The 60,948-nt window shown below is 35.2% G+C and overlaps 4 protein-coding genes and 1 pseudogene across 4 annotated transcripts; 1 reads left to right on the top strand and 4 right to left on the bottom strand.

Moving 5' to 3' along the window:
- Nucleotides 1-6,353: 6,353 nt before the first annotated feature.
- On the bottom strand, nt 6,354-11,050 carry LOC120122511 (WD repeat-containing protein 44-like). The gene is made up of 8 exons (XM_039141651.1): nt 10,307-11,050; nt 9,162-10,222; nt 8,315-8,405; nt 7,941-8,098; nt 7,806-7,857; nt 7,618-7,697; nt 7,375-7,468; nt 6,354-7,291 (listed from the first exon to the last, which is right to left on the bottom strand). The coding sequence occupies exons 1-8, from the start codon at nt 10,866-10,868 to the stop codon at nt 6,705-6,707; spliced, it is 2,685 nt and encodes an 894-aa protein (XP_038997582.1). The 5' UTR covers nt 10,869-11,050; the 3' UTR covers nt 6,354-6,704.
- A 5,899-nt stretch (nt 11,051-16,949) lies between these two features.
- LOC120120484 lies at nt 16,950-26,507 on the bottom strand. The gene is made up of 4 exons (XM_039140122.1): nt 26,434-26,507; nt 26,169-26,329; nt 17,535-17,617; nt 16,950-17,440 (listed from the first exon to the last, which is right to left on the bottom strand). The coding sequence occupies exons 1-4, from the start codon at nt 26,505-26,507 to the stop codon at nt 17,012-17,014; spliced, it is 747 nt and encodes a 248-aa protein (XP_038996053.1). The 3' UTR covers nt 16,950-17,011.
- Nucleotides 26,508-31,985: 5,478 nt separating this feature from the next.
- On the bottom strand, nt 31,986-37,177 carry LOC120122501 (COP1-interacting protein 7-like). Its single transcript, XM_039141642.1, has 9 exons — nt 36,995-37,177; nt 36,734-36,910; nt 36,520-36,650; nt 36,051-36,103; nt 35,900-35,952; nt 35,642-35,794; nt 35,048-35,289; nt 33,353-34,971; nt 31,986-33,183 (listed from the first exon to the last, which is right to left on the bottom strand). Exons 1-9 carry the CDS (start codon nt 37,051-37,053, stop codon nt 32,053-32,055), a joined length of 3,618 nt encoding a protein of 1,205 aa, XP_038997573.1. The 5' UTR covers nt 37,054-37,177; the 3' UTR covers nt 31,986-32,052.
- A 3,679-nt stretch (nt 37,178-40,856) lies between these two features.
- Nucleotides 40,857-43,602, bottom strand: LOC120120475 (annotated as a pseudogene).
- A 10,826-nt stretch (nt 43,603-54,428) lies between these two features.
- On the top strand, nt 54,429-56,704 carry LOC120122491 (ABC transporter G family member 9-like). The gene is made up of 4 exons (XM_039141634.1): nt 54,429-54,645; nt 54,712-55,510; nt 55,587-55,909; nt 55,983-56,704. Exons 1-4 carry the CDS (start codon nt 54,532-54,534, stop codon nt 56,631-56,633), a joined length of 1,887 nt encoding a protein of 628 aa, XP_038997565.1. The 5' UTR covers nt 54,429-54,531; the 3' UTR covers nt 56,634-56,704.
- The last annotated feature ends 4,244 nt before the right edge of the window (nt 56,705-60,948 follow it).

Here is a 60,948-nt window from a genome sequence, read left to right as displayed (position 1 = left end):
TATTGTCCTCTGGAGGTTCAGGGAGAAATATTTTTCGCTAATCTTATGGAGCTTCCTTTAGAGGAGTTTGGTCTAATTCTTGGGATGAATTGGTTGAATAAAACAAGGTAAATATGGATTGGGAATACAAGCGAGCTACTCTGAAGACTTCAGATGGTCAGACTGTTGTATTAATTGGTGAACGGTGTCACTATCTCTCCCAATATTGTTTCAGCTATGGAAATTGATCGTATGATCAGGAAGGGATATGAGACTTTCATTGCCTATATTTTGAACACTAAAGGTTCCTTGTCCACGATCAAGGAGATTCGTACAGTTAGCGAGTTTCCTGATGTTTTTCCGAATGAGTTGCCTGGGTTACCTCCTGATAGAGAGGTAGAGTTCGAGATTGAGACTTATCCGGGATCTTCACCTATTTCTATGGCACCTTATCGCATGGCTCCAAAGGAACTTAAGGAGTTGATGGTCTAATTGAAAGAATTATTCGATCGAGGATTTATTCAGCATAGTACCTCACCCTGGGGAGCTCCAGTTTTGTTTATGAAAAAGAAGGATGGGTCGCTAAGGCTATGTATTAACTATCGGAAGTTGAACAAGATGACGGTCAAGAATAAGTACCCATTACCGAGGATTGATGACTTATTTGATCAGTTACGATGGGCTGCTGAATTTTCTAAGATTGATATTCGTTCGGGTTATTATCAATTGAAAGTTAAGGAGTCTGATGTTGCAAAAAACGGTCATTCGTACTAGATATGGTCATTATGAATTTTTAGTAATGCCTTTTGGTTTGACGAACGCTCCCGCAGCTTTCATGGATTTGATGAATCGTGTGTTCCGGCCATATTTGGATCAATTTATGGTTGTCTTCATTGATGATATTATGATTAATTCTCGTACTGAGACAGAGCATGACGATCATTTGAAGATTGTTCTGCGGACCTTGAGAGGGTATTAACTATATGCCAAACTAAGCAAGTGTGAGTTTTGGCTTCAAGAAATGTCGTTTTTGGGATATATTATTTCTGCGCGAGGTATTCAGGTTGATCCAAGCAAGATCGAGGCTATTGTGAATTGGAAACGACCCAAGAATGTCTCTGAGATCCGCAGTTTCTTGGGCTTGGCTGGATATTATTGACGTTTTGTTAAGGGCTTCTCGATCCTTGCTGCTTCTTTGACAAATCTGTTAAGGAAGAACGTGCCATTTGACTGGGGCGAGGCACAACATGAGAGCTTTGAGAAATTAAAGGCGGTTTTGATACAAGCACCAGTGTTGATTCAACCAGAGTCCGGAAAGAATTTTACAGTGTATAGTGATGATTCACATTCAGGACTTGGTTGTGTTCTAATGCTAGAGGGTAAGGTAGTGGCTTATGCATCACGTTAACTGAGACCGCATGAGTGTAATTATCCAACCCATGATTTGGAGTTAGCAGCAATGATTTTTTCCTTGAAGATTTGGAGGCACTATCCTTATGGAGAGAAGTGTTACATTTTCACTGATCATAAGAGCTTAAAGTATCTTCTGACCCAGAAGGAGCTTAATTTGAGACAACGACGCTGGCTAGAGCTTCTAAAGGATTATGATTGTGTGATTGATTATCACCCTGGTAAAGCTAACATTGTGGTGGATGATTTAAGTCGAAAGGCGGTATCGGAGTTGAGGTCTTTAATGGCCAAGATGAATTTATATGACGATGGAACTTTGTTAGCAGAATTACAAGTTAAGCCGACTTTGGATCATGAAATTAAAGTTAAGCAAACCCTTGATAGCTCCTTGTTATCCATCTTTGAGCAAGTAAAGCAGGGGACAAGCTCAAATTACTCTCTTGATCAGGATGAAGTTTTATGCTTTAAGGGTCGATATTGTGTGCCTGATGATGTTGAGTTGAGGAAGATTATTCTTAATGAGACTCACAGTAGTCCATATGATATGCACCCCGGTGGAGATAAAATGTACCGGAATTTGAGAGAGAGATATCATTGGGTCGGCATGAAGAAAGACATCTCGGATTTTGTGGCTAGGTGTTTGACTTGTCAGCAAGTTAAAGTAGAACATCAACATCCATCAGGTTTGTTACAGCCTCTCAAGATTCCTGAATGGAAATGGGAGCGTATTACTATGGATTTTGTTATCGGCTTACCTATAACTCCTTTGAAAAAGGATTCAGTCTGGGTGATTGTTGACAGACTTACAAAGTCAGCTCACTTCATTCCTGTGCGGGTAAATTATACTTTGGACAAGCTGGCGAGATTGTATATTTCAGAGATTGTCAGATTGCATGGTGTTCCATTGTCTATTATTTCTGATCGAGATCCGAGATTTACTTCGAGATTTTGGAAGGCGCTACATACGGCTTTGGGAACAAGATTTGATTATAATACATTATTCCACCTCATTCCACCCACAAACTGATGTTCAATCTGAAAGAGTGATTCAGATTTTGGAGGATATGTTGCGGGGTTGCGTAATTGATTTTCATGGTAGTTGGGAGAATATTTTACCGTTGGCTAAATTTACTTACAATAATAGTTATCATACCAGCATTTGTATGGCACCCTACGAAGCACTCTATGGACGTAAATCTCGCACTCCGATATGTTGGACTGAGTTGCGTGACCGGAAGACTTTGGGACATGAGTTAGTGCGCGAGATGGAGGACACGGTCAGATTGATCCGTGACCGTCTGAAAGAGGCATTTAATAGGCAAAAGTCTTATGCATATCAGAGGAGGAAAGATATACAGTTTGAGGTTGGAGATCATGTCTTTTTAAAAGTATCATTGTGGAAGAAAGTATTGAGATCCGGGCGTAAGGGTAAATTAAGTCCAAGATTTATTGGACCATTTCGTATCTTGAAGAGGGTAGGACCTGTTACATATCAGCTTGAGTTGCCTTCCCAGCTCAATCGTATTCATGATGTCTTTCATGTATTAATGTTGAGGAAATATCATCCAGAACTATGTCACATTATTCAGGTTGAAGAGGTAGAGCTGAGAACTAATTTGTCATATGAGGAGGAGCCCGTTCAGATCTTAGAAAAAAATGAGAGAGCTCTTCAGAATAGGCGTATTCCAATAGTAAAAGTTGAATAGAGTAAACGAGGCCCATCTGAAGCTACTTGGGAGACATTGGAGTCAATGGAGACTCAGTTTCCTCAACTATTCTCATAAGGTAAATTTCGAAGACGAAATTTCTTATAGAGGGGGAGAATTGTAACAACCCGGAAAAAATATTTAAATTGGTGAAATTTGGTGAAATTTGGTGACTAAATTAAAATTTATGAAACCTTGTAGGTCATTTTAAAAGTAAAGGAAATTCATGGACAAAGCCTTGAATTTATCCTAAAACTGCCGGCAGCTTTGTATTATAAGCTTGTTTTCTGATTGAAATCAGAAAACACATGCTTATTTTGCTCAAATATCATCCTCCCGCACCCCTTCCTTTCAAGCCTGATTCCGATGTCGTTCGACATCCAATCGTCAAATTGAAACCACCATCGTGTTCATCTTCGACCCGTGAACAAAACCTAGTAAATCAATTATAGCGAAACGCTATCAAACGACGTGAATTTCGGGTCAAAGTGTCGACGTTTTTTAGCACCACCTCCGAGAAAATCTTAAATTCATCTCCGATCGTTGATCGATTTTTGACACCTCCCGCACCATCGTGTTCCTTGTGTCATTTTGAGTCCGACGGTGTCCTCTTTGTCTCAGTAGGCGGCGGTGCGTGTGGGAGGTGAAGCGGTCAAATATTCGGCCGAGTTGAAATCGAGCTCTCCACCGTTCAAATATTTGAACCGAGGTTAGTAAGTGACTCAAAATCGCTTAAAAGAATTTATAGAATTTTTTTCATTAATTTTTGGATACCGGAAGACGACTCACGCGCCCCCACGCGCCGCCTCTGCGCGTGGGGAATATACGAACTGTTGGGTGATGTTTTTGACTGGCTTGATCGGTCCAAAACGATCTGAACTGGTTTGACCGGTCCGAACCGGTCTGACCCGATTCGACTCGTTGACCCGACCCGCCCTGGTGATATTTTGGGAATTATTTTAAAAAAGGTGATATTTTAGTAATTATTTTGAAAAAGGTGATATTTTGGTAATTATTTTTAAAAATGTGCTATTTTTGTAATAGTTGAATGTGGACTTTTGAAAACCTTTGACCATAACTTTGATTGGCTTTAACCGGCCATTAAACGACCTTAGATTTTGTTCGAGTATACCTATTATGACATTTTTCGACGTGCCGAATCCATTTCCAAAGTCCGTTTCGCCAAATTCGAACCTGAATGCCTCCATATAATCAGTTAAACCCGTTGACTTTGATTTTGACCAAGAATTTGAATTTTCGGAATGTCATACTTTATGTTTTTTGACGTCCTGATTTTGATTCCGCAATCCGTTTGGTCAAATTCGGACTCGAAAGCCTTCAAATTGATAGTCAAACCCGAAAAATGCTTTTGTACTTAAGAGTTTTAGCTTTGAATAATAGAGTAAGACTTGAGACTGATAAATTATTAATGTTTGAAGGTACAAAAGACTCTCCTGACTGTTCGACAGCTCGACCTAGCTCCTCTAGATCAGTTAAACCACGTGTGCCAGTATTCACCCGTAAGACCCGTAAATTTTATGATTTAATAAATTAATTATGTTATCCATTAATAATATAGTGTTATTATGAATTAGGTTCGAAAACTGTAGCAGAGCGTGGCGAGACCAGCAATCAGTATATCTACTATTTGAACATATTATCGAGGTGTGTTCCCTATTTATTACTGAACTGTTTTATTTATTTTAATATGTGGTACACTGAATTCTATGGTTACTGTTTTATTGATGCACCGATTTAATGTGGTTGTTTATGGATTATGACTGCTATCTGATTTTTGTTTTGAAATGATATATGATATGATTACCATGTTATGGATTTATGGAATTTACGTCACTGTGCAATTGAATTTTTGGAATACGAATTTATAAAGTACAACACTGATCAAGCTGGAAAATTTTACAGACCTAATGTGACTCTTAGGTATGCTCTGCGGCCCTGAGATCATTCTCGAGTAGGCCCTGCGGCCCTAAGATGTGTTCTTAGGTAGGCCCCACGACCCCGAAATCTATCTTGGGTAGGCTCTTAGGCCCTAAGAGGTTCCTTTAGGGTAACTATTTTATGAGATTTATTGTAGTATAATTTTATGAGATTTACTGGACTATGATTTGTTTAGTGTACCTATCATGATTTTATAGTAATGTTGGGACACACTGAGCCTAGCTCACTTTTCGAAAATGTTTTCCCCTTTCAGATACTGTTGGTTAGATACCTCTGATCGAGCACTTGGAGGATCAACATATCTCTTGAAGTATATCTTATTGTAATGTTTTATCTTTCGAGTTGACTCTATTTTGATAACATGTGCCTTATTTTAAAGTATTGGATTTTATAATGTTTACTCTTTTGCTATTTATGTTTGGTTTATCGTAATTGGGATTTTTTTAAATATGTTTTAAAAATTAAATTTTTAACTATTTAGTTTTATATTCATGAGTTAGGTTTATCGTAATATATTATATCCTTTTATAAATTTATTTATAATGTGATTTTATAATTGATCGAATAAGAGTTTCAGAAAAATGTCTTCAAGAATCATGAATGTGATCCACTAGAGACTTAGTCGAAACGCATAGGCCGGATCTAGGGGGTTACAAGTCGGCCACCACCAACGCCGCCAATGGACCAAAAATCTAATGGTGTGAGACTGCCTGAACTCCCACCGATCGAATCTCCATACTTTATGCGTGATTGCAACGAAAATAAGCGATCATAGCGTGGAGAATCTCTTTCATCCGATCACGAAATCTTATATTTACAAGGTCATTAGGTGTTCAACTAGTCACGAAAATAAGGGATTTCAGTCATTGGGTGATTGTTCAGTTGAACAATGTTGGGTGTTTGACTGATTGACGGCGTTGGTGGCAACCAATGGTGCTAAAGGATTAAAATTAATGTTTTAAGAGATTTTGGGTTCTTTTAGTAATTTTATAAAATTTTGCTTTTTTATAAAATAAATTTAAATTAAAATTTTATAAACATGTCAATTAATGACCCTTATAATATAAACACCTAAAAGTGTAACATTGAAAATATTAAAACACTTATTTTAACAAAAAAATCCTTTAAACACTTAAACGTGAACTTTAGATACAGTTTGAGTAATTATTTTTATATTAAACCATTAATTAACAAACTTTATCTTCAACTATCACCAAAATCAGTTATTTTGGACAACTATCCGCTTACCTTCATTGGGATTAGGAAGTAACAATAGAAACAATCTCTCAAACACCAGTGTTCAAGAACATAGGAATTGACTGATGAAGAATAACATCATGTAAAAGAATTTCTTTTTCAATTCAATTGGCTTTCCATCTCTAATATTAAACTCTACAATTTCCGACACCGGAAATACGTCGGAATCTAATTCAGGGTGTAATTTTTTTGCCCTTTTCTTTCGAACGAATCTATATTTCCTTGATGCTCAAACGCAGTGGCTTTCCATTCTCCTACATTCATGAGCATAAGGCACATATTACAAATCTCAATTCTCAACCAATATCTCTGTGTACACAAAGGTGGAGAGAAATGGATTGTATTGACATATTATCAACTCATTTCCCACCACCCTTGAGGGTTCTTAGCCAATTAAATTAGAAATGGCAACCCAAAATTTTGGAAAGTTCTAATCTCACCTCGTAGCCCAGCGGTTACAATCACCATACCCCAGGCTGACATCTTTGGGTTAACCCCAGAGAAGTCTACACTCGTCTTGGGGCTGCTCTGGGTCCGAGTTGCCGAAAGTAGTTTTTCCTCCGGCCATGTAGTTGAGATTCTGTTAAAGTAGCTATTGGTGGCATTAGAAATGGTTCCATGGAGAGAGCTATTGGTGCACCCGGATGCTGATAATGAACCCTCGTTTCCACTATACTCCTCAACAGGTGTTGGAGGATGATTGGCCGTCAAAACATCATCGAGAAAACAATTTTGATCATTCAATTGTGAATCTCTTTGTTCCCAAACGTCAGCCATGCCAGGCCAAGGGATGGCAACTGATACATCTTTACAGTGAAAGTGTTCATAAGAGCATGTCTCGGTGACTCCTTTACTTCTGCTAGGCCTCGATTCTACTTCGTGTTTCCACACGTAAACATTAGAGTCCTCACTAGCACAGACAACATATTTTCCATTTGCTGTAACAGAAGCCGAGATTTGGCTGTTTGTGTTCCGAAATCCTGTTGCGTATAGTCAACATCATCAGAGGCATCAACATAATTCTAGAATGTCATGCGGATATTTATACCATACAAAGAATTACCTTTAAACTTGTGAATTAGATCAGAACCATCAACAACCCGGATTCGCGAATCTGCAGATGTGACAAGTACTTCTGACGAACTTCCAGGTGCAAACTGTTTGAGAAAGTAACCAGCAGGGGGAAGCATACAGGGAACACAATAAAGTAAGAAATGTGCAAAAGGAAAAAAATGAAAAGGCTCCACGTAAGAAATATGCCATCAATATTTAGACAGAATTTGAAGCAGCAGGGGCACGGGATTACCTGGAAACCTGTAATTTTCCTTTGATGAGATCTCTTTTTATTCGGCAAATTGATTTGACTTTTCTGTTGCAACTTGTTCTCTGGAAAAACATGCATAAATGCAAAATATTTAAGGAATTACTACGACATCATCCATAAAATAAAGACAGAGTACGCAGATGTGAGAGAGAGAATTCATAAACTTATACCAGAAGCGTTGTATAAACGGCAGCTTCCGTTGTATGAGCCAACTAGTGCACCCTTCAAAACAATTAAAAGTTTCATGAGCTTTACTTGCACATCGTATATTATATAGAATGAAATTGTAATTGACCGTTCCCAACCTGGCCATCCGGCATGTAACAAGCAGCGGTGACCATTTCATGCAGATCATTCCAATCAACAACTTTACAATCAGGAATGCTCCATATGCGTACTTTAGCATCTAAGGATCCACTAATAAAGTATCTATCATCAACTGGATTAAACTGGATGCAAGTTACTGTGCCAAGGCAGATCCACAAAAATAAAGCATGGTTAGTAATACATAAATATATTTCAAGAGACAAGAAAAGGTTCATTAGAAAAATGAAAATCTCAAATCATTCACTACTCCTATGTATTCTAACTATTTATCTAAAAAATACTACAATTTAGTGAAGTTCTTAACAGGGATATTATGAGGTCAAACACCGAAGTTGAACAATAATTTACTTACCATAATCATTGTGTGAAAATATTTTTAAACAAGTCTTGCTAGTTAAGTCCCAAAGCCTGACTGTTTTGTCCATTGAAGATGAGAGCAATTGCTGAAAAGAAAAACGAAAAAAAAATATTACCAGAATATCCTGCATAAATAATTCCAAAAGAAGCTAGGATGCGATGCAGGGGAAAACCCATATAAAGGTCAAACAACAACCTCTGGAAAAGCTTGCTACAAGTATAAAAGGAATACATAGAGCCAGAGCATGACTGATCATGTGCGTTACTCTTGAACTGTTTAAAATTTGAAGGACTTTTAAGGCATTCAATTACAGCTACAATACATGCCATTAACATTCAGAATGGTTTATAAAAATTTGTGTTGGTAGAACCAAAAATATTCGTAATCATTTAACTCATATTTATTATTAGCGATATGAGAACTCAAGTTTCTTCAGTCCCTTCAAAAATTTAGTTCTAGTAAAAATCGATATAATGTTATACAACTCTGGGTTTAAATTTGCCACCAGAAGATCCGAAAATCCATCTCGAAGAGCCAGAGATCAGAGAAGAAACAAAATGCATCCCTTTGTCTACCATGGGTCAGCTTGAAAATATACCATAAATGCTACGTAGAAAACCAACACATCTATTTAACAGATAAACTAAATCCATGTTAATAGACAACTACAATGACCCTGGAGATTTAGTTTTATAAGGCTTCTAAAGGCTAAAAATAGAAACACTAAATAAGGTTCTTCCCAATAATATTAAGACTGAAAACCTGAAAATCAAACTAACCAAACTATAGTGGTACATATACTTCTCAAAAGACCTGAGAGGATTAAAAACTGATGACTAACCTGTGACTTGGACCATGAGAGGTCGAGCACATCATCCAAATGTCCTTGAAAAGAACAAATAGGCTTGTCTGTAAATGCAAATACAGTCTCTGGCACCACAATGTGGTCCAGGCTCAAAGATTTCCGGCTTATCGATGACCTTCCTCTTCTCTTCTTCTCGGGATGGAGATCAGAACTCAGTGATGACAGAGTCGGTTCCGGAGATCCATTAGCCACAAACAAAAGGCTCAAATTCCCATATTCTGGTTTTTCCATCAACAGCTCGCCTTTCCTCTCTGATTCAATTACCTTCCATACATTAATTACACGATCCTCACCTGCACTAGCAAGGTATTTGCCATCCAAACTGAATTTAATACTCCAAATAGACCCTGTATGCGCCTGTATCTCTTGACTCTTGTAAAGAGCAGTGAGCTCTTTACATGGTTTCCCATACTGCTTTACCCTCACTCTCTCCGGCCCCTGAAATGAAATATCCTGGCTATCATCGGTGGCGGAACTTGATCTCCTCCCACCCTTCTCCGACGAGGTATCCCTCTCGTCGCTGCTTAGCCTTTCCTTATTACTCTTCACACTGTTTGCAACGCTCTTTATACTCTTAAACCAGCCCCCTTTCTTCTTCAAATTTGAAACACCGACACCCCCACCATTGAAAATCAAATCGGCATTATCTTTACTACCCTCTTCCACATTCTGCCTTCTCATTAACTCTTGAACGATCGGAGAATGCCCAACACAAACCTCGAACTCCTCCATTGTCAACTGTCTCCCCGTCCCAACTTCCTTCAACTTGTTCCACATCCCATCTTCTCTAATCTCATTAACCACAAACTCTACTCCATTATCAAGGTTCTTGATAGTACACACTTGTTCCCAGCAATCCATATCATCATCCACCGCAAAAGCCTCCCCATCACCAAATGATTTAAAGTCAAGTTCCCCATTCAAACTCTTGCTAATCCGCCCCGTGGGTGGCTTAGATCCATTACTTTCGCAGCGTCTCAAGTTAGCACCCGCGGCATTACTCTGATCGCATTCACTATTGTTGTTATTATTTTCAGAAGTACCTAAACCAACAGAAAGAATCGAATAACATGAACTGGAACGAAGGGATAAAGGAGGAGAAGAAGAAACGGCAGCATCATTACAATCAGCATCAGATTTCGGTCGTACAATTGCAGAAGAACAGGTCTCTTTTTCTCCTCCGCGATCTTGCTCTTCCAACTCTTTGTTTACCAGCCGATTCGATGAAACTGATTTTCTTCCGTGCTTTCCTCCAGCGGTATCACCACCCACTTCCCGTCCCACACCGACATCCGTTTCTGAGCCGGGTCTTATCCGGGAAAGACCTAGGTGGCTGCTGAGCCCCATTTCACGTAGCAAACGTGTTCTTCTTTCTGAAACGGGGGCGGGTTCAGAGATCCAGATGTCGAATTTGGAAAGAACCTTGGGAAATTTAGGGACGGGGAATGGGTGGTGGGCATTGTTAGAACTGGTAATTGGGTCTGAATCCGAGTCAGAAGAAGGAGAAGTTGAGTTCGAACAAGAATTAGAAGGAGCAATGTGGTTAAGGGAATCGTAAAAACAATCTTCTTCGTTTACTTCTACTAGTTCCCACCCTTTTCGTTGCTCGTTTCCTTGCTCTTCTTGAGTCAAGTAGCCTTCGTTTAACTTGCTGTTGTTGCTACCAATTGGGTTCTTGCTCATGCTTTTTTTATGAGCATTCCCATTTCAATTTCGAGACATACAACCATCAAAAACAAACCAAAAGAAGAAGAAAAATCATTAGGTTTGGCTGGATCAAAGTTAATGAAAGGGAAAACAGTGTTTGGAGGGAAAGAAAGAGAGGGAAAACTCAGATCCAAAGCCAAACGGGAAGGAGGGAAAAAGAGAAAGGGAGTGAAATGGATTTGATGGAAAAGAGGGGAAGCTAAGTTGAGGTTTGGTGATGTCTTTGTTTGGGAGATTGATTTGATTTTGTTGGCTTTTTGGTTCTTGGGGTTCGGCTATTGAAAGCTGAAAGCTGGGGGATCTCCCTATTGCATATAAAATATTCTAGTATTTCTTAACAAACAAGTACTTAGGAAATAACATTTTTTAAAGAAAATATCATTTAGGAAATAAAATTTGTTGATATAAATCTTTTGTTTCATAAATTTAAATTTTAAAAATAAAATATCTTTAAAATAAATGTTAAATAAAAATTGGAAAATATGATCTAATAATAATTTTATTTTATTTAAATTGTTATTATATATCACACACATTATAAAATATAGGATAAATTATGTATTTAGTCATCAAATTATTACATTGTATATTTTTTGATCATCTAACTATTTTTTTCAAAATCATATCTAACGTTACATTTTTATTTTATTTTGATTATTCTTCGTTAAAAAATAAACAAAAGCACTGGCATGGTAAATTTTTTTCCAATAATAATGTGGCATTATCTTGTGGTAACATGTTAGTGTCATTGTTAATTTTTTTAACGGATGGGTGAATGATCAAATCGTAACTTTTGATATGATTTTGAAAAAAAATAATAGTTGAATGAGCAAAACGGAATCAAAATAATAGTTTGGTGAATAAATAATATAGTTTACCCTAAAATTTAACTTGAACCCATCAAACGACCTTAATTATTAATAAAAAAAAATTAACCCGCTGAAAATTTAAATTTTAAAATAATATTATTAAAAACAGTAACAATTAAATATAATTGAGTTTTATTTGAGAGTTTTTATTGTTTATATTTTATAAATAAACGTCTTTAAATAACCCTGCAATCTCTTTACGATATTTATCTTAAAAGGTAAATCGGTTTATGACTATTTAAACTCCAAAAAGGAGTTTTTGATCATTTATTTTTTATGTTTCATTGATCATAAATTTAAAATTCAATTTGTAACTCGTTAAGATAAGTAAATACCTCAAACCACCATTGGAATCGATCAACCTTCATTTCCATTTATATTTTTAAATTATACAAAATAGTAATATGATCACTAGTTAGTTATTTAGTGCAAACATTCATTCAATGATAAAAGACTGGATAAATTTTATATTTTCTAATAAAAAAATGACACGAACCAAATGTCTTATGTAATAAATGAATTGTTGATATTTTTTTAATATCCGAGTTCAAGTAGCGTAGATATCAGGGGTGTAAGCGTTCAATCTCAAGAGGTTGAGAGTTATCTTTAAACAGATATTGCCTTGTACTTACCTCAAATTAGTTTATGTAGTGTATTTTCAAAATTTTCTTAGTCTATGACGACGCACACACCTGACACAAACAACTTATCAAACTTAAATCCTCTAAAAAAATAATATCTAGATTATCATTTTTTTTTAAAAAAAATTATCATTTAATGGTAAAATAATTTATTCCATTAACATAAGAGCGGATTTGAAATGGTAATAGTAATTAAAAAGATAATAAAAATTTAAACCATAATCTGAAGATGTACAATGCAACCAACTTTTACATTGGATCTCATGCTTTGGTAATTGTTCGATATCGGGTAATGCTTTTATGGTAAGCTAAGATGAGGACATTAGGTGGATCTTTTACGATAAATTCATGTGGTATAAACAATAAGAGTATGAAAGGTCATTGTCTATGCATTGATAACCCCAAAACAAGAGTATGTACATACACATTATTTTTCAATAAGATGATACAATTCATTGTATTTTACTTGAGATACTCATCACATTGGTTGTATGTTTTTTTTCTCTTTTCTAAAAAAGGGGCCATCTATTTTTTTTTTAGAAAAAATCATAAATGAAATAAAAGATAAATTATGATAGGTACTATTTAAATTCTAAATTTACGATAAATCACAAGTTATAAATATAATAAATATTTTTATATAAAAAAAGTATTTCAAAAATGAGATTCTAATAATATCACGTGTTTTATTTAGGATAGTAAGATTTATGATTTAGAATTTAGTGTTTAAATTTAAAATTTAGAAATTATAATTAAGATTTAGGGTTTATAATAATATAAATAGGTCAACTAACATTTTAAAAAGTATGCTTGTGAAATAATTTTTTTACTGATGATATATAAGATAATAACCCATGAATATATATTATAATGGAAAATCAAACCAGTATATGATTTATTGATCTATTAATTTAGATAAGTTATTCTATAGGTCTATTATGAGAATGATTCTCATAACTCAGTTTGTTCCATTTACAATGTTAAGTTTCGGACTCTTAACCTTACCTAAGGAATCTAGTGTGTATTATAATATTAGATCAATTAGTTGTTAGTATGCATGTATATATATATAGGGGCGGATGTACATGGCTCCCTAAGGAAGTCATTGCACACCCATTATTTTGAAAAAAGTGTTAAATTTAGTTTAATTTGTTAATAGGAATAGAAAAAATAAAAAATTTTGCATACTCAAATTTTTTTAGAATAGGGTATTAAAATTTTGGACCCCCAATTTTTAATTTTTAGATCCACCACTGTATATATATATATATATAAGTGTGTGTTAGAGAGAATGAGAGGATTATCCATATATTTTTACATGACCTTGAAAAAATGAACCCCTAACGCGTCCAAAAGCATGCTTAGCAGCCATACAATAAATTTGATTTTAGGTGCCCCAAATCCCATTGATTTTAATGTAGCTAGACAAAGTGAAAAGCTTTTCAAAGTATACAGCAAAAAAGGGATAATTACAACTCATTGGTGCACATGATTTGCGCAATACTTTTATATTAATTAGCTAGCAAAGAGTAGTGAGAAAGGGAAGAATCCCAGAAGCTATAACAAAGAAATAAAACCTGTAGTTTTAGGCTAAATCCACTTCATATTTGAGACCAAATCAAGCTAATAATTAATACATGAAATTAATGACAAGGAAAGCCATGCACGGGGCTGGTTTTTGTACTATTTTGCTATTTATATAAACAAGGAATGATATTCAGAGACATTTTATATATAAATATTTCTACCTATAAGATTTTTTTTTGTGAAATTGATAATTAATTAACTTATACAATCACTCTTATAAAATAATATTTATTTATAATTTTATATTTTTTCTCATATATTTATAACTTTATGTAGTTATTTATATTTGTTTTGTAATGCATGTATGGTTTCCACTATTATCAACTAAAATGTTAATTAATTGATTGATTGATTAGTAAGTTTAAAAATATTATAATGAATGCAGGCATTGCATGTGACTTGATTCTCCACAGCCTGTGTTAGGTTTAGGCTTAACATGGATTCCATTTCCATCCCTTAAAATAAACATAGAACAAAAACTAAAGAAATTTGAATATTCAACTTGCTTTAGCACCTAATTCAAATTATTAAAATTTCCAAAATCTCATACTCAATATTTGGTGTCTTTCAACCATAATGTAACAATGATCGTCTCAATTAATAAATCTAGTGAGTTTATATTTTTGTTATGACAACAGTGTTAAAGATTTATTGTTTTAGTTAATATACTTGTTTAAAAATAATAATTTTAACACGAATCAAGTGGACTATGTGATAAAGGAATTGTTGTTAATTATTGAGGATTTGGGTTCGAGCACCATAGATGCCAGGGGGTGTGAGTATAAAAAATTGAGAGATTAAGAGTTATCTTTTAATAGATATTGACTTGTAATTATATTAATAAAGAATATTTTAAAATTTTTAAAACACCAATCGATTAAATTTAACTCTTTCAAAGAAATTAAAGGTTAAATTTAACTGAAATATAAAAATTAAATTGATAGAAAAAACATAAACGTCGAGAGTCAAATTTATGATTATAACTTAAATTAAAATATGAATCATTCAATTTTCGATCTAATATTTCTAGCATCAGTAATGACTTATTGGTCTTTTAAGAAAAACAAAGACTTTTAGTAGATAAATTATTGTTGATTGAAAATATACAATTTATTTTAACTTAGTGTCAGATATATAATATTTTTTGTCACCAAGAATGTGTTATCAAACAACATACTTTCCCATGTCATATTATTAAGTTACCAAGCTTGTTGTGGTTGAAAATGGGAAATAGTATGAAGGGTCATTCTTGAAAGCTCCAAATGGTTAAAACCATATCACCCAATATAGTTTTTACTGTGGGGGGGGGGGAATGAATAGTAAAGACATTGTTGAAATCCGAATGTCGTATATGTTCAATGTGACATTTCAATCATTATTAAATTAGTCATATGATTAAAGCCTTCAGTTTACAGTTTTGTGCAATTTGACTTCCAAACAAATATATATATATATATATAATACCTAATCAATGAATTTTTTTAATACAATTTTCTTCTTGGTAAGTATCTATTCATAAATTTCTTAATTTATTGATAATACACATATACCTTGCATATATAGTAGCTCAAACATATGACCTTTAAAAATAATAACGTTCTCTTTTACTATTAAGGTCACTTGATGGGTTATAAATAATTAATTTTTTGGGGGTAAAGTACACAAATGGTCTCCTGATTATATAATATGATTTTGTTGAGTCCTTTGACTATTAAAAATCACAAAATGGTCTATTGACTATAGGGAGTTGCTTTGTTGAGTCATTCGACTATTAAAAGTTCAAAATGATCACCCGACTATTCATTATGTTCCAAACTCATCCTTTTCTGTTTAGAAATTAATGGAAGTATGAGTTGGATGTTAAATTGCTGACTAAGATATGCTAAAATATGATCTCATAATCTCAAACGACTATCGTATCTAAGTCAGCATGTTAACATCCAGCTTCGATGACCGTTAATTTTTTAACGAAAAAAGATGAGTTTGGAACGTCATGAATAGTCAGGTGATCGTTTTGTAACTTTTAATAGTCAGATGACTAAAAAATAGTATCATATAGTCGGGGAACCATTTGTGTATTTTAACATAATTTTTAAATATCACCATTGAAAGACAATCACATAAATGAGTATTGTCACATTATACCGAAATATTAAGTATATGTGATCAGAGACAAACATAGAAATTTATGTTAGATGTGTGAATTTAGAAGTTATATTAGAAATTTAAATATTTTAAAATTTTAAAATTTTAAAGAATGCGAAATTAGATAATTGGTAAAAAAATTATAAAGAAAACACTTAAAATATATTTTTTTTAAAAAAATCATTTTAGATGTACGACCGTTTGATCAATCCATCCATGTACGTGACTGCCGGATTTGAAGTGTAAGGTGTATAGTTGCAGAAAAACCAGATGGGAAGTTCTAATTTGGACTTAAGCTTAGACTTGAGTCTTCAAGTGACAATGGAGTTCCATCTTTGTTCAGTCACAATCAGGCTGCTTCCTACATCTTTAAACCGGGCTTGCAAGGTATAAATTGAGAAGAATGAACTTAAAATTGGCTTGGGTTATAGTCCTTTAAAAATGCATCAAGGTCGGATTTATTTACCAGGGTGAATCAAAGAAAAATTTATTACTCAACTAATTTTCAGTTTTGAGACAGATAAACTAATATTTACTTTGAGATGGGATCAGAATCAAATTTAAAAATAAATATATCGAGTAACAGTTGAAACCTATCATCTCAATGACCATCCCTAATAACGAAGATCCTCTATTAAACTCTTATATTTCATGCATATTTGATATAAAAATTGATATATAATTCTTCAAATATCTTCCACATATATAACAAATTTTAAAAATAAATACATCAACATCCAAATATAGCATTATGACTCGCAATCTGCCTGCCTAGTGTATGGAACCCTCAGCATATGAAATGGAACTAAAAAACAATAGTCACATAAACAGCCAATGCTTTATTTGTGACGGCGACGCCGGTCGATCCACCGCAAGCCTAGAGGCTGTGCTTATTCTCCGTGGCATCGGAATAGCAAATATAGTACAGTTTGTTCACAATTGCGGTCAAGAAAATGAAAGCCGCGCCTGCACCAAAAACTCCCTTCCTCACAGTCTCACAGGACGGCGGCTGCTCGCCGAAAATGGTCCGGTATTTGGTATGATACGCATTTCGCACCGATCCGGCCACCAAGCAAATCTCAGCAACCAGGAAAAACAACCAACAGAAAATGAAAAGGATAACTGCCCAAGTCCTTGAACCAGTAGGATTTAATGCCTTCCCACAGCAAAAGCATCGGCTTGCCAGCATTATAAGAGCTTGGCTGCCCATTAGGAGCAAAAATGCACCAACACCATAGCTTGTTGCGATGTCTGAATCATATACACAGTAGTTATAATTTATTTCACTATCTTTAACAATATTTGCCTGCAAAAAAAAAAACCCAGAAATCATATGAGATTATATAATCCGATAGAACAAAATGGATGGAAAAAGAGTGAGGTGGGAAAGTAAAACTCACGGTGCTTCTTGTTTGTTCAGCTGCAACAGCTAAACCAAAAGCAATGAGATCGAGGACAAAGACAGTAATCAAAAAAAGCAATGAGATCGAGGACGAAGACAGTAATCATATGGAGCTACCTTCAAACCCAACAAGAGTTTTTTTGGTTTCTTCCCTTAGCTTTCTTTGCTTTGCTATTTAAATACATAAATGTCACTATCAGCATTGAAGAAGCAAAGCAAATGATTAAAATGAAGAGATGAAAAAAAAAGACGGGGAATTTTCAGAAGAAAATAACACCTTCATGTTGCATGAAAATGGGGTTCTCACTTTCCTTTTCCAGAGAAAATCATTTTTTAAAACATAATATATGTTGAAGCAATCGGCTGCTTGGATTTCTGATTGACTTATACGGTTGCTATTTTTAAAATAATATCAAATAGATTAGATTCTGGATTTAAATCTTGCTTTTTACACACACATATATATAACAGAATTTTAGAAATCAATGTTTTATGTACTGGAGTTTATCCAATTAAGCTTCTTAAAGCACAAATAAGTTTTTTGAATTCATATTTTTAATATTTATTACGATTTTTTCAATAATGTTGTCTCTAAAATAATTTAAGTATATTAAAAAATAAGAGTACTAATGCTCAAAACTCGAGGTACAAGATGAGGATGATTGTTTGGAGATAAAGTTGGTTGGAAAGGTCCGTTAATCTTTAAAAAGTAGGTTCTTCATGAAAGGGAAGAAACACCCGCCATAGTTAACTGCCTTTTGAAATCCTCAAAAAGGAAACTCTTGGTGTACACATTTTCAAGCACTTTGTACACCATGTCATAACCATTTTTTTATAAAAAATAATTTAATATTATTTTAAAAAACGATTATGACTTTAATTTGGAAAGATTGAGTGATTTTGAATTGATTTGAATAAAATTAAAAAGAGTCGCCATCGACCTTTAGGTTAGGTAGGTCGAATACCTAAAAACGTCTTTTAAAACAATTTTAAAAAAATCATTTTATAAGACAAAATTTGGTATGCGTCACCAAAGATTCGATTAAATGGATTCGGGAATCGGTTACGTGTAGAGAAGGATTAACACCCTACAACGCTCAAAAACTGGTACTGGATCGCTTACACGTTGTCGTAAATGGCAGAACTTATAAATCGAATATGAAATTAAAATGTGATCCATTTATTGAACATTGATTAATTTGATTCGAATTAAATAAATAGAGAAAATTCTTTAACTCGAAAAGAAATATCAAAATTAGCAATCCTCCATCGGAAAAGCTAACTCTAATATTTCTTATCATTATTAGAATATTCCATTCTCATTGATATATATGCAAATCGAATATAAATGAAATTAACGTTTGCATTCAAACAAAAATGAAAAATACTGAATTAAAAAACACACATTGCATTATTAAAATAATTAATTAGTAAATATACTCGACTTGTTGCAAGTTCCTATGTCGTTAAAATGCCGTATCGGATCGTACCACTTCGACAAGTGGTACTTCCACGCCCATTCTACGCATACGTGTTCTTGAAAATATAATCGAATATTTCATACATAGATAAAAAATAATAAATGTAATGGAATACAATAAAATATTCACATTACTAAAAAACATTATTTACATAATACAAATAACCGAATAACAAGTACAATAAATCATACATAATGAATAAAAAATATTCACAAATGTCAGGGATAAATTCGAACATTAAACAAAATACCTACATATAAATCAATGCAAAATGAAAACTATTACAAACATTGGGACCAAAGTCAAGTATCCACAAAATGACATAATATACATTAGTAGGACTAAATATAAACAAGGAAACATAGATGCCCAAAACAAAAGAAATAAAATAGACATTAAACCAAATATTAAAAAACAGAAAATGACTAAAATAAAAGCAATTAGAACTTGAAGCCAAAATTAAAAATGCAAAGTTATATTCAGTGATTAAATAAAATAATACACAATACGAGATCAGATTCCAACATTCACGAAAGTAGTAATATAAAAGAGTAAGGACTAAAATGAATAAACAGAAACATAAAAGATCACAGAGTAATTAAACCAAACATCAGACAATGACTAAATAGAATATATACGATATGGTGACCAAATTCAAATAACAGTAAAGATAATAAAATGCTGGGATCAGTGATTAAATTGAAATATTTGAAAATTAAATCCAGAATCAAATAGACAAATATGATATAAAACATGAACAGTGACTAATATATAACATTTGCAAATTTCATGACCAAATCCGAATATCAAAGGAAAATGCACAATAAACTGAAACAGTGACTAAAACGAAATAAATATAAATATCACAACCAAATTATAATATCAGCAAACATAATATACAAATTAATGACTGAAATGCAATCATTAAAAACTAAAGACTCGAATAAAACAATAATAATTTCATTAAATGACTTAAATAATGCGGATACAAAGGATTAGGGACCAAAAGTGTGGTTTACCCCTTTAATATGAGAAACACGGTAGATGTTACAAAGATGCGAGGACCAAATAGGCTATTTACCTTTCATGCTGAAACACGCATACCCTGAACCCCTAAAACGGCGTCGTTTGGGATCAGACATATAAAGCCCAACCGAACGGCCAAAATCCTTCCAACTCCCTCATTTCTCTCGTCTGCCCCTCTTCTTAAAACAGAGAAAAAAATGCTCTCAAGGTTCTCTCCCTCTCCGCCTATGTCCGCCGTTGGAGAGAAAATAAAGAGGCCACGACCGGCGCAGCCGGCGGCGATGGCGCAAGAAACCTTACCGAGACACCCTATGGCCTTTCCCCTCCCCTCTTCGAAAAAAAAACCCTTTAATACCCAAACAAAACCGAAACCCCCTTCGAACCCTAGATCGTAGAAAGGTGAAGGTTTTACCTCGATGGCGGCCCCTCCTAACTCCGGTGAGGAAGCAACGATCAAATCTCCCTAAAGGTAAGATCTCTATCTCGTTTTTTCTGCTTTTTACTGTTGGTTCTCAATTTGGTTTTACTCTCTGAACTTCTTTTTTTTTTTCGGTTATCACCGAATGTCCCCTTTAAAATGGTTGCCTCTTCTCCTTTTTGTTGTGGTTGCTGATGATATCTAGAACTTAGGGAAATTATGGGTTGATTTGGTAGCTGGTGAAATCCTGAATTTTCGGGATTTATTTCGTTTTTTAAATAGGTTTTCAATTTAGGTTAACTATTGCTCTGATTTGGTTACTGTTTTTACAGGAACCGGTCACTGTTTGATGGATGGACTCTATCAGCTCCGATGACAGCGGCGGTGAGGGAAGCAGTCGGCTTGAGCGGCGGCTAGAGATGAGAAGTTGAAGGCGGCGGCTGATGGAGTTGATGATATTTAGGGTTTCAAACCCTAATTACTTTGGGTTACTGAGTGGGCCTGGGATTGGTATTGGGCCTGAACCGGGTCTGGGCTCCAAGTCTTGTAATTCTGGGTCGGGCTTGGTATCTGATGGGCTTCGGGTTTGAGCCTGCAAAAATTTGTAATATATTAATAACAATAAATAAGCATAATAATAATAATAATAATAATAATAATAATAATAATAATAATAATAATAATAATAATAACAATTACAATTAGATAGAAAAGACCCGGACAAAAACGGGTGTCTACAGCTGCCCCTCTTTGCACATTCTTGTGTTAACAAGAATAGAGCAAAGATGACAAGACATCACGTTTTTGTCTGGTTCTCTCCCTTTAAAACTTAGAAATTGGATAACGTTGGTTGTTGGGGACGACACTGCTCATACGTGATGAAGAGTTCGGGTCGTCTAAGGGTGACATGGTTCCTACGTGATGAGGAAATCTGGTCGAGGGTTGACACTGCTCATACGTGATGAAGAGTTCTGGTCGAGGGATGACACGGTTCCTACGTGTTGAGGACGGCTGGCCATCTTTAGGAGTGGTGATAGCTCGGCTACGTGATGAGGACGACTGGTATCTAGGGTGACTACAGCTCATACGTGATGAAGAGATCTGGTCGGGGAATGACACGGCTCATACGTGATGAAGAGTTCTGGCCATCTAAAGGTGATAACACGGTTCCTACGTGATGAGGACGGCTGGTTATCTATGGTTGACACGGCTCCTACGTGATGAGGAGATCTGGTCTGGGGATGACACGGTTCCTACATGATGAGGACGGCTGGCCATCTTTAGGAGTTATGGTTTCAAGAGAAACCAAATTAAAGATTGTTTCAAAAGAAACAAACCCAAAGATTTGTTTCAAGAAAAATAAACTCAAAGATGATATTTTAAAGCAACTGTCTCAAAGAGACAAAATTCGTTTTAAGGGAAACAACTCAAAGACGACGTTTAAAGGGAAACTGTCTCAAATGAGACAAAATTCGTTTAAAGGGAAACGACTCAAAGACGACGTTTAAAGGGAAACTGTCTCAAATGAGACAAAATTCGTTAAAGGGAACGACTCAAAGACGACGTTTAAGGGAAACTGTCTCAAATGAGACAAAATTCGTTTAAAGGGAATTGATCTCAAAGATCAGTGTTTCGAGAGAAACAAACTCAAAGATGTTTTTGTTTCAAGAAAAACATACTCAAAGACTTTGTTTGTTTTGTTTCAAGGGAAACAGATTCAAAGATGGTAAAATTTGTTTCCAAAGAAACAAACTCAAAGATTTTTCTCAAAGAAACTGTCTCGAGAGAAACAAAATTTTGTTTCCAAAGAAAGAGATTCAATGATTTTTTTTAAGACATTGTCATAAGAGACAAAACTTTATTTTTCAGAAAATGTATCTTAGTGAGACAAAATTTTGTTTCCAAAGAAACAGACTCAGATTTTCTTCAAAAGAAATTGTTTTAAGGGATAAAACCTTGTTTCCAGAGAAACAAACTCAAAGATGATCTTGTTTTAAGAGAAAATGTTTCAAGAGACAAAATTCGTTTCAAGGGAAACGACTCAAAGATGACATTGAAAGGAAATTGTCTCATGCGAGACAAAATTTGTTTTAATAGAAACGATCTCAAAGGTGGGTATTTTCAAAAGAAGTTGTCTCGAGAAAAAAAAATTTTCAAAGGAAACTAACTCAAAGATTTTTTCTCAAAAGAAATTGTCTTTAAGAGATAAAATTTTGTTTCAAAAGAAACAGACTCAAAGATGAATTACATCTTAAGTAAGACCAAATTTGTTTCAAATGAAACAATCTCAAAAATTAGTTTTTAATTAGAAACTGTCTCAAGAGAGACAACATTTGTTTTTAAAAAAATAGACTCAAAGATGATTTTGTTAAGAGAAGCAAACTCAAAGATTTTTCAAAAGGAACATATTCAAAGATTTATTTCAAGAGAAACTATCTCATTTTAAGAGAAACAGACTCAAAGATTTTTTCAAAAGAAATTGTCTTAAGAGAGACAAAATTTTGTTTCCAAAGAAACAGACTCAAAGATTTTTGTTTCAAAAGAAACAGACTCAAAGATTTATTTCAAGAGAAACTGTCTCACAAGAGACAAAAATCGTTTTAAGAGAAAAAGATTCAATGATTGTCGATTTTATTTCTAGGGAAACAATCTCAAAGGTGTTTATTTTGTTTCAAATGAAACAATTTCAGGATTTTTGTTTAAAGGGGAAACTGTCTCACGCGAGACGAATCAGCTTTGAAAATCTCAAGTGATATTAATTTTGTTTCAAGTACAACAAATTTAAATTTGTATCTCAGAGAAAAAAATGTCTCAAGCGAGACGAAATTTGTTTTTTTAAAAAACAACAATCTCAAGTGAGATTAATTTTGTTTCAAGTGAAGCAAATTCAAAATTTGTATCTCAAAGGAAAAATGTCTCAAGAGAGAAATTTGTTTTAAGATAAATTGTCTTAAGTGAGACAAAATTTGTTTTTCAAGAACTGTCTCAAGCGAGACAAAATTTGTTTCGAAGGAAACTACCTTAAATAAGACAAAATTTTGTTTCAAAGGAAACAAACTCAAATATTTTTCTAAAGAAATTGTCTAAGAGACAAATATTTGTTTCCAGGAAAAAAAAACAGCTCAAATGATACTGATAATCTGCTTATTCCTGCTGATGGAATATCTTCAGAAGAGACGATTGTTGACTTCAAAAAGTCAAATCTGTGGATGTCATTTCTTCAAATTAGAGATATCTAGTCATTTCCGAGCTTTGATTTCCTGAGAGATCAAAATGATGTATTTATGAATGACTAATCTTTGATGTTATGATGTCATGATGAAGTTTGTATTTTATTTGTCCTCAAAAGAGGGAAACTCAAAGTGTTTATTGCACATGATGATAAACGTTTGATGCAAAGATGCAAACTCATGTAACATGTATGTTAGTGTATGTATGTATGTACATATATGTTGATGTATGTTTTTTCTCGAGCTGAAAGGAGAATGGTTGCGAGCAGACTTCACTCTATCATTGATTCAGTTTGTCTTCATTTCCACCATGGTGTACTTTGCAAACCTTGACCTGAGACCAATTTTTTTTGCCCCATCAAATTTTGCCCCACAAATTTGTCTTCTCTTGCCCCAGCTTCGATCTTGAGCTTTGGAGAGATATTTGTCGAATACCAAGATATGCCTCCAGAGAGATTATCTTGTTTGGAAATGTTTTTCTTCTTCTTTTATTTTCAAAAGTTTGAAAATATCAATTGGATGAGTTCTGAAAGACGTTTAATCAAAGATTTGAAAATATTGCCCCTTTCTAGGTTTCACAATTGACAAATCACAAAAATATAAATTCATTGAATATCAAAAATCAAATGCTCTTTTAATCTTTGATAGCTACAAATCTTTGACAAATAACCAGATTGAAATGTTTTTTTAGAGGTTAGCAACCTAAATTCTAGGGTTTGTTTCCTCTATTTGGTCATCGTGAAGATAATGACGTACCCCTCTTTCTTGATTTGGCATTTTAATCGGAGGCGAACAAAATGACCAACTAGCATAGTCACTTGCTAAACTCTTTAGAACACTTCTATTTCAGCTCTCTGAAATCTTCCATTTGTTCAAGCTTCGTAGACTTTCCTAGTCAAGGTAGTGCAGAAATATCGGTCTAAAAATGAGATTTCTGAGTGCTCGTGTGAAGTCGACTATAACAGGCGTTCCTCAACTCCCTTAGTCCATATTCACCGAAACTCCTTATTTAGTAAATTTGATTTAATTTGCCATTGTTTGGCTAGCTGAATTCAGCTTTATTGTATACATAAATTTTATAATTGCCTTTATCAGGCTAGCTGAAGGATTCATGTCGTCACAAAGTCTTCGACTTGACAATCACAGTGGAGCAAACACCGGATTGCCAAGTACCCGATCAATGTCATGGTTTGAATGCAATATATTCAAAGCCAGGGCTTTTGAGTTTCTCTATTACCAATTGCTTTAGCGGAATAACTCAGCTTTATTGTATACATATATATGTTTTTTTTTGGTTTACGGATTCCATTTCTTAAGCTCGCTGAGGAAAACCTGTTATAGTCTTGGTGTTTGTTGAAGATCATAAAATCTCATCGTTAGAGTTTAATTCCCAAGCAACTGACCTAAACTAGATTCATCTACGTGGCCATTCCATCTGAGAAGATTATGCTCATCATTGAACGTCATTAACAGAGGTAAAATTTAATTTGCTTTGCAATTTCATGTGCTAGTTGCCCCATTTCATCTGCTCCTAACACATACCTGAATGCCCAGATGATTGACTGTTCATGCAAGGAAAAACAAACTAACTTGGTTTTTTCAAGAGAAAGGTATATAGTCTGATATAACTTTCTAGATTAGGATCAAGGGGTCCTTGTTTTGCTGGGATTCAATCTTGTCATTTGTCATAGATTTATAACCTCAATTATTAAAAAGCTTTTAATTAAAATGATATTCAAAGAATTCAATATTAAAATTTGCTCATTGTTCATTTCCTAAGAAGGAAGCATTTTATTGAAAATGTTCACACGTCAAGCGACTTACAAACATTCACATATAGAAAAAGAAAAACAAGATCAAACAATATGTCATGCATGAGAATGCAACAAAATCTCCTGATGGATGCCACGACCGACTTCCAATCAGAATGCCCCATCACACATTGAACGTTAATGCCCCTGAATCGATCAGATCTTGGACCTTGCACTTTAATGCCCTACAATTCTCAGTGGTATGCCCTGATATCCCAATATGATAGCTGCAAATGGCATTAATATCATGGCATTCAGGATATGGGTCAGTTCTTGGTTTGGATTGAACTGGAATCACCAGGTTGTTCTCAATTAGCACTGGGAGCAATTCCTCATATGTCATTGGAATTGGATCGATGCATGTCTTTTTACGAAAAACATTATGAGACACAGTCCCCAGACTAGTTAAATCCACTAGACTGACCTCAGCTTTTTCCTCAATGTCAGTATGGCTAGTACCACATATCTGACCATTCTTGATAGCTCTTTCAATCATTTCTCCACACATGACGATGTCAGAGAAACTCCTAGTGGCAACCCCTATCATGTAATCGATATAAGGAGACTGTAATGTATCTATGAATAGAGTGATGAACTCTCTTTCAGTCATTGGTGGATGCACTTGAGATGCGACATCCCTCCATCGTTGAGCATATTGTCGGAAACTCTCATCACTCCTCATCTCCATATTCTGCAGCGTTATTCGATCAGGGATCATATCAATCATGTGCTTGTATTGGTTCAGAAAGGAACTAGCCAAATCTTTCCAAGAGCGGACTTGAGCACGACTCAGTTGGTTATACCACCTAGAAGCAGGTCCAGTCAGACTGTTTTGGAAGTAGTGGATAACATCCGATCATTTTTAGTGTATCCAGTCATCCTTCGAATAAACATCGTGAGATGGACATTAGGGCAACTGGTTCCATCGTACCTTTCAAACTCAGGCATCTTGAATTTGGGCGGGAGCACCAGGTCAGGAATAGCAACTAGTTCTATTGCATCCATCCGTTGTGAGAGTTTTGTCCTCCATTCCCTGGAATGTCTGCACCACTGTTTCAGATTCTCCGGGATCTCTTTATGACTCTTTTCATTTGGGGCTTGGAAGCTTATGGGGTGAAATAATTATTTGGGGACTAGCGTGGGCTATCACACATCGGAGGTTCCTCCGGTCGAGGAAATCTTCTCTTTGCTTCTTCCTTGGTTGAGCTCATCCATTTTTGTTACCATTTGGCCAACTAGGTCTTTTGGTTTTGCAGGATACGATCCACAATGGTCTTTTGCATCTGCTCCATTTTAAACTCCCACTCACTTGCATCTTTTGCAAACTCTCGTTCAACTCTTTCTTTAATTCCTCAAATTTTGCATCCATTCTCAGTACTATGTGAATGCAATTGCACAGTTAGAAGTGCTTCCTCAAAGTTTCCAACAAGGTACGATTAATGCATGTAAACCTGCTTAAATGAATGTTTTGCAAAATGCAAATGCATAAATGTTGACCCCAACGATGAATATCTTAGAATAATTTTCACCAGAGATGAAAGCCTTCGCCTCACAAGACAATCCACTTTATAGACATGCATTCGCTTAGATGCTGAGTCTGAAATAGATCGCTGCTTCGTCTCGGATCTTCGTCTTCGAAAACGATGCCCCTCAAGCGTTTCTGTAATCTGACTCCGTTAATGCCTCGGTGGTAATGAGGTCGGTGTGTCGCTCTTTGATAACTAGCGATGAAATGATTGTAGATAAGACTCCACTGCTAGATTACTCCTTGAATCAGTGGATCATCATCTCAGTATTGAATGATGCACGATCTTCGAGCTCACTGCTTCGTCTCGGATCTTTGTACTTGGAACCGATGCCCCTCAATGCTCTGTAAACTAACTCTATTAATACCCCGGCTATGCTGAAGTTTTTGCTTCACTCCCTGATGGTTAACGATGGAATAATTGTGGATGAGAATCTACTGCTGGATTACTCCTTAGATCAGTGGATTATCATATCAGTCTCGAATGATGCACGATCTTCGAGAAAATCTCATTCTTGTACTCTGGACTTCTTTTTAGCCCTCGATGCATGTCTGTGTATGCGATCGCTCGATTGAAAACTTTTATCTCTTCTTGTGAAAATTTTCTCTCGAATATCCCCTTACGGATCAACACTTTTGCATTATGATGATGCAATGCAATGCAATGCAAATGACAAAATGACACAAACAAAAGAGAAGAAATAAGTTAGTATACACAAACAAAAGAGAAAAATAAGTTAGTACATGTAAAATAATTGATAAAAAATGTAATTCAGAGATGAATATAACACCTTCCCGTCATGATATCTACCCGAACATGCTTTCAATAAATAACATTCCTACCTAGACATGTTATCTACCCAAAATGATTTTTTTCAAGAAATTAATCCTAACTGCATGGTATCTAGTTCGCATGCTTTTATTTAACCTAATTTAAAGCAAAAAGGAAAGGTTCATAAATGCTCCTTCTTTGTGTACACTTAGTTTGGGTACCTACTGACGGACAGAGGTTCGATATAACTATACCTAGGGTGACCGCTCTACAGCTCACTATATGCATGGAATCGGCTCTAACAGGAAAATGAACTCGAATTGTCCTTGATGTCGGTGCCCCTTTGGGCCGCCAAACCCTCGATCCTCACCCATTATAGGTTTCAAGCGGAACGAGTTCAATTCGAGGGGATTCACTGCCTTATACCTATGCGAGGAATAAATTCCTACGAAGGTATAAGGTATGTATCTCATGGGTTATTTGCTAAAACTCATACGAAGAATAAATTCTTACGAGAGTAAAGCATTCACCCTGACTAATTTGGATCGAAGCTCTCGTGTCTAGAGCTTATGTTATGCTAATGCGAGTGATGCGTGTGAGGAGGAACATACCTACCTTCGACCCAAAAGGAAAACAAAACAAGGAAAAAAATGATAAAATCTTGACAAAGCTGAAAGCCAAAAATAAATGTTAGTATGACAAAAAACGAAGCAATTAAAAATTTCAATAAACGGATCAAAAGTTAACTATGTACTCAAACTTATAATTTCCACTAAGACGACAATGTGTAAGCGACCTACAGCTTGACTCTCTAAAAAAGTCCCCAGCGGAGTCGCCAAGCTGTCATAACCATTTTTTTATAAAAAATAATTTAATATTATTTTAAAAAACGATTATGACTTTAATTTGGAAAGATTGGGTGATTTTGAATTGATTTGAATAAAATTGAAAAGAGTCGCCATCGACCTTTAGGTTAGGTAGGTCGAATACCTAAAAACGTCTTTTAAAACAATTTTAAAAAAATCATTTTATAAGACAAAATTTGGTATGCGTCACCAAAGATTCGATTAAATGGATTCGGGAATCGGTTACGTGTAGAGAAGGATTAAGCCCAAAAACTGGTACTGGATCGCTTACACGTTGTCGTAAATGGCAGAACTTATAAATCGAATATGAAATTAAAATGTGATCCATTTATTGAACATTGATTAATTTGATTCGAATTAAATAAATAGAGAAAATTCTTTAACTTGAAAAGAAATATCAAAATTAGCAATCCTCCATCGGAAAAGCTAACTCTAATATTTCTTATCATTATTAGAATATTCCCTTCTCATTGATATATATGCAAATCGAATATAAATGAAATTAACGTTTGCATTCAAACAAAAATGAAATAAATACTGAATTAAAAAACACACATTGCATTATTAAAATAAATTAATTAGTAAAATATACTCGACTTGTTGCAAGTTCCTATGTCGTTAAAATGCCGTATCGGATCGTACCACTTCGACCAAGTGGTACTTTCCACGCCCATTCTACGCATACGTGTTCTTGAAAATATAATCGAATATTTCATACATAGATAAAAATATAATAAATGTAATTGGAAATACAAAATAAAATATTCACATTACTAAAAAACATTATTTACATAATACAAATAACCGAATAACAAGTACAATAAAATCATCATAAATGAATAAAATAAAATATTCACAAATGTCAGGGATAAATTCGAACATTAACAAAAATACCTAACATATAAAATCAATGACTAAAATGAAACTATTACAAACATTGGGACCAAAGTCAAGTATCCACAAAAATGACATAATATACATTAGTAGGACTAAAATATAAACAAGGAAACATAGATGCCCAAAACAAAAGAAAATAAAATAGACATTAAACCAAATATATTAAAAAAACAGAAAATGACTAAAATAAAAGCAATTAGAACTTGAAGCCAAAAATTAAAAAATGCAAAGTTATATTCAGTGATTAAAATAAAATAATTACACAATACGAGATCAGATTCCAACATTCACGAAAGTAGTAATATAAAAGAGTAAGGACTAAAATGAAATAAACAGAAACATAAAAGATCACAGAGTAATTAAACCAAACATCAGACAATGACTAAAATAGAATATATACGAATATGGTGACCAAATTCAAATAACAGTAAAGATAATAAAATGCCTGGGATCAGTGATTAAATTGAAATATTTGAAAATATTAAATCCAGAATCAAATATAGACAAATATGATATAAAACATGAACAGTGACTAATATATAACATTTGCAAATTTCATGACCAAATCCGAATATCAAAGGAAAATGCACAATAAACTGAAACAGTGACTAAAACGAAATAAATATAAATATCACAACCAAATTATAATATCAGCAAACATAATATACAAATTAATGACTGAAATGCAATCATTAAAAACTAAAAGACTCGAAATAAAACAATAATAATTTCATTAAATGACTTAAATAATGCGGATACAAAGGATTAGGGACCAAAAGTGTGGTTTACCCCTTTTAATATGAGAAACACGGGTAAGATGTTACAAAGATGCGAGGACCAAATAGGCTATTTACCCTTTCATGCTGAAACACGCATACCCTGAACCCTTAAAACGGCGTCGTTTGGGATCAGACATATAAAGCCAACCGAACGGCCAAAATCCTTCCAACTCCCTCATTTCTCTCGTCTGCCCCTCTCTCTTAAAACAGAGAAAAAAAAATGCTCTCAAGGTTCTCTCCCTCTCCGCCTCTGTCTCCGCCGTGGAGAGAAAATAAAGAGGCCACGGCCGGCGCAGCCGGCGGCAATGGCGCAAGAAACCTTACCCGAGACACCCTATGGCCTTTCCCCTCCCCCTCTTCGAAAAAAAAACCCTTTAATACCCAAACAGAAACCGAAACCCCCTCCTATTCGAACCCTAGATCGTAGAAAGGTGAAGGTTTTACCTTCGATGGCGGCCCCTCCTAACTCCGGTGAGGAAGCAACGATCAAATCTCCCTAAAGGTAAGATCTCTATCTCGTTTTTTCTGCTTTTTACTGTTGGTTCTCAATTTGGTTTTACTCTCTGAACTTCTTTTTTTTTTTCGGTTATCACCGAATGTCCCCTTTAAAATGGTTGCCTCTTCTCCTTTTTGTTGTGGTTGCTGAATGATGATATCTAGAACTTAGGGAAATTATGGGTTGATTTGGTAGCTGGTGAAATCCTGAATTTTCGGGATTTATTTCGTTTTTAAATAGGTTTTCAATTTAGGTTAACTATTGCTCTGATTTGGTTACTGTTTTTACAGGAACCGGTCACTGTTTGATGGATGGACTCTATCAGCTCCGATGACAGCGGCGGTGAGGGAAGCAGTCGGCTTGAGCGGCGGCTAGAGATGAGAAGTTGAAGGCGGCGGCTGATGGAGTTGATGATATTTAGGGTTTCAAACCCTAATTACTTTGGGTTACTGAGCGGGCCTGGGATTGGTATTGGGCCTGAACCGGGTCTGGGCTCCAAGTCTTGTAATTCTGGGTCGGGCTTGGTATCTGATGGGCTTCGGGTTTGAGCCTGCAAAAATTTGTAATATATTAATAACAATAAATAAGCATAATAATAATAATAATAATAATAATAATAATAATAATAATAATAATAATAATAATAATAATAATAATAATAACAATTACAATTAGATAGAAAAGACCCGGACAAAAACGGGTGTCTACACACCATACACAAAAAAGATTAAAATGATTAAGGATAAATACATCACAACAAAAAAAAAACAACTCGAATATAGCATAATTCAATTTATATAAAGATTAATCATCCACTTTGTCAATTAAGTTTAGTTTGATTGACACTCTTATAAGTATAATATATAAGTTTAAAAACTTAATATTTATTGATTTAATATTTTATTTATTTTCGGCGATGCTTTTCACCCGACAAACAAATATACGAGGTCATCTTGTGTCTTCAAAATTTGTTCCCTCATCCCTGTATGTAACTCTTTTTTAGATGTTTTCACGGTCGATTTTGAATTCTTTGATAAAGTTGAGTTATTAAGAAACACAAATAAAGATCTTCCCACAAAACACAATAAAAGAGTTAAATAATAATAACAGATTATTCAAAAATTGATCCAATTTTTTGCACAATAAATATCTTCCCATGGAACACAACGTTACACAAAGCTGCTAGCAAGAATTAACTATGGCTGTGGTATCAATTTAAGTATGGGGGTTTCTTGTTTTTCTTCCGAAGAAAAGCAGCTTTTTAAACCCTTTGGCTGCTTTGGGAGAGTTTTGACTGGTGTTCCATTTCTTCCTGGAGTGCATGGCAGGTTCCATCTCCATTACTTCATTCGGCGGGGGCGGAGTCGAGATGATCTCTATTTCAGAAATAATCCTAGGTGACTCATCTTTTTCATTCATTTTTCTGTTCATTTCGGCATTTACAGTCGGAAATGTCACGTTTTTGTTAGGCGATGGTGGCACGGGATCAACTGTGATAATCTCAGGAATATCTTCATTACAATCTTCTGCATTTACATGATCTAATTGCACTGGCTTGTCATCTTCAGTAAGATGGTTCCCCTTGGAGCTTTGAGAAATTTCATTTTCTTCGGGTGTTACGATCGATGTAGTACTCTGCAACTCTTGGATGTCTTCGGAATCATCGACAATAGCAGTTTGCTGAGTTGCTTCGGGTGCGACTGTTACCTCTTTTGAGTCCTTTCCATGTGCATCGGAGTCATTGGAATGAGCTTTATCTGTGCCACTTTTCTTATCTTCAATAAGATGGTTCCCCTTGGAGCTTTGAGATATTTCATTTTCTTCAGGTGTTACGATCGAAGTAGTACTCTGCAACTCTTGGATGTCTTTGGAATCATCAACCATAGCAGTTTGTTGAGTTGCTTCAGGTGCGACTGTTACCTCTTTCGAGTCCTTTCCAAGTGCATCAGAGTCACTGGAATGAGCTTTATTTGTGCCACTTTTCTTATCTGAAGCTTTTACTTTGTTTGTGCTTGATTTAGTCTTCCGAGACCCGGTTTTCGAAGAACCACTGTCCTTCAATGTCGACTTTTTCGGCTGGTTTGGTCTCGATTCAGCTGATGAGACCTTCGGAGTGTTCTGAGCAGTTGCAAGGCGTTCGATAGTGGAACGTCTTAGAACTGGCTTTGGTACTTTCTTAGTCTCCTGAGTCTCGGGTTGATTCTTCATAGGAGTTGAGGAGGCTTTATTTTCCATGGAGTTTCTCACGGAAGTAACCGAGTTAAAACCATTAGCTGCACTTCTCTCCGCGATCCTCTTCTGGCGCTGAATCCGTAACTCCTCGATTTTCTTTCGAATCTCGTCTTCCTATTCAAAAGCAGGCAAGGCAGAGGGCAAGAAATTAGAAACATGTTAATGAATAGAGAATTGGAAGTTTTTATTGTTCAAGGCCATAAAAAATGCCATATGCAACGCATTAAAATTCTTGACCACATTAAGCATTGCAGTTTAGAGCCTAGAAAAGGTAGATAAATACCTGATCAAATCTAGATTTCCAGACTGCGGTTCTGCTTCCGGCTGGTGGTTTCCTGATCTTTGATGACATGTCTGATTTGCTCTTAACAAGTGATCGGTTCGGAACTCTAGATCGAGATTCTTTATTCGGAAGTTTCCCTTTGGAACTTCCATCTGTTTTACCATTAGTATCCTTGTCATCAGCACCGGTTGTTGTGATATCCGAATGTCTACTATTTGCTTCAGCGGATAATACATTCATTTCGTAGTCAATTTCTGGAGTCCGAGAAGCGACGGCATCTATGTCAGCTGAATCACGTCCAAGCATCATGTAAAGGTCATCCGGTTCATATGGAACAGAAGCAGCCTTTTGTAAATTTCCTGCTTTGCCATTTTCGTATCGAGTAGTTTCTATTTCAGGAACCATACCTACACCAACCCTCAACTGAGAATCAAGTTGATCTTCTTCCATTGGTGGACCTTGAATCATCAAAGAGTCGTCTACAAAAGCATCATTCTTGTTTACCTCAGTGTCAAAACGTTCGGCAGCTAACGAAGACGAATTATCCCCATCAAACATTTTGATGCCTATGATCTCATCCTGGTTTACTGATTTATCCAGTTGATTGTTCATAAACCAGTCTCCTTCTTTTCGACTTTTGGTCATTGTAGATTCTGTGGTAAAATCTGAGATACCATTCCGAGAACTGATCCAAGAATCATTGCCTTGTAGCATTAACAACTCTTCATTTGTGCTTTCTCTTTTCTTAAAAACCTGTCCATCATACTCATTTGTTCTGTAGTTTCCACCTCGAGTTTCACCTTCATTACCTCTATTCATCTTTGCGCCTAGAAAAGGATCACCGGACACAACAGGCTGAATTCTTACTGACTCAGAGTTTGGCTCGGAACCCGTGTTTACAAAGTATTCATCTTGCAACCTTGCAGGGTCTGAAGAATCCAAATCCTTCTCCTGCAAGAGAAGGTTTTGGAAAGCATCCCAGGGATTGTTTGCAGTGGCTACCTTCGTTTCATGTTCATCGTCATCGTATGAAACAGTGTCTCTATGCTTGCTTTCCTCGTGCTTCTTATGATGTCGCGAGGTCAATTTATGTTGTTTGTTCAATGATCCAACAGCCTCCTCTACTTGCTGCTTGTGTGAATCTCCATCAATGAACTCATCCTCATCAGAAGCCTCTTCAGAATCACTGTCCTTTTCCCCATTCCTCTTGGAAGAAATGTAATTAATGTTACGGATGACTACCTTTCTTGAGCCTTTCTTTCCGTGCTTTTTCTTTCGAACCTGCTGTCCTGGTTCACCCTCAGAGCTTGAATCACTAGGCTCAGTCGATTCATCTTGCTTCGAAGTTTCATCCACCTTACGACTTGAAGACTTCTTCTTGCTCCTGGAAGATGATCTATGACTTCTATGATCATCCAGTTCCCAACCACGAGAAAGACTTGAATCCTCTACATACGGAGGCCAATTCATATTCCCGGGATAAAATGGGGCCGGAGCATGCATACCGGGAAAATGATAGCCTTGATATGGAGGCATTTGTTGAAATCCAGGACCCTGAAAATTGTGCATGAAGTGAGGAACATGGGATGGCCATTGCATTTGTACTTGAGCTTTTCCATCTGTAGAACATGTTAAAATGATTTCAGAACATCAACTATCATTCAAGGCCGAAGAAATTTCGGTATCTGTCCTTACCTGGGTTAATATCCGCACTCCCTGCATCAGATGCATCGGTTGAACCATTCTGCTTGGCATTAGAGAAATTCATCATCGGATTTTCATTCGGATCATTTTCTTCCCCAGCAAGTACAATCCCGGTTGTTCCGAGGTAAGACAAGTCTGGTCTAGGACTTGCTTGCATTGCTTCTAATTCAGCCATCCAAAGCCTATCTTCATTCTTTCTCTTGCATAAGTCCATGAAATTTATGCAGGCTTCCCTGACAGATCAAATAAAATCGACTATATTTCCGATTATCGAAGATAAATGGCCCTTTATTCTATGTACAACATCAAACATACATGTATATAATGTTTATTCCAAGAAAAAGAAGACAGAATATTATATAAATGATAATTCTATGCAATACAAAAATGGTCAGAATCTGCATAAAAACAAAGCTTCCATGGCTTCGTCTAGTGCTGCAATTTTTGAAATGAATTCAGTGTCTTTTTCTATAAAGAAACGGAACATACACCATGAAGATCCCATTATGTCTAGTGGTCATATTCTAGTTTTATCTATAGAAATGCAGTCCTAAGTCCTTCTGACCGATGGAAATCATTTATTACCTTAATCGTGAAGCACCGAAAGCATCCGCGAAAGATATGAGATCATCAATATTATCGGGTTCATAACCGGCAACCAAGGCACGAGCATAAGCCATTGCTTGTTCTTTAGATAGTACTTTCTTCCGAGTTTCCAAAACTCGTTGAAGTCGAACCCTGCAGGTTAACCTCAGATGAGCAATTGCTGCATTGTAATGCAAGAAATGTACCGAGAAAAATCAAAGCTGGTGTGGGTAAATTGCAAAGAAAAATTTAACTTACTTTGAATTTTCTTCTTGAACAGCATCCCCAGTCCCATTGAATTCACCATTTGACTGAATCGAATCACCAAAATAAACAGCCTTGAATTAAGAATTTAAGATATCAAAACTTTAAAACCAAACAAATGTTTAGCAGATCAGACAGAACATACCTTTGATGAAGAAAAAGTTTTCTGGAAATTCGCTGAAATAACTGATTCGGTTCCTGCCAAATCCAAATTGGATGAAAATCAGACAATTTGCTACATTACCGTATGCGAGCAAAATTAACACTCATGACAATCCTGAGTCAATATCTAACACCATATATTCTGAAATAATCCAAGGCCACCCGTAAGAGGTAGACATTTAGTTTGGTGGAGTTCGAATCTCAATATCTACAACCTGTTATCCGACGTTCAGATTCGAGTCCGAATAACTTACCACTTACGGACTTACCATTTAGTCATGACAAACATGATTGGCTATACTATTACAAGACTGAATTCCAAAGCATAGAACTCAACAAAACTGATGAATTTCATAAACCAAAATCCACCCTAACATCAAAAGATCTTCATAATATAATGAAGTAACAATAAAAGATCAAGTTCAGACAAGGAAATTTTGGTCCAAACATACCATCTGTCTCTGTAACCACAGCAGCATGTGCTGCTTCATTTGATTGAATTGAATTTTCAATCTGCTCAATCTCTCTCTCGACTGTCACGAATCTCTCAAGAACTTTTGGTGTGCTAACAAACCTCACAAACCTGTTACGACCGTCAGTTCAAAAACAGACAACCTTAACAAGAGACATCCGAAGTTTGAATCTCGATATCGGTAACATTTTTACCTTTGCAGAGTGCCTTTAGTGAACCAGGAAGGAGTTGAGCCAACTGGACGAAGAGTTATAGAGTAGCCACCTTTTGATAACTGATCTTTAACAGCTTTGAGATGTGAAATGAAGGGATCTAACAAACCAGATGCCAATTTCTCATTCTCTTTTCCAGCAAAAATCACCAGATCACATCTTTAATTTCAGACAAACCAAAACCAAATCAGATGAAATGACAACAACAACAACAACAAAAACAGAGAATCAAATTAAGGTTACCTGGTTCTAGTTGGAGTGAGTCGGAACAAAGTATAATCAAGACGTGTGTTGAAGTCCATAGTTTAGACACAGAGAGAGAAATAAGCAAACACTGAATCTTCATAGGATGAGTTCATCCATTGTTGCAACTTAGTAACAGAAACATATTCCGTTATATGGTTTTTTTTTTCAAGCAAGGTGGTGAAATTATAAACGTTGGGAAGTTTATTTTTTCATTGGACCCTGTGCTGTTTCATTTTTTTTTTGCAGGGTTTAGTTTCTGTTTAGAATGAAGAATGTTACACAAAGTATAGACACTAAAAACCAAACATTAAACATGGAAGTTGCCAGCAAAGAGTTGAGAAAAGGCACTTTAGATTTATCACATGGGAAAGTTATGAAGATCACAGGGAGAAGATGGAAACCGGATTTTTATTATGTCTTTTACGAAACTTGGGTCCCATTCACCGACGTTGTTTCCATCAAATTCATTTTTTACCTCATATTTTTTATAATGACGAGAACATGATCTTAATTTAGAGTCTTTGCTTTTTGTTTATTTAAGTTGGATCAAGTTAATATTTGATGATTACTTAATGATTTTTTATAGGTAGAATATTTTTATTGACCTCTGATTTTATGAGTTTAGTCATTTTAGTCCTTAAACTTCTATTACATCTCTTTTAGTCTTTAAATTTTAACCTTTTTCATAAAATTGATCCAGATATGACGAAATATTAACACCATTAAGTTAATGTTAATTATATTGTCATTTTTTAATGCTTCATAAAAAATAGTTATTTTATCCGTATTGAAACACTAACATAATCTTTTTAATATAATTTTAATTTTTTATGGTGTGATAGAAAAAAATTTAACATTAGTTAACATTTCAATAAGATTAAATAACTTAAACATCTGTACAATCCATTACTGTTATATCATTTTAGGTGAATTTGACAAAAATAAGAGTTTGAGTCTTAAAAGAGACGTAATAAGTCATCGGTGGTTAGAGAAAATGTTGTTCTCCATTGAAATACAGAGTTCGAGTAGTTACGACTACAAGGTGTGGTGAGTTGTCAATAGTTAAGAAAATTATAAACAAATACCACCTTATATTTATTTCAGACTACTAAAAAGGAGACATAATAAAAATTTAAGGATTAAAAAAAATTAAATTGATGAAGTTAAAGGGTAAAAAAATATTATTTTAACCTTTTACCATGTGATATTATATAATTTATTGACCTAACATTAATTGTTTTTGGTATATAAAAGTTTATGTAAGGGTGACTCATCTAGTTAAGTGCTAGGGCATACATGAGATCCAATTGAGATTCAAATAAGAATTTACAGATTGTCCACTAAGAGTAACGGTGGTAGGATTCGAACTTGGCAGAACATTAAATTATAAATTTTATTTATGTTATTTACAAACTCAGTTCCTTTTTCTTCTTTCCATTTTAGGTTAGTTTTTAAGAGAAAAAGATTATTAAATACTAGTATTAAGTTTTCCTATATAATATTTATAAAATTTAAATAATTATTTAATTAATAAATCATTAATTAACATATATATTAATAGAAAAGTAATTCTATAAATACCTTTAAAATATCGACAAATGTCTTTTCCATTTATTTTTAAATTTTAAATATATTTATCATAATTTTATGATACATAAATAATATTTCTTAATTATTACCCCAAATAACAATGAATTTATGCCAATGAGGCTTTATAATTATAGCTGCATAAAGAAAATGAGTGCCAAGTTATCCAGGCAAGCCCAAAATTTAATTGTTGGTTCTACTGTAGCTTTCAAATTAAACATGCCATTAATTGTTTAATTATCAAAGATTTCAGCCCAAACTTTACTTCATTCTTGCTTATTACCCACTTTTCCCTTGCATTTTCCGAATTTGAGCCAACTATCGTATACGTGTTTCGTTTCGTATATTATAAGTATTATAATTTAAATTTATACCTTATTGTATATTGAGTACGATTGTTTTATAAAAGAAAGTTTCAATATCGTAGTCCGACCTAACTTACGAAAAACGAAACGAATTATAAAACTATAATTTAAAAATATCTTCTTTGGCATGTCCTTTTCAAGATTCAATCGCATACTACAAAGCATATATAAATATATTATATGCAAAATTAATATTTTTTATATATTATATTTTGATTTAACTCGGATTATAAAACGTGCATATATAAATACTATATACAAAATTAATATATTTTTTATATTATATCTTGACTTGTACTGTACGAATCGATTTATATTTTGTTTTATAAATTTATATATTATGATATGAAAGAAAATTTGAAAATAATAATTTTATTGTATTTGGATAAATAAAAAACAATTTCAAATTATATTATCATTATAAGAAAAATATCACATCCTATGAATTTAATTGAATCGAGAAGTGGTAAGTAATATTAAATGTTAGTAGTTAGTTACGGTGTATCCAAAGATTTCGGTGAACGGGCCTTTTTCTTTTTCAAATTTATTATTAATTGTTTACATTAGTTGTCAAATGTTACCTAATATGTTATTAATTGCTTCCCCCCACCCAATAAATCTACATTCAATAATATTTTGAAATTTAGGATTTATATTAAAAGATTAAAAATGTTAAAGTTGTAACAATAATCTGTTGATCTAGTGAGATGAGATAGTAGATCTCTTAACTAAGGTTAGAGGTTTGAGTTGTGACTTTTACGAATGGGACAAATTGGAGTGGGAGGGTCACCGCCATTTTGGACCTTTGTAATACGTTATTCGGATTAGTCGATTAATAGATCGAGTATCATAATTAATTAGAAAATGACAGTTTATAATTCCGTTGATTATTGAACTTGGATGGAAAATACAAACTAATTTAGTTTACTTCATACGGGTTGGTTTATAAACAACTCAAGGTGAAGTCCTGATGACATGTTGGATATCACATAACAGTTGCATTTGCTTCGGTTCTAGCAATTATGGTATGTCTGTTTTTCTCAAAATGTTGAGATTTCTGTCTTCCATTGATGAACCTTAGTCTATTAATTCCTGCACTGCTTCTGTTTGCAAGAAAATATTGAAACCATTTAGCGGAAAGCTTCGGAGTTCACTTAATAGTTTGACGATCACGTAGGTGGTGTTTGTTTTTGCAGAGGTAAAAGGTCTGCAGTTTGCGAACCACATCTGCAGCAGAATATGTGGACCAAAAGTCTGCAGTCTGCAAGAAGAAAACTGTTTATTTTTTAACGTCTGCAAACTGCTAAAATAAACTAAAATATAAATAAACTGATTTTTTAAACTTAAAAGAGTTTTGCAATATTGAAATTTAAATAATTTTAGTTTTATAATACTAATTTAAATAATCCATACAACTACAATAATAAATTTTTTAAAATAAATCAATCCATATTTTAAAATAAAATTTTCCATATTTTAAAATAAATCAATCCATATTTTAAAATAAATCAATCCATATTTTAAAATAAAATTTTCCATATTTTAAAATAAATCAATCCATATTTTAAAATAATTTTTTTTTTCATATTTTAAAATAAATCAATCCATATTTTAAAATAAACCAATCCATATTTTAAAATAAATCAATCCATATTTTAAAATAAAATTTTAAAATAGATTTAAATAATTTTAATTTATTTAAAGAGGTTTGAAGACCTTTGAAGACATAAAACTATGTCTGCACCAAGAAGACTTCGTGCAGACATTAGAAGAGTTTTTGTCTTTTAAAAAAACAAACGGTTTGCGAAGCCCAATGTCTGCACGTGATCTACGCGGCGTAGACATAAAAACTTTGCAGACATTGCTCAGTAAAAACAAACACTACCGTAGTAAAGTCCGACCTTTAAACTGTAACCTCCTGCCCATTCAAAGTTATCCATCAGGCTCCACAGAACGTATCCTCGTACATCAGCACCCTTCATGTCTCAAATTGACAACCCATCTTAATGTTAATAGAGCTTTTATTTTCGGGTTTTAAAGTCAGATGCAAGTGTTGGATACAGGTATATATTTATTGAGTTACTCAGATGCAAGTGTAGGTTCATTTTTCTAAAGTTTTTGGGTCCTTAAAAGGTCATATTCCCGTACTCATATTCTAATATGCACAGAGGTAAAGAAAGATAAATTGAATTACCTAATTGTTCTGGCCAAAGCAGCAAGGTAGCCCTTGTGGAATTTGATTCGGTTGACATCATGCAGCAAATTTGGAACTGCCTTAGTAAGTGAGGATAATATCCTGCAAGAATGTAATCAAGTTAAAAGGAAATATATATTCATACATATATGGATTGATTGAGAAAAATTATTGATGTTCTACACTAATGTTACAGGTTCAAATTCTATCGGTATCTACGACGACATGCCTAAGACTTGAACTCGGTTGCGTCAGATTCAAAGGATTGGAAGATTATATCTTTGTATCAATGTCTGAAAATTTGTTTGACACGGATCTCCAACATAAATACTTCAAAAACAAATAAAGGGTGGGAGCATCTTAACCTATTGCTACCAAGGCTGCTTTGGAGCTTTGAAAATGGACTAATAGGCTTGAAGTTTGCTATCTACAATTACTTTTAAGTAAAAAAAATTACATAAATTTAAATAAGGTAATTACAAGATTTGAAAACCGCCATGGGCAAAACCTATAGCTCTGCAACTTACCATTCTCTGTTACATATATAGGCATGTTATTGTATCTTTTTGAAATATAATCAACAATCTTCTCCATGCCCCATGGAACGACATAAAATCTTTCAACACCAGTCTGCCAAAATACAGCAAAGTAAACTTGTAATAAACTTCAGATTTGCAAAGTAAACTGTAGTACACGAACTGCCTAGATACAAGCAAGAGCAAGAAAAGGAATTACCGGCTCTCTGATTAGAATGCCATCTCTTTCTCCAGTTGTGTATGCAAAACCTCTGATGAAATGATCTCCACCTAAGATGCAAGGAGAATGGATGCAGTCCTTGGCATCTAATGTTGAATAATGGTTAAGGCCAATAAAATCAATACTGTCTTTCACATAGTTTCTTCAGTGGAAAACCTTGGCAGTTCACTCCTATGGTACTGGCGCATTTCCGGAGGGTAATCTCCAAATACCAATGGATCGAATACCCTGCTTGATGATAACTTAATTCATGTTACATTGAAGAACATGTCTTTACTGAACTTGGATTTTAGTTCATTCGGTTCATGTAGAAGGTTGAGATTTGAATCTCAATATCTGCAATCCTTCTCCTATCTGGAGTGAGGCATCTTAGAGGTAAAATCCATATGCTACTTATAAAAGTTCTAGCATAGACTTATGGTACTAGGACTTTTAATTCTTATTAACATGTTAATGTATGACACGTATGGATATAAATCAGGTTATGATCCTCTAAAGATATGAAAACACTTTGAAATAATTGATATTCTTGTTGTCAACATATATATATATATATGTGTGTGTGCGTGTGTGTGTTTGTGTGTATAATAGTAACACTGGATTATGTGTGGCATAGGAATATATAACATATTTATTCCATGAGAATATAGAAAGAAAAAGAGTGAATGGTGGTCCACAACTGACTTGCTTCCAAAACGAATCTGACACACTTAGTCTAATGGCCCATATATATGAATATGCACCGAGATACCACCTCCAATAATTCTTAAAATGTATATTGAATATATCTATGTTTGAGATATATTTGCATCAAACATTCACATTCATGAAAGATGAAAAGAAATCTGGAAGGCAAAGAAAAAGCCAGCAGAAAGGGAAGGGTCATATCAGAGGCGAAACTACATGGTCCCCCCAAAACTTGAGAAAGTTGTAATATTTTTAAAATTGTTAAAATTTACATTAATATATATTTATATGTATTTAAATACATATTTATCCTCTCTGTCATTTACGTATCTTCATTTCATGCAACTCGTGTACTCTCATCATGATTCCAAGACTAGTTACTTTCTGAGTTTCTGTGGTTCACAATCACACAATCAATACGTTCCACTCTAGAGGGTTGTGTTTGGTTTGCTTTGGTTCACAACTTCTGAATGTCGTATTCCATCGTAGAATTATTAAAACTTTGGGAGGTTGGAGGCAAACGCAGTTTAATACTTCGGTTGAGATTACTTACCAGCAGCCTGTAAAAGCCAGAATTCGATTGACGGCTTGATGATCAGATTCTACATCTTGTAGTGGTTCATACATATGTGTATGTGCAATTATTCCTATAGAACCACCTTGTTTCGGCTGCAGCGGCATCAAATTTGTGTAAGAAAAAAAAAACATTATAAAGCCGTGTTTAAGCTAGGAACATATAGGAAATCTCATTCTTTAACCTGAAACTGTTCTCTATATAGCTTATCAGCCTTCGCATGGGCTGATAACATGTTGTGAACAACTATAAAAGGTTCTTTGTCAGAATTGCCAACGGAACAATTTCCGAAAGGCTGATAACAATGAGCAGGTGGGTAAACTCCTCTAACATAAGCCATTTCTGCTAACATATTAGGCTCATTGGTAGTTGCCCAGTACTTAACTCTATCACCAAAGCTCTTGAAACAAGTTTCAGCCAAAAGAACAAAATCCTCCCTGCAAAAGAATCAGGATTAGGCAACCTAACAACATGATTGTATCACAAGAAAAAAAAATAAACTTCAAACAATAAAACCTGTGTTGAATAATATTTTATAATATTTTAATATAATAAATTAAGGCAAAATATTTTTGGACTTGATTAAATTTGTTCAAAGTTTTCAAAAATAATTCAAAGTCCATTAAACTAGAATTTGAATACAAAATAGTTTTCTGGGTACGTAGTACCCATACTGTTCTTACAATATCGATATTGTTCATGTGGTATCGATAACAAAGGTAAGAAAAATATCGATACTCTCTTGGTAGTATCGATACTACTAGTTGTTTTTCAAATTGTTCAAATTTCAGAATGCAAATTTGGTACCAATACTCAAGGGGTACCGATACTACTTTACATAGTGGTATCGATACCATGAACCCTAGTATTGATACTAGTCGAGCCCAACAGTCCTTAACAACTAGTTTATTTAAATATTACAAAGGTAGTACCGATACTCATTAAAGGAGTACTGATACTCCCTATTCTGGACAGTTTTATTTTTGCGAAAAATTCATCCCCAATGGCTCCAAAATACACCCAACGGCTAAAAATGACCACAAACTTATTCCAACATATAAAAACAATTTGAAGACACTTGAAGAAGATTACAACACCATCCAAGCAATAGAGATGAAGAGAAAAAAACTCTTTCACTCTTTATTTTCCATTTTCTCTTGTACATATATGTTTGAGCTTATTGCAAATCTTTCAATTGTTTTTCTTGTGAGCTTAATTTTTGTAAACGCTTACCTTTGTGAGGTTTTCTTGTTTACATCTTTCAACCTTTGTAAAAGAAATGTGGTTCTAGTTTAGCCATTAAAAAACTAAGGGTTTTGTAAATGCTACTATTGAGCCAAGAAAAAGAAAGAACAAATTAGTGAATTTGTTAGAAAATCCTTAGTGTGGAGCTAAGGTAGAGGATGTAGACTTGGTTTAGAAGTCGAACCACTATAAATCCTTGTGTAAATTGTCTATCTCTTTATATTCCATACCCAAATTTTTCAAAAGGCCAATTCACCTCCTCTTGGCACTTTTTCGGTTGATCAATTAATCTTAATCAATCCTAATAATTGGTGTCAGTGCTTGACTCATTAAAAGGATTAACAACCTTGAGACGATCCTTGAAGAAGTTATATCAATTCCTGATGCAACCGAGACTTTAACCTCCGGCTCCTACTATATTGAAGACTCTCAACTGGTTAACAAGTCACCTTATTTTAATGGTGCAAATTATGCTCATTGGAAGAATATGATGATGATCTTCATTCAAGCTAACGATCTAGGAGCTTGGAATTCTATTATGAAGGGATGATATACTCCAATCGATGAGATGGATGATTGGAGTGATGGAGAGAAAACGAAGTTCAAACTCAATGCAAAGGCATACCCTGATGAATATAGAAGAATATCCTCTTGTTCAAATGCTAAGGAGATGGAGAAACTCCAAGTCACTCATGAAGAAACCGATGAAGTAAGGGAAACTAAAATCGGTCTTCTCAACCATAGCTATGAGAATTTCAAGATGAAATTGTAACACCCATTTCCCATATACGTCCCTGTACACAAGTCACATATGTCACATGACTTTTAAAATATTTTCGTACTTGAAAATCAATAAAATTTTGTTTATTTAAACATTCTTCAAATACATAATAATAATAATAATAATAATAACGTTTAAAATCCATCAAATATTAATTTAAGTTCGAATATAACATAATGCTACAACCAAGTACCAAGTATCTTATCAGAGCATCACAACATATCTAAGTACATGCCAACTAGTAATATCAAAATAAATATCTAAAGATGTCATACTATTACTGACGAGGCAATCATTGACAGATGATATCAACTGCACTCCTTATTCTGATAATACTTGATTATCTATGCGTGAAACCATCACACACTAAGTATTCACTTAGTGAGACATAATAATATAAATGAGTCGTAACCAAAACATAAGTATATCATAAAAGATTAAAATACGAATTTAATCGTATAAACCAAGTCTGATGAACAAGAACTTGATTCAGTCGTGGTTCAAAGAGAGCAAATCGATGAGCTCGAGTTATGGTTATTCGGAGTTTTTGATCGAGGGTTGGCGATGGAGTTACTAAGTTTATACAGTCTCATTTATTTGATAAGAAGCCTAAACTGGTAAAAACTGAATCATATATATTTTAAAGTTTTAAAATTTCGTGAGGCTAAAATGTTTAAACAAGAGATGGTTTGAAGCAGGGGAAGCGGAGAAGATGGGTTGGGAAGAAAACATGTGGAAAAAGTGGGTAATTTGACATTTTATCCTTGAATTATTTTTAATTTACAAAAAGGACCATAATTAATAATTTATCTAAAGTTCAAGAGTTCAAGTAAAAATTAAACCCTTTTACTAATGTGTCACGTCATCAAACTAATTGAATTTAACATTTCAGTGACCACATCTTAATTAAAACAAAACGAAAGTGACTATGAATTATATTTTTTGTATCTAGTGACCATACGTTTATAAAACTGAAACAAAAGTAACAAACTCTGTAGTTTTCCCTAAATAGGGATATTTTCAATAAATTAATGATAATATATTACTAAAAAAGAATTTAATAGATTTAGTTCTAAAATTTTACGAGGATGTGTTATTATTTTTTGATTTGTCCCATGATCAGTGTTTGTTTAATATTTTAAAACTAATGACATAAATATTTCTAGTACTTTGCCATTTTTTGTGAATGTAATGTATATGATTTCTAAATGGATTATGTCTCTCATAAAGCTTGTTTCAATTTTCAAATGTATCACAAGATTAAACACTTTAATTGATAACATGATAAATTTGTTAAGTGATTTTAGTAATAAAAGAAAATTTTATTTTTTATAGAGGTCTTAGATTCGAGCAGCTACATTAATTTCATATGTTATTTCATAGTGGTCACACGTCAAATTCCCTTCACTCGGTTTCTTGAATTTTGTTTTATGCTCCCTCCATTTTATCAAGCACGACTCCTCCCCCGTTAGAAGATTAACATTTTACTGTGAGCATCTCAATGATTGTAGAATTCAATTGCGGTGTTTAAAATGTATAGTAACCCATATGTTGCCAACTTGCATTTTGTTTTTAGAGAAAATAACCTCAGTGACCAAAAATACCTTATAATATACGATTTTAACCAACTTTTTTTGGATTTGCCAAAATGACCAACTAAATCGCAATGCGATCGATAATTCGCAACGCGATCTCCGGTATCGCAAATCAGTTTCCATATTCGCAACGCGAACTTCGACTATCGCATTGCGATTTACATATTCGCATTGCGATAGTCCAAGTTTGCGTTGCGATAGTCAAAGTTCGCGTTGCGATTTATTACAAATTCGTTGCGATTGTCCAAGTTCATTGCGATAGTCGAAGTTCGCGTTGCGATTTATTCCAAATTCATTGCGATTTATTCCAAGTTCGTTGCGATTTATTCCAAATTCGTTGCGATAGTCGAAGTTCGCGTTACGATTTATTCCAAGTTCGTTGCGATAGTCCAAGTTCGCGTTGCGATTTATTACAAATTCGCGTTGCGATAGTCCAAGTTCGTTGAGATAGTCGAAGTTCGCGTTGCGATTTATTCCAAGTTCGTTGCGATAGTCGAAGTTCGCGTTGCGATTTATTCCAAGTTCGTTGCGATAGTTCAAGTTCGCGTTGCGATTTATTCCAAGTTCATTGCGATAGTCCAAGTTCGTTGCGATAGTCGAAGTTCGCGTTGCGATTTATTCCAAGTTCGTTGCGATAGTCCAAAATCGCAACGACTGGTGGTATTGCATTTGTTTCTTAAGAATTTTCTCTAAAAAGATAGTATTCGTGCGGACGTGTCGAAGACACGTATTACCACGACTACGACCATGAGACGAGACGAGACGGCGACGGCGGCGGGGGTGGCGCGCGAGAGTCCCTCTTGTTCTCTATCACTCAACAAGGAAGTGGGAAAGCCAAGCCTTAAATACCATTCCCAATAGTGTTTCCAATACTATGTGGGATTGAGCATTACCAACACTTGTTTCCAATACTATGTGATTATTCAGGAAACAATTAACAATCATGCACCTTAAAACAACTGAATCAGTAACCAATTTTATTAGTATTATACGATTAAATATGTCATAATTAAAAGTCAATCTACAATCAATCGCGATTATTGCAATTTTAAGCAAAACATTCAAAAAAAAATTGCATCACTAGCGAGAATAAAAAAAATTGTTATCGTGCAATTACAATAAATTGAAAATAAATTAGAATTGTATGAAAACTAAACGAACCACAAATACTTTTCATACAAATACTAAAGTTATTAACTATAATTCACAAATAATATCACTATTTAAGGCTCAATCCCACATAGTATTGAGAACAAGTGTTGATAATGCTCAATCTCACATAGTATTGGAAACACTATTGGGAATTATATTTAAGGCCTGACTTTCCCACTTCCTTGTTGAGTGATAGAGAACAAGGGGAACTCTCGCGCGCCGCCGCCGTCCGTCTCGCCTCGGGTCGTGGTCGTGGTAATACGTGTCTTCGACACGTCCGCGCGAATACTATCTTTTTAGAGAAAATTCTTAAGAAACAAATGCAATACCACCAGTCGTTGCGATTTTGGACTATCGCAACGAACTTGGAATAAATCGCAACGCGAACTTGGACTATCGCAACGCGAACTTGGACTATCGCAACGAATTTGGAATAAATCGCAACGCGAACTTCGACTATCGCAACGAACTTGAAATAAATCGCAATGCGAACTTGGACTATCGCAACGAACTTGGAATAAATCGCAACGCAAACTTGGACTATTGCAACGCGAATTTGGAATAAATCGCAACGCGAACTTGGACTATCGCAACGAATTTGGAAAAATCGCATTGCGATAGTTGAAGTTTGCGTTGCGATAGTCAATGTTCGCGTTGCGAATCTGGAAACTGATTTGCGATACCGGAGATCGCGTTGCGAATTATCGACCGCATTGCGATTTAGTTGGTCATTTTGGCAAATCCAAAAAAATTCGTTAAAATCGTATATTATAAGGCATTTTTGGTCACTGAAGTTATTTTCTCTTGTTTTTATTTGGACAGTGTCACTAATACTTCTGTTTTGTCAGTAACAAATTTCTATTCAGATTTCATCGCCTATTTCAAGGACCGACAAATCGGTACTGGGCGACGGTTTAAATTGTTAAAGTTATGGCTCATTTTCCAAACCTTCGACGTGGTCGACCTGCAAGCTCATATCCAGTCCGACGTACGGATTGTTGAAATGTCAAAGCTTGGAAAATTGGTTCAAGTTAGGCACCTAATATTGCAATGTCAAAATTAGGTGCAACAATGTCAAAATTAGATGCAATAATGTTTGAAAATTAAATGGGTAAATTATAAACTTTAGTCACTAAACTTTAGGGTATTTATAAGATTAGTCCTTAAGTTTCAACTATAAATACCCTAGCTCATTTACCTTCAAAACCATCCCAAAGCATTCTAGCTTTCTTCCAATACTAGAGAGATTTTAGAGAGTTTCTTGAGAGTTGTTTTCTCCTTTTATCTAGAGAGAATTATCATTGTTTTCTCCTTGGTAGATCGAGAGAGGTTGTAATTCCTATTTTCTCATAGTGAAATTCTTCTACCGTTGCCCGTGGTTTTTACCCTATATTATTCAGGGGTTTTCCACGTAAATTTTGTGTCTCTTTTATTTTCATTTTTATTTTCTCAAATTATCAGTTGCGATTTTTCTCTATCTGATAGCCGTCTTCCGCAACAATTGGTATCAGAGCTAGATTAGAGTGTGTAATATCTGCTTATTGTCTTTGTGTTGCCACCAAAAGGTGGATCCTCCAACATAATAAAATAAGAAGTTATTACCCATTCTTTGAAGGTTCCAGAGAACTATTCACGATAGTGAAATAGTGGGAACTATCCGTAAAAGAAGCTATGGCAACAAAATTTGATATTGAAAAATTCAATGGGAGAAATTTCTCATTGTGGAAATTGAAGATGAAGGCCATCCTAAGGAAAGACGGGTGTCTAGCGGCTATCAATGAAAGACCGGTGGATTTCGCAGATGACATCAAATGGAACGAGATGGACGGGAATGCTATAGCAAACTTTCATTTAGCATTAGCAGATGAAGTATTGTCAAGCATCGAGGAGAAGAAGACAGCTAAGGAGATATGGGATCATCTTACCAAACTGTACGAGGCCACATCGCTGCACAATAAAATTTTCCTTAAGAGAGGAAATTGTACACTCTCTGTATGCCAGAATCTACTTCAGTGACGGAGCACTTAAATACACTGAACACCTTATTTTCTCAGCTTACATCCTTAAGCTGTAAAATAAGAGAACAAGAACGTGCTGAACTTCTACTTCAAAGTCTACCGGATTCATATGATCAACTCATCATCAACTTGACAAACAGTAATGTCACCAGTCTAGTCTTCGATGACGTTGCAGCTGCTGTTCTACAAGAAAAAAATCGGCGCAATAACAAATATGACAGACAAGTAAATCTGCAACAAGCAGAAGCGTTGACAACGATGAGAGGGAGATCAACAGAACGTGGCCAAAACAGCAGTCACAAACATGGTAGATCAAAGTCGAGAAGCAAGAAGAATTTAAAGTGTTCAACTGTGGAAAGAAGGGTCACTTGAAGAAGGATTGTTGGAGTCTAAATAAAAACTCCAATCTACAATGCAATATCGCAAACACTTCAGATGATGGAGATGCTCTATGCTGTGAAGCGTCAACCACCGTGGAAGGAAGAAAACGATTTGTAGATATATGGCTCATTGATTCGGGAGCAACATATCACATGACCTCAAGAAGAGAATGGTTCCATCGTACAGTTGCAATGATCATGCCTTAGAGATCATAGGCGTGAGAACCATCAAATTGAAGATATACGATGGAACAATTAAAGTTGTTCGAGATGTGCGGCACGTGAAAGGCCTGAAGAAAAATTTATTATCTTACGGATTGTTGGATAATAATGCTAGCAAGATTGAAACACGAAAAGGAATCATGAAGGTGTTCCGTGGAGCACTTGTGGTGCTAAAAGGCGAAAAGATAGCAGCAAACTTGTACATGCTGAAGGGAGAGACTTTGCTAGAAGCAGAAGCCTCTGTTGCCTCATGTAGTTCAAATTCGGCAATCCTATGGCATCAGAAACTTGGACACATGTCAGAACAAGGAATGAAAGTCCTTGTGGAGCAAAAGCTACTTCCAGGCTTAACAAAGGTATCACTTTCTTTGTGTGAGCATTGCATAACAAGTAAGCAGCACCGGTTGAAATTTGACACATCAAATTCTAGAGGCAAAAGTGTTCTAGAATTGGTTCACTCTGACGTATGACAAGCACCAGTAACGTCCCTAGGTGGAGAAAAATACTTTGTCTCATTTATTGATGACTACTCCAGGAGATGTTGGGTGCACCCTATTAAGAAGAAGTCAGACGTGTTTTCAACTTTCAAAAACTTCAAAGCGCGGGTGGAACTTGATTCTGGAAATAAGATCAAGTGTTTCAGAACAGATAATGGAGGAGAATACACAAGCGAAGAATTTGATGACTTTTACAGGAAAGAAGGCATCAAAAGACAGTTCACAGTGGCGAACACTCCTCAACAAAATGGAGTGGCAGAGCGGATGAACAGAACCTTGTTAGAAAGAACAAGAGCAATGTTGATGGACGCAGGCCTAGAAAAATCATTCTGGGCAGAAGCAGTCAATACCGCCTGTTATTTGGTGAATCGAGCTCCATCAACTGCAATAGAGCTGAAGACACCAATGGAGATGTGGACTGGTAAACCAGTTGATTATTCAAACCTCCATATATTTGGAAGTATAGTGTACGTGATGTATAACTCCCAAGAAATTTCAAAGTTGGATCCAAAATCCAGGAAATGCAAATTCTTGGGGTATGCTGATGGAGTAAAGAGGTATCGTTTGTGGGATCCCACTGCCCGCAAAGTGATCATTAGTAGAGATGTTATCTTTGTAGAAGATAAACTACAAAGAAAAGAAGACGATGATAGAGCTGAAAAGTCAGAGACTACTTAGATACATGTGGAAAAAGAGTTTGAAGAAAGAGATTCTTCTGAAGCAGAACCAGCACATGATGAACAAGAACCAGAGAATTCTGAAGCTCCAACAACTCATCAATCAGATCGTGTGAGAAGACGTCCCAATTGGCACTCAGATTATGTTATAGAATGTAATATTGCATACTGCCTTTTAACAGAGGACGGTGAGCCATCAACATACCAGGAGGCAATAAACAGCTCAGATGCTTCACTGTGGATGATGGCGATGCAAGAAGAAATCGATGCCCTTCATAAAAATAATACATGGGACCTTGTGCCACTACCACAAGGAAGGAAGCCAATTGGTAACAAATGGGTTTTCAAAATCAAGCGAAATGGTGACGATCAAGTTGAGAGGTATCGTGCAAGACTAGTGGTCAAAGGATATGCTCAAAAAGAAGGTATTGATTTCAATGAAATATTTTCTCTTGTGGTTCGACTGACAAGAGTTCGTGTAGTATTGGCAATGTGTGCTACATTGAATTTACATCTGGAACAGCTAGATGTTAAAACATCTTTTCTTCATGAAAATCTTGAAGAAGAGATTTATATGCTCCAGCCTGAAGGTTTTGAAGAAGACGAAAAGAAGAACTTGGTTTGCAGGTTGAACAAATCTCTGTACGGTCTAAAGCAGGCGCCGAGGTGTTGGTATAAGAGATTTGATTCCTTCATTATGTGCCTTAGATACAACAGACTTAATGCAGACCCTTGTGCTTATTTCAAGAGGTCTGGTGATAATGATTTTGTTATATTGCTATTGTATGTGTTTGACATGTTGGTTGCAGGACCCAACAAAGATCATATTGAAGAATTAAAGGCACAACTGGCTAGGGAATTTGAAATGAAGGACTTGGGATCAGCAAACAAGATTCTAGGGATGCAAATTCACCGAGACAGAAGTAATAGGAAGATTTGGCTTTCACAAAAGAATTACTTGAAGAAGATCTTGTCACGATTCAACATGCAAGATTGTAAGCCAATTTCTACCCCTCTTCCTATTAACGTCAAATTATCCTCCAGTATGAGTCCTAGCAGTGAAGAAGAGAGGATGGAGATGTCTCGAGTACCGTATGCATCAGCAGTGGGAAGTTTAATGTTCGCTATGATATGCACAAGACCAGACATTGCACAAGCAGTGGGAGTGGTTAGTCGGTACATGGCGAATCCAGGCAAAGAGCATTGGAATACAGTAAAGAGGATCCTAAGATACATCAAAGGGACCTCAAATGTTGCATTATGTTACGGAGGATCAAACTTACTAATTAATGGGTATGTAGATTCTGACTATGCAGGGGATTTGGATAAAAGCAAATCTACTACAGGATATATGTTCAAAGTTGCTGGTGGAGCTGTAAGCTGGGTTTCAAAATTGTAGTCAGTTGTGGCTACGTCCACAACAGAGGCAATATGTAGCAGCTACACAAGCCAGTAAAGAAACAATTTGGTTGAAGATGCTATTGGAGGAGCTTGGGCACAATCAAGAGTATGTCTCTCTGTTTTGTGACAGTCAAAGCGCCTTGCATCTAGCAAGGAATCCAACATTTCATTCAAGGACTAAGCACATACGAGTTCAGTACCATTTCATTCGTGAAAAGGTGGAAGAAGGAACAGTAGATATACAGAAGATCCATACCAAAGACAACATAGCAGATTTCATGACGAAGGCGATCAATGCTGATAAATTTACCTGGTGTCGATCCTCTTGTGGCCTGTCAGAGACGTAAGCAACATGATGGTACAAGGTAGAAAGAATGGTGTGAAGATATGATTGTTCCAATCAAATCTTCAAGTGGGAGATTGTTGAAATGTCAAAGCTTGGAAAATTGGTTCAAGTTAGGCACCTAATATTGCAATGTCAAAATTAGGTGCAACAATGTCAAAATTAGGTGCAATAATGTTTGAAAATTAAATGGGCAAATTATAAACTTTAGTCACTAAACTTTAGGGTATTTATAAGATTAGTCCTTAAGTTTCAACTATAAATGCCCTAACTCATTTAGCTTCAAAGCCATCCCAAAGCATTCTAGCTTTCTTCCAATACTAGAGAGATTTTAGAGAGTTTCTTGAGAGTTGTTTTCTCATTTTTATCTAGAGAAAATTATCATTGTTTTCTCCTTGGTATATCGAGAGAGGTTGTAATTCCTATTTTCTCATAGTGAAATTCTTCTACCGTTGCCCGTGGTTTTTACCCTATATTATTCAGGGGTTTTCCACGTAAATTTTGTGTCTCTTTTATCTTCATTTTTATTTTCTCAAATTATCAGTTGCGATTTTGCTCTATCCGATAGCCGTCTTCCGCAACAAGGATGACCAAAGTGTTGAAAGGCTCATAAGATCCGTTCCAAGGTTCAAAATGGTGGTGTCGAGGGAGCTCGGATTGGTGTGTTTTGAAACATGGTTTTTGCACATTATGCCCTCGTGTGATTTTGTTGAGCTTGTTCGAATCGTGTTGAGATGAATCTTTGTTTTGGAACCACATGAATTACAAGCTCTCAACATTTTTGGAATTCTTGAAGTAAGAAATCTTTAATTTTAATTCTAGCCGTCCGAAACACCTAATAGTGTATGAAAAAAATGATAGCCGAACCATAACTGAAACTTGAGAAAAAAAGCTGTGCAAGTTATGCAAACTGAGGAAATTCAAGGAAAGAAAATGCCCAAATCAAACATAAACCGTCTTCTCTTTCTTTTGCATTGATCAAGATCATCTTTCCTTTTAGCATATCTCTTCTTTTTCCCTCTCCTTTATAGAGTGGCAGTGGTAGCTTTGATTTGTAACAATGGCGGAAGAGTTGTTGGATATCGAAGCAGAAACTATGGCTGCTGCCGCAGATCAGTTGGAAGCCACTGCCACTGCCTTGTTTAAGAGTTCAAATCGCCCTGTTATTTTAAAGGTATATTCATACTATTTCCATTTCCATTTTAGTTTATTAGTGTTTATTAATGTTGAATTTCTACAGTTTGTCGATGTTGTCTACAAAGTCAAGTCCCAGAAAGAGCGAAAATTCCTGAAAAATAAGTCCAGATCAGATGAAAATTTAGTGATCTTAAACGGGATAACAGGGATGGTTCAACCAGGTGAAATGTTGGCCATACTCGGTCCGTCAGGCAGCGGCAAAACAACACTGTTAACGGCATTAGGGGGTCGCCTAACCGGTGGTCGCCTCGGTGGAACCATAACTTACAATGGAAAGCCTTTCTCCAATTCAATGAAGCTAAGAATCGGCTTTGTTACACAAGAAGATGTTCTACACCCTCGATTGACAGTGACGGAAACTCTCGTTTTCACCGCCCTTCTTCGATTACCGAATAGTTTCAGTTTAGAAGAAAAGATCGCGAATGCGGAAGCTGTTATCAATCAACTAGGACTAAAAAAATGCAAAAACACCATCATCGGTGATCAATTTTCGAGAGGCATTTCGGGAGGTGAACGGAAAAGGGTAAGTATAGGCCAAGAAATGCTCATAAATCCAAGCTTGTTGTTCTTAGATGAGCCGACATCCGGTCTGGATTCGACTACGGCGCAAAGGATCCTGTCGATATTGTTAGAGCTCGCTAAAGGTGGAAGAACAGTCGCGTTGACGATTCACCAGCCTTCGAGTAGGTTATTTTACATGTTTCATAAGCTCTTGCTGTTATCAGAAGGGAACCCTCTGTATTTCGGACATGGATCAACGGCAATGGATCATTTTTCGAGCATTGGATACTCCCCATCATTCGCCATGAACCCTGCAGATTTCCTGTTGGATCTTGCAAATGGTATGTTTTATACTTCTAATGTTAACCATACTTTGAATCAAACCTTTTAAAAAAAGAGAACTTGCAAAACTTGTAGGGATTCCATCAGATGAGTCACCAAAGGAGCAAATCCTGATGAAGGAAACAGTAATTTCAGCCTATAAAACCAGCATTTATGAGAAATTGAAAGGTGAGCTCGAGGAAATCAGAGATCGTGAGATTATTGATGAACTGGGAAACAAAGAGTTGGAAAGATGGCCGACAACTTGGTGGCAACAATTCACCGTGTTGCTTAAAAGGGGACTGAAGGAAAGGAAGCATGAATCTTTTTCGATCTACAACATTACTGAGATCCTGATTTCAGCTGTTTTTACAGGCTCGTTATGGTGGAAATCTGATATTTCTCACTTGCAGGATCAGGTAATTTCATATATATTCGAACTTTTCGAATAAGCGTCGAATACGAATATGTATCTAATACGGATATATGCAGGTTGGACTCCTCTTTTTCATGTCAGGATTTTGGGCAATCTTCCCTTTAATGCAAGCAATTTTCACCTTCCCACAAGAACGAATGATGCTGCAAAAAGAACGATCGTCGGGCATGTACAGGCTTTCCTCGTACTTCATGTCGAGAATCGTCGCCGATCTTCCCATGGAACTTATTCTTCCGACTTCTTTCATTACGATTGCATATTGGATGTCCGGTCTGAAACCCACTGCGCTAAACTTCCTTCACACCTTGTCCGTCCTTCTTTACGGCGTCCTAGTCTCTCAAGGTGTAGGGTTAGCCATTGGTTCAGTGTTAATGGACCTTAAAAAAGCCGCCATTCTATGTTCGGTGCTGGTGTTGATCTTCTTGCTCGCCGGCGGGTTCTATATCCAGCACGTCCCGACGTTCATATCGTGGATCAAATACGTTTCGGTCACTGGTTATACTTTTAAACTCCTCCTCGGATCTCAGTTCAAGCCAAATGAAACGTACCCTTGCGGCGGTGAAGATGGGGTGTTTTGCAAAGTTGAAGATTTTCCGTCGGTAAAAGCTGTTGGCCTGGAGAGGCAATTCGTTTGTGTTGTTGCCATGGGTGTGATGCTTGTTGGTTACCGGTTGATTGCTTATTTGGGTCTCATGAGAATTGGGTGAGCAAAAGTTAAGACCATACTTATGTTTTGGGCATTTGAATATATCATTCCAATCTCTAAAAATTATTAGTGCCAAAAGTGTTTTAAAAAGGAGAAAGTAATTTCTAGTCCCTCAATTTTTCTTAACTTGATTTTTATAATGTATCATAATTTCATAATATCAACAGTCAAATGATTCATCATCATCAAAATATCAAAATCCAAACTAAAATAATAACGTGAAACAACAAATTAATCTAAATACTAATAAAAATCTATCAAACTTATGGACTAAATACTTTTTTTTTTATAAACACAGAAATTATTAATTAAATTCGAGTAACATAGATTAACCGCTAGTAATGCATTACTTTTAATTAATATTGTGTAAAATTAATTATTTTATAAAAAAAAATACATTACGGTGATTACCAAAGTGATCAACTTCAATTATCCAAAGCATACCTTCATTTGGATTGATTGTGAAATCGGCTTCCTTGACTCCTTTAAATTGAATTCAGAATTTTTTTTAAGGTCACGGAGTTTGTGCAACTTCTTCTTAGAGCTTGATCGCAAAATCTCTCGAATCCGAAATATTTGTTTTCAACATACTCCATGGTATAGCTCTTCGATGACAGTTCTACCAGCAAAAAATGGAATGACGAGAGATGGACTCTTCAAACCTCAGTGGTGACATTTCACTTTGGTGTAGTTTTTCGACGGCAGTCGTACTGACAAAATATGGAATGACGAGAGATGAACTCTTCAAAGCTTGGTGGTGAATTTTCACTTTGTTGTTACAGTTTATTGTACTATTTGTTCTTCTTTGTTTGTTGTTGGTTAATCTCTAGAGAATTTTCTGTCTTGAAACCATCTCTGATTGTGTTGTATTCTTTTCTTCCATTTAGGTTCAAGAAGGCTTTTAAGGAGACATAAAATCTAGGTTATAGTTAATAAATTTCTTTTGCTGAGAAAAAAGAAAGAAAGAAAGCAACCGTTGTATTTCACAACTCAAAATTCTTTGTAAGGTAAAGCAAAACGTAGCCACTAAAGCTGCTTTAAGCCTTTTCTTTCTAAGCCACAACCTTTATTCTTTCCAAATTTCATGAATTGAAAGAGTGATGAATGGAGATATACAATGAATTGTTGGTAGACTTAATTGCTTACTTTATACCCTCCCTGATTGAATCAAATGTGAAAGTTATTTTTTTGAAGGTTTAATATACTTTTGGAGGGTAGAAAGTATAATTAATCTGCATGAATTGAGATCTGAACAAAAACCCTAATTCCATGTTTATTAAGCAAAGAGATCTGCAAATATTTAACTTCTGCAATGATAGAGCAATTAATTAATTTAAACATGTTAGGACATGTTTAAAATTTAATCATCCAAATCAAAACCAAAATCAAGCAACTGCACACTATCCAACATATTAGGACATGTTTTTTTTTACATCAAGTCTAAGAATGTAAGAATCAATGTGCGGCTTTGGGTCTCAAGAACGACGTGGGGACATTCAAGCCTTGATATTATATATATATATACACACTTAAAATATAGTTTTTCAATTTTAATATATTATATATTAGATATGGATCATGAAAAACCCGGGAATGATAAATCTAAATTATGCATATAATGTTGAAAGTCAAAACAACAAATTGGAAGCATTAATGGGGTGGCAGCCGGCGGCTAATTAAATTCAAAGTTGGCTGCAAATTTGGTTGAATTTGGTTAGCGATAATTACCAAAATTTAGTCCCTAAACTTTAGGATATTTACAATATTAATTCTCAAGCTTCAACTATAAATACCCTATCTCATTTAGCTTCAAAACCATCCCAAAGCATTCTAGCTTTATTCCAATACTAGAGAGAATTTAGAGAGTTTCTTGAGAGTTGTTTCTCCTTTTTATCAAAAGAGAATTATCATTGTTTTCTCCTTGGTAGGTCGCGAGAAGTTGTAATTCCTATTTTCTCATAGTGAAATTCTTCTACCGTTTCCCGTGGTTTTTTACCCTATATTATTTAGGGGTTTTCCACGTAAATTTTGTGTCTCTTTTATCTTTATTTTTATTTTCTCAAATTATTAGTTGCGATTTTACTCTATCCGATAGCCGTCTTCCACAACAATTGGTATCAGAGCCAGATTTGAGTGTGTAATATCTGCTTATTGTCTTTGTGGTTGCCACCAAAAAGTGGATCCTCCAACATAAGAAATTAAAAAGGTATTACCCATTCTTTTAAGGTTCCAGAGAACTATTCACGATAGTGAAATAGTGGGAGCTATCTGTAATAGCAGCTATGAAAACAAAATTTGATATTGAAAAATTCAATGGGAGAAATTTCTCATTGTGAAAATTGAAGATGAAGGCCATCCTGAGGAAAGACGGTTGTCTAATAGCTATCAGTGAAAGGCCGGTGGATTTCACAGATGACAACAAATGGATCGAAATGGACGGGAATGCTATGGAAAACTTTCATCTAGCATTAGCAGATGAAGTATTGTTAAGCATCGAGGAGAAAAAGACAGCTAAGGAGATATGAGATCATCTCACCAAACTGTACGAGGCCACATCGTTGCACAATAAATTTTTTCTTAAGAGAAATGTGTACACTCTCCGTATGCCAGAATCTACTTCAGTGACGGAGCACTTAAATACACTGAACACTTTATTTTCTCAACTTACATCTTTAAGCTGTAAAATAGGAGAACAAGAACGTGTTGAACTTATACTTCAAAGTCTACCGGATTCGTATGATCAACTCATCATCAACTTGACAAACAGTAATGTCACCAGTCAAGTCTTCGATGACGTTGCAGCTGCTGTTCTACAAGAAGAAAATCGGCGCAATAACAAATATGACAGACAAGTAAATCTGCAACAAGAAGAAGCGTTAACAACGATGACAATGATGAGAGGGAGATCAACAGAACGTGGCCAAAGCAGCAGTCACAAACATGGTAGATCAAAGTCGAGAAGCAAGAAGAATTTAAAGTGCTACAATTGTGGAAAGAAAGGTCACTTGAAGAAGGATTGTTGGAGTCTAAATAAAAACTTCAATCTATAAGGCAATACCACAAACACTTCAGATGATGGAGATACTCTATGTTGTGAAGCGTCAACCACCGTGGAAGGCAGAAAAAGATTTACAGATATATGGCTCATTGATTCAGGAGCAACATATCACATGACCTCAAGAAGAGAATGGTTCCATCATTATGAACATGTCTCATGAGGATCTATGTATAGTTGCAATGATCATGCCTTAGAGATCATAGGCGTGGGAACCATCAAATTGAAGATGTACGATGGAACAATTAAAGTTGTTCGAGATGTGCGGCACGTGAAAGGCCTGAAGAAAAATTTATTATCCTACGGATTGTTGGATAATAATGCAAGCAAGATTGAAACACGGAAAAGAATCATGAAGGTGTTCCGTGGAGCGCTTGTGGTGCTGAAAGGGGAAAAGATAGCAGCAAACTTGTACATGCTAAAGGGAGAGACTTTGCTAGAAGCAGAAGCCTCTGTTGCCTCATGTAGTTCAGATTCTGCAATGCTGTGACATCAGAAACTTGGACACATGTCAGAATAAGGAATGAAAGTCCTTGTGGAGCAAAAACTACTTTCAGGCTTAACAAAAGTATCACTTACTTTATGTGAGCATTGCATAACAAGTAAGCAGCACCGGTTGAAATTTAACACGTCAAATTCTAGAGGCAAAAGTGTTCTAGAATTGGTTCACTCTGACGTATGGCAAGCACCAGTTACATCCCTAGGAGGAGTAAAATATTTTGTCTCATTTATTGATGATTACTCCAGGAGATGTTGGGTGTACCCTATTAAAAAGAAGTCAGACGTGTTTTCAACTTTCAAAAAAACTTTAAAGCGTGGGTGGAACTTGATTCTGGAAATAAGATCAATTGTTTCAGAACAGATAATGGAGGAGAATACACAAGTGAAGAATTTGATGACTTTTGTAGGAAAGAATGCATCAAAAGACAGTTCACAGTGGCGAACACTCCTCAACAAAATAGAGTGGCAGAACGGATGAAAAGAACCTTGTTAGAAAAACAAGAGCAATGTTGAGGGATACAAGCCTAGAAAAATCATTCTGGGCAGAAGCAGCTGAGACACCAATAGAGATGTGGACTGGTAAACCAGCTGATTATTCAAACCTTCATGTATTTGGAAGTATTGTGTATGTGATGTACAACTCCCAAGAAATCTCAAAGCTGGATCCAAAATCCAGGAAATACAAATTCTTGGGGTATGTTGATGGTGTAAAGGGGTATCGCTTGTGGGATCCCACTACCCGTAAAGTGATCATCAATAG

The sequence above is a fragment of the Hibiscus syriacus genome, unplaced genomic scaffold (assembly GCF_006381635.1).
Source record: "Hibiscus syriacus cultivar Baekdansim isolate YM2019G1 unplaced genomic scaffold, ASM638163v2 tig00001120_pilon, whole genome shotgun sequence".
Lineage (NCBI taxonomy): Eukaryota > Viridiplantae > Streptophyta > Magnoliopsida > Malvales > Malvaceae > Hibiscus > Hibiscus syriacus.
This window is presented reverse-complemented; position numbering and strand designations above follow the sequence as displayed.

Excerpts from the sequence above, each read along its gene's own strand:
- LOC120122501 (XM_039141642.1), bottom strand. The coding sequence starts at position 37,053 with ATGGACTTCAACACACGTCTTGATTATACTTTGTTCCGACTCACTCCA. Across the intron at positions 35,953-36,050 it reads AAACTTTTTCTTCATCAAAG|TCAAATGGTGAATTCAATGG; the intron begins GTATGTTCTGTC and ends GATTCGATTCAG. Across the intron at positions 34,972-35,047 it reads GAGTGCGGATATTAACCCAG|ATGGAAAAGCTCAAGTACAA; the intron begins GTAAGGACAGAT and ends CATGTTCTACAG.
- LOC120122491 (XM_039141634.1), top strand. The coding sequence starts at position 54,532 with ATGGCGGAAGAGTTGTTGGATATCGAAGCAGAAACTATGGCTGCTGCC. Across the intron at positions 54,646-54,711 it reads ATCGCCCTGTTATTTTAAAG|TTTGTCGATGTTGTCTACAA; the intron begins GTATATTCATAC and ends GAATTTCTACAG. Across the intron at positions 55,511-55,586 it reads CCTGTTGGATCTTGCAAATG|GGATTCCATCAGATGAGTCA; the intron begins GTATGTTTTATA and ends CAAAACTTGTAG.
- LOC120120484 (XM_039140122.1), bottom strand. The coding sequence starts at position 26,507 with ATGGATGCAATAGAACTAGTTGCTATTCCTGACCTGGTGCTCCCGCCC. Across the intron at positions 17,618-26,168 it reads GGAGATGAGGAGTGATGAGA|CATTGCTTTTTTTGATTACT; the intron begins GTTTCCGACAAT and ends CGTCCTCGATCT. Across the intron at positions 17,441-17,534 it reads CTGAACAAACAAGAAGCACC|GCAAATATTGTTAAAGATAG; the intron begins GTGAGTTTTACT and ends TTTTTTTTGCAG.
- LOC120122511 (XM_039141651.1), bottom strand. The coding sequence starts at position 10,868 with ATGAGCAAGAACCCAATTGGTAGCAACAACAGCAAGTTAAACGAAGGC. Across the intron at positions 8,406-9,161 it reads TCTCATGGTCCAAGTCACAG|CAATTGCTCTCATCTTCAAT; the intron begins GTTAGTCATCAG and ends TTTTCTTTTCAG. Across the intron at positions 7,292-7,374 it reads TCTAATTCACAAGTTTAAAG|GATTTCGGAACACAAACAGC; the intron begins GTAATTCTTTGT and ends TATACGCAACAG.